General features: G+C 37.8%; 1 protein-coding gene and 1 pseudogene across 1 annotated transcript; both read right to left on the bottom strand.

The window, feature by feature from the left end:
* Positions 1-1,465: 1,465 nt before the first annotated feature.
* On the bottom strand, positions 1,466-8,553 carry LOC110871778 (disease resistance protein RUN1). The gene is made up of 8 exons (XM_035976348.1): positions 8,284-8,553; positions 7,369-7,866; positions 5,741-6,717; positions 4,526-4,665; positions 4,228-4,428; positions 3,486-3,773; positions 2,296-2,850; positions 1,466-2,203 (listed from the first exon to the last, which is right to left on the bottom strand). The coding sequence occupies exons 1-8, from the start codon at positions 8,463-8,465 to the stop codon at positions 1,688-1,690; spliced, it is 3,357 nt and encodes a 1,118-aa protein (XP_035832241.1). The 5' UTR covers positions 8,466-8,553; the 3' UTR covers positions 1,466-1,687.
* Positions 8,554-53,722: 45,169 nt separating this feature from the next.
* On the bottom strand, positions 53,723-62,970 carry LOC118481326 (annotated as a pseudogene).
* Positions 62,971-72,089: the final 9,119 nt, after the last annotated feature.

Genomic DNA, 72,089 nt, shown 5'->3' with positions numbered 1-72,089 from the left:
CCGGGTTTCGTCAACAAAGTCAAGAACCGGGTAGTGTAGGAACCCGTTCTGGGTACGTTTGGGTTTTGGCCGGTTCCGGTCCGGGTTTTGACATAGTAGAGGTGGAACGGGGTCTGGTTCGGTTCCTTTTGTTACAACTGGGTCCCGGGTCTGGAACTGGTATGTACCTGCATCAGGAAATTGTTTACACAGGCTAGTGGAATCTTCCCATGTGGACGCATCAGGTGGAAGGCCATCCCACTGAACCAAAAAACGGGGGTCACGGTCTGTCATGCACGATGTCGACTGGAATGCCGTGGAGGTACACAATTTCATTAATAAACACGCTGGCAACTGTGGAGCTAGAGAAAGATGGAGGTAACCCAATTAAGTGCCCGTATTTTGATAACCGGTCCACGACGACCATAATGACAGATTTACCATTTGATAAGGGCAGCCCTGTGATGAAATCCATGGAGATACCTTCAAAAACCTGTTGTGGTAAAGGGTAATGGTTGTAAAAGATTGCTGGAAAACTTGACAAGTGGCCACAAAAACGTTTAACATCTGATCGCATTTTGGGCCAAAAGAAATTGGATGAAAGGCGATGGAAGGTACGTGTGACCCCGGAGTGAGTCGACTGCCAATCACAGAATTATGAAATTCCTCTGGTAGCTTAGTGCACAGGGGCGAACCTGCTGGAATGACCAGCCTATCTTTGAAAAACAAAAATCCATCTTTAAAACAGAAGCCGGGCACCAACTGTGGTGCAGAGGTGCCTTCATTTGCATGGACTTGAGATACGGATCATCAGAATTAGCCACCCGGAGTGTAGCAATTAAGGACGGTTCAACACGAGAGTGAGCAAAGAAGGTTGCCTGAGACATGCGAGATAAAGCATCAGCTGCAGCGTTGTGATGACCGGGGCGATAAGTGATTTCGAAGTCAAAGCCAGCCACCTTAAATGCTAAAAATAGGTTTGGTAATCATATAAGTGACTAATTTCAAAACCAGCCACCTTAAATGCTATATATAACTCAGTTGTAACATCAGCCTCACCCAAGTACATAATTTTAAGAATATTGGGTTTTCATTAAATAAAAAAAAATCAACATTTGGGAATTGACTTGTCCAAGAAACAATTAAGCTTAAAGAAAATATGGATGGCCGGTAGGTGCAGGATGTTTGTTCGGTATCACGAGCCCCTTTTATCACCGACTAGTCGATTTCGTTTGTGTTTTTTTTTTCAATATTATTGTAACAATACAGTTTTTGTATGATAGTCAATACACTAAAATTGAAAAAAAAAATATCAAAATAGAAAAAAAAAAGTGTTTGTGGAGAACCAACCCAATTTTGACCCGTATAAAAATGTCGTTCCAACTCTTAACTTATTTTGACCCGTCTTGTATCCTCCTCTACAAATAACATACCTTTGTTGCTTACACGTAGCACAAAAGGGGAGCAACAACTAACAAAAATGATATACGAAACCTGGTAGTATAGGATGTGAAGTTTTATAGGATAACAAAGAAAAATTTATTACAACTTTTTTGGTAGACTGCAATAATGTTGCTAAAGCAAACTGGAAATGGTAACAAAATGTGGGCCCAATAATGTTGAAACTGAGATCTACTAATAGTTGTTGATGACCCTTGAAACAAAATCTAGGAAGATATACTAGCAACACTAATGCCGAGGTCAACTATTAATGACGCCATACAATCCGAATATTAGAGGACTGTGAATCATACATGATCTCAAATGTCTTTCTCAGCTCTTCATATTCATCATATTCTTCATCCCAACACTCTGAGTAATCGATTGGGTTTTCGTTTAAATCAACTGTTTTATTTTTACTACGAACAAGTTCCACACTAAGACCACAGCCATGAGGAGTCTTAAATGAAATATTTTTAGTGTATGTAGGATTGAACCATGGGATGTGCCGCAATGAATTAAAGGGTACATAACCCACCCTTTCATACTTACATTGTTCCCAACTCTTCATCCGAGAGTAATCATATGTGGACGTCTCCTGCTTAATATCTATGCGATAACTCAACTTACCGCGACTGTCATCACATAAGAATAATAAAAGTCCACTAAAGTCACTGTGCCAGTTGCTTGGAAGTTGCAATGTAACTAATCTCATAAAAATACGTGGCGATGGTTCAATCGCGGGAAGTAAGACACTCATAAAGCGATCATTAGCTGCATTTCCCTGCCACGTTTTCATTCCAATTATGAAGAACACTATTATTATATTGTAAATTAAAAAATGATTGAACTTCAAAAACAAGATAAAAGTTATACCTCAAGCATAGAAAGTAGTACCCTCTTATTCGTTCTCTCTCCAAGTGAGACTTTCCACAACCATTTATAGTATGATAAATCTCTTACAATTTCAAGTGAGTCACAACCATCTGCTTTGAGAATAGCTATGCTTGATGGGAGGTCTGGCAATTCTACAAGGTTTTTGCAGTATGACAGATTGAGAAACTTGAGACCTGGGAGTCGTCCAACTGACGGTGGGATTATTTCAATACCAGTATGACGCAAATCAAGGGTTACCAAGCTATACATGTTTGACTGGATATCCGGAAACTGTTGAAGTTTAGTGCAATAAGAGAGATCAAGAGTCTCCAACATTTGCATCTGTATGATGGGTGGAAACCTTTTAAGTCTCTTACAGTAGCTCATATCCCCGAAAACAAGCCTTTTGTGATATCCAATTGATGGATGAATCTCTTCTAAACTATTACAACACGCTAAAATCAACCTCTCAAGACATGGAAGGCCTTCAAAATCTGGTGTCTTGATTAGGTTTCTTGAGTATGAAAGATCAAGAATTTTCAAATTTGGTAGACTCTGTTTCAAGAAAAGTAGGAAAAGTCAAATAATAAATAATTAAGTATACAAAAATTTCCTTTCACATTGGCATACTTGTTGCCCATGGACCATTGATCGATCATTAGGCAGGACAGGAGTTGTTTAATTTATACACAAACTTAAACTAGCATATGATATAACATCTTATAATAACAACCTCTGTTCTTCTGTAACATGCAAAGTATATTCCAATTGCTTAAAACATCATATCGTTTTTACATCATATAATCTAAAAGTCTCCTCGATCCTCGCCCAAAAATCTACGCTCAGAATATTGTTATATTATACACAACTTGTAATATTAAATTTATTACCTCTGCGCAATATCATCAAAATTAAGTTTATTTAAAGCATTTGGCATTCGTGTAATGTTGACTATACAGGAAACTAACTGAAACTAAGCTAATTTGTCTTTAATCTACAGAGACACCTCTGCGCAATATCATCAAAAGTTTCTTTAAAGCATTTGGCATTCGTGTAATGTTGACTATTCAGGAAATCGAAACTAAGCTAATTTGTCTTTAATCTACAGAGACACCTCTGTTTGTAGATGTGTAACAAACTCAAAACAACAACTAACTAACTAAATGCAAATGAAGGGTTACCAAGCTAACCATGTTCGACTGGATATCCGGAAACTCTTGAAGTTCATGACACTTAGAGAGAATAAGAGTCTCCAACATTTGCATCTGTATGATGGGTGGAAAGCTTTTAAGTCCTGAACACTTGCTCATATCCACGTAAACAAGCCTTTTGTGATACCCAATTGATGGATGAATCTCTTCTAAACTCTTACAACCATCTAAAATCAATCTTTCAAGACATGGAAGGCCGTCAAAATCTGGTGTTGTGATTAGTTTTGATGAATTCGTAAGATCAAGAATTTTCAAATTTGGTAGACTCTGTTTCAAGACAAGTAGCAAAAGTCAAATAAATCGGCAACTAATACAACAATTTCCTTTCACATTGGCATACTTCTTGCCCATGGACCATTGATCGTTCATTAGGCAAGAGCTCTTGATTTATACCAATTGCTTAAAACATCATATCATTTTTACATCATATCCTCGATAATTTTTATCAATCTTTGCCCAAAAATCTACCTTCAGAATATTACATTTCAGACACTTTGTTAATTTATTTATTTCTTGCCATATCATCAAAAGTTTCTTTAAAGCATTCAATCTAAATTAAGCTAATCGACCTCTAATTTATAGAGAAAGTATGATATGCATTTTTCTTAATGAAATATTTAATTACACCTATACTTATAAATGTGTCAAATACCTATGTTCATTTTATAATTCATTTCACAGTTTTATTGCTATGATTTGTGAAACAACAATATTTATCTACCTTATACCCATGCCACAGTTCTTTTTGTAGGCTCTCCTTCAACTCTAGATAACCAAGCTCTCTTGGCTGAAAATTTGATGGGAATGAAGATGTCAGATAGTTATCAAAACGAATCCACCGAAGTTTCTTCATGTTTGCAACAACATCAGATAGACCCACAACATCAAATATAGATCTATTAAAAACTAATGCTTCAGTTTCCTGTGTTAATTAAAACCAAATTGTATCAGTAACATTATACACAAGTGTCATTTGATGCAGAGATATATGAAATATTTTATTGCAAAGTTAATTTTACCATTGGCGGTGCATCTACCCCCATATCACAGAGGTATGCTATATCTTCCCTCTTCCAAATTCTGCTATGCTTTTCAGGATGATTAGGGTGTGCCCCTCTAACAATGTAGTGAGCCATTTCTTCCACCAAGTCATGCATATTGATGCAGCGTGTAATACGATAAACGAAGATCAACACGTTGATTCTACGAATACCCGTGTGTCTCTTCCCCAACCCCCAAATTGCAACCCAAAGGCCACGGAATTTGAAGTGAAAAATAACTTTTCTCAAAATTCAAGTCTGATTGTTTCATTCACTAAAGGGACATATAAATAATGACAGAAATTCGAAACGGGCCTAAAAAAGACAACGGGCCAAACACAAGCCCAAAAACAAAATGCCCAAAATACTTGAAAAAACATAAAAATGGAAAAAACTAATAGAAATAAGCGTTTTTTCGGCCCGGACGATGACCCAAACCGCCATAGGCAGTTTGCAGCAAGATAGAGCTCGTTCTCCCGTTCGTTTTGACTGGTCACACGCCCCAAACGGACCTCCGTAGCCCAAGTTAGGGCCATTTTAGTGAAGGCCCTTTTCTTACGCGGTCTTGGGCCTCCAAGTACAAAATAGCCCGTTCCTCCACACTTGGGCCCACATCATTCCCCCCTGGATAGACAAAATTCGCCCTCGAATTACCAACAGTTTCATCATCAGAAGACTCTCCATAATAAGGCAACAGATGCTTCACGTTAAACACATCAGCACAACGAATGTGACTAGGCAGTTTTAGACGATATGCATTTGGATTGATCTTCTCCACGATTTCAACTGGGCCAATCTTCTTCGCTGATAACTTGTTGTATTCCCCAACTGTAAAACGATCTTTAGTCAAAACAGCCCAAACAAAGTCACCTTCCTCGAACTCAACATGCCTACGCTTCTGATCAGCAGCTTGCTTATACTTCAGATTAGCTTGGGTCAAATGATCATACACAGCATTATGAACTTCATGTAGACCCTCTACAAAATCCTGAACTTTCTTTGGAACAGATCCAGAAACAGGAAGGGACATCAAATCAAGTGGTCCCCGAGGCTGAGATGAATACACTATCTGAAATGGGCTATATCCAGTGCTACGATTGACAGCATGATTATGAGCAAACTCAGCTTGGCACAACTTTTGATCCCATGCCTTCACATGATCACCAACCAAACACCTCAACAGATTCCCATGCACAACTATTTTATCACCAAATACATCATCTGAAACTTTTATGAGAGATTTTTGAATCAACACCTTCACCCCTATACGAGGGTGTAAATTACAAGCATCAAGCACCATCATTGCCTCATCCATGCTTCGTCTCGTAAAAAAACAAGCAATATCTAAGAATAATTTTTGATGGTCGGGTTCAAGTCCATCATAACTTATTTTGAGTCTTTCGGTGACTTTAACATTTGGGATGCATTTTAACTTGGCCAATGCACTCTTCCAGTCATCCTTGTTTTTGTCATATAGAAAAGAACCTAGAATTTCAAGTGCTAATGGGAGCCCACTAGCATAAGAAACTACATCTTTTGAAAGCATCTCGTAATCTTCTATAGGTTTATCTTTCTGATATGCATGTTTGTTGAAGAGCTCCATAGCCTCGTCATGCGATAATAAACTCACTTCATATATCGTGTCTGCATGGCGGGTTAGCAAATGCTCATCTCTTGTTGTAATTATTAACCTGCTCCCTTTACCAAACCAAGCATGTGATCCGGCTAGAGCCTCTAGTTGCTTATGGTCATCAACATCGTCAAGAACAACTAATACGCTTTTATTACGTAACCTTCTTTCTATAATGCTTCTTCCTTCTATCTCATTCCCTACCTTCACATCTGCTTTCAAATTAAGTGAGAGAAATTTTTCTTGTAGCTTTTCCAAACCATGCTTGTTTGACTCCTCACGGATATTTTGAAGAAGGCAGTGAGCTTCAAATCGGTGAGAGATTTCCGCATAAGCAGCAGATGCGAGAGTAGTCTTACCACCACCCCCAACTCCCCATATTCCAATAATGCGTACACCACCTGACTCGATTTTCAGCTTTGATTTCAAATCTTGTAAGCGTGTCTCTATTCCAATGAGGTCTTTATTGACGTTTGTAGTTAGTGTAGGCAGCCTACTAGAAATTGTACCAACAATTTCTTTGATACATTTTGCTTCATGACTGCGCCATGGATAAATAGAAATAATTAGAATTTAGAATACGCTGCCACTCACTTAACTAGGTGAGGGTCATATCGCTAATTCAGAAAATGCTAGTAACCACTACCAGCTTCAGTCTTTTAATATTTATATTTATATAAAACAGCTCCCAATCATATGCAATTTTTTATATTTTTAAAAACTTGGCTCTGTAAATTAAACACTTTTTAACACTTCCTTTTGAGGCTTATAAACTATTAACGCATTAAATCTACTTACAAATGTTAAAAACTAACTTATTACGATAGTAACTATTTTTTTGGTAAATCTGGCTACTCCCAACTTATTTGACCCGTTTTATTGTTATTTATCAAATTTTGCCCATTTGACTTGTCAACGGTGAAAACAAAACTTAAATCAACTCATTGTTATTTATCAAATCGAGTAAATTACTCTTTTGGTCTCTGTGGTTTAGTCAGTTTAACCATTTTAGACCAAAAAAAATCTTTTAACCCTCGAGATTGCATTTTATAACGGTTTTGGCCCCTGACACTAACTTCGTTACTTTTTTACAGTTAGTATAAGGGTAATTAGGTCATTAAATCTACTCGTTATAGAATGCAAATATCTTAAGCATAAAAATGTTTTAAACAAAAAAAAAACAGAACATTACCTGTTTTCATCGACCCATCCAGAAAGATTGCCTGCCTTTTCCAGAGCTTTTCTCCATGATCCAACTTTGTGCTTATTTTCCCTCTTATGTTTTCTAAATGCTTTTCCATATTTCCCCTTTTGTTTTCTAACATCCGACGGATCTACAAAATAAAATATGGGCTCAACGATTTGCCCTCTGGTGTCCACGCACTCCATAATATGTGCAAGCTCGTCCAAGCACCAAGATGAATCCGCATAGTTTTCAGAGAATACAACAAGGGCGATGCGTGATTCTTCGATAGCTTTCAAGAGGGTTGGACCGATTCGCTCACCCCGAGGAAGTGTTTCGTCATCCTTGTACGTCTGGATTCCTTGTTGTGCAAGAGCCGCATAGAGATGATCCACAAAGCTATTACGGGTGTCTTCTCCCCGAAAGCTCAGAAATACATCATGATTCCATGATTGAGAAGTAGAGGCAGAAATTGAGTGAGAAGCGGACGAAGAAGATGCCGCGGATCTGTAAATCGAATTTGTTTGGAATTAGTGAAAGAAAATGAGATGTGGTATTGAGTATTTTAGATGCGTCATGTGTATATTAAAAGAAATCATTGATAGGTTATGTAACAACATTGATCACAGAAGATATAACCAACAGATCAACTGAAAACCTTGATATGTTATCAATTTTGACTTTACTAAGTCAACGTATATGCATTCACAGCGTCTAAGAACAAAATAAGACATACCCAACATCATGTTTAAAACCCTAATTTTGGTGTCCAAATCAATACAGCTGATAAATTAAAGAAGGAAATATTATAATCTCACACGAAATTTACATTTTCCCCGAAAGTGAAGCATGAATATCATATTTTTTTTCAAAAAGGAAATAGATACGCACTAAAGTAATATTAAATCAAGGATAGAAGAACACCTGTCTTCTTCGGAAGACGTTGGGGTGTGTTGTTGATGGTGATCGGAGGAGCCTCTGAAGAAAACGGAAAGCATGTAGTAGACGGTGACACCGGTGGCGAAGAGAGTAAATAAAGTATGTGGAGAGAGTCCGGTGTTGGCGCTTGTGTTTTCTTTGAGAGTCTCCATAAATTCAACAGCCATTGTTCACGATTATGGTTCTGGTTCTGCTCTGCTTCTTCTGCTTCTGGTTCTGTTCTGGTTGATCTAGTGAGTAAATACATATAGAAATTATTGTTTAGGTAGGTACAAACCTTATCCCTGTCAAGTACTTTTACACAATATATGTGGATGATATTAGCTGAAGGTTATTGGGTCCCTTTTATCTTTCTTTCACCTTTGTTGACCAACTATTATTATTTGAGAAAATTACTAAATTAGCCAAAAAAAATCGTTGACTTACGAAAATGGCCATTTGATGCCTCCTTGGAGCAGGGCATCACATATTTCGAGAGATGTTATGCGTCTGCAGGTCTTAACGATGCGTCAGGGAATAATCAAGCGACACGTGTCTCAACGATTGGGTTTGAAAAGTTCGGCTCCTTCCAAGGCGTCTACGTGACGCATCCACTTTAGCTTGCGTCTGGCTTAGTGTGATGCGTCTGGCTAGGTACAAGTTTTTATGCGTCGATCAGAGACGCTTCGACGGCGGCTACAAGACGCTTCCCTTGTAAGCTTTTGGATGCCCCTCTGCACAGCTGCTTCGTATGCGTCTACAGGCGCTTCCTTTGTCGGCTTTTGCATAGCTGCTTTGTATGCGTCTACAGACGCTTCCCTGTCAGCTTTTGGATGCGTCGTAACACGTTTTCTTATGCGTCTACAGATGTCTCTACTTATGCGGCTGAGACGCAACACGTGTCAAATGGAAGACCTGTTCAGACGCATGTAATGCGTCGGTAATCAGAAAAGTACACATTTGACTCTTTAGTACTGACAGACGCATTGGAGGAGTCTCGAGACGCTTTAGACAAAAAAATTAGTTTTCGTTTTTATTTATTTGATGTATTACACGTTTCTATTTTTAGATTCTAGGTACCAGTACCATTACTCCAAACATTTTACAAAATTTGATCTCCAAATTTTAACAAAAAATATATGTTGGTTATGGCATTGGTAAATCTGAAGACGGTGATTCGTGGACGTGGTTCCTTTCAAAATTGAAAGAATGCATCGGCGAGAATCCAGATTTGGCAATCATTTCTGACCGGGCAGCTTCTATACAATTAGCCGCACGGGTTGTGTTTCCAAAAAGCTTTCACAGGTTATGTTGTCGTCATTTGATGGTCAACCTTCGTTTACCGTAAAAAAAAGGAATATGAGAGTCTTTGGTGGAAGGCTTGCAAATCTTACAGGATATCCGATTTTCAAGAATCATTCGACGCGCTATGTGCCGTTGTTCCAAGATTACGGAACATTCTTATAGAAATTGGGTTTGACAAATGGTCAAGAGCAGATTGTCCAGGCAGAAGATATCATTACATGACATCTAACAGCGCTGAAACAGGGACCACCTCTTTTAATGTCCCATCTCCTTAAATTCGTTTTTTTTTATTTTTAATGTAATCTTTTTTATATATATATAAGTAACTTTTAATATTTTTATATAAGTAACTTTTAATGTAATTTTTTTATATAAGTAACTTTTAATGTAATCTTTTTTTATGTAAGTAACTTTTACTTTTTTTTTTAATTTTTAATGTAATCATTTATTTTTAAATCACATTACATTTTTCTAGGATTCGTAGACGCATGGGATACGTCGGGACCGTCCCATCTCATTTAACTTGGTTTTTTTAATGTAATTTTTTTTATATAAGTAATTTTTTACAAGTGCAAAAACACATAAAAAATCGATGGTTCCCTAAATTTAATAAAAAAACATGTCTGAATGGCGGGGAAAAGACTTAACCGGTGAAGAATATTGCTCTCAACCGGCTAAAAAATCCTCAAGTTGGGTCCTTAATCGATAGAGGAAGCCGGTGAATGCAACAGAAAGCGGAACATCATCCAACCCCCCAAAGATGGGAGAAGAAGACTGTCTACATAATAGACATAGCCTACATCAGCACAACCGCGGTACATGGGCGATACCAGACGATGAAACAGAAAATTGGTCGAAAGATGTGCTCGAATTCTACAACAGAGGTGACACATTGTTCTGTTATTCAGCTGTTTTTAATAGATCAGTACAGTTTGACAAAAACTTTTGGGGAACTTTATTGGGATTTCGTTTCAACGACTATCTCAACGACACAATAAATTATATCAACAATTTTGCGTAAACTATAATTTGTTAAAATATGTTACTAACACTACAATTTTTACAGCATATCGAAGCGTGGGTTGGAAGACTGATGAATTGGAGAAGTAGAAAGCTTCAAAAAGACCCCTTGTTAAATCTACGTTGGACAATACTACCACCAAAGTTTTATGAGTGTTTATTGGAATCGGTTCCAAAAAATGCGGCTACTTACTGTAACGGTAAATTAAGCCCGTTTCCTTCCTTTTTTTGACATTGATTATGTTTTTTCCCGATCCCGCTAGAAAATAAGGAGTGGCTAATGCTACGTCTTGAGCTGGCAACCCAACAGCTGGTAATGTTCCCGGGTCAAGACATCTGTGCAGGCGAAAAATACAGACAGGTTGTCATCCCTAGGCTGACAAAAATATGCGTATAATTAGGAACAGTATTAGTTAATTTGCGCTATTGGAAAAAGACTGGAAAGCCAGAAAAAATCATTTCATTCGAAATGAATGATGACTATGTCGTGTCAAACTGCTCATTGACTGGAAACGAAGCTGTGTATCTATGTATGCTTATGGAGCATCTCGTTACAGCTAAACCGATAAATCTCACCGGCGACATCAATCAAAAAATGAAGTCATATAGAAGGTTCATGGCAGATAATTTGTATTTCTGGCGTTGTTTACCACGTCCTATTATAGTTTAATATGGAATTTTTAATTTACCTTCATGATCGTTTTACTTTGTGTTCTTTATGTAATAATTCCTATATATTTTAATTAATAATATAAAAATAACAAAATCACTAAATATAATTTAATTAATACTATAAAAATAACAAAATCACTAAATATAATTTAATTACTAAATTTTTGTAACATCCCGAAAATATAAACTCTTAAGCTGCAATTAAGTTGCAAATAAATTAGTAACATAAGCTAACTAGGAATGACACTAACCTAGTTAGATGATGACTTGTTAGTAGTTAAGAAGCTAGAACAAAATAGAAACAAAAGTTGAGGGGCCTATGTTGCTAAATTTGAAACTTTATTACATAAAACAAAATTAAAACACACCAAACACACACTTTGGGTGTGTCTGGTCGATCAAGAAGCAGGGGGCGACAAGGGTTCTCCACCAAACCCTAACTCTCACTAAAATTGATCAATTGAAGGTCTAATTGAGCCCCAAATCAAATTCTAAACACGAATTAGTGATCACCTCACTGAAAGGATCACAAGGTATGTGAAATTCTAGTATTTCGATTCATCTCAAATTCTAGGTTAATGATGAAAAAATCGAAATTTAGCTTGATTGTATCTTGCATGAAGGTAATTAGAAGAGATATGGTGTCTAGGGATAAACCCTAGGTGAAATCTTATTAAAGGATTGCATGATAATTATAGAGTTCAAATCACCATTGTAGGTGATTAAGGAGTTTGAAGAAAACTTGATAAACTCCAGAATTTATGATCTTGTTCTAGCACAACCTGAAATTAGGAGTAATTTTGGAAATATTGATGTTAAGACATGTATGGATTTGACTAATTGAAGTTAGTTTAGATGATAATTACAAGTCATGAACTTGGTTTTGTTTATATAAAAATCTGACCCGCTAGGTGTTCGATAGAAGCCTAAGTGAGGATTAAAATGTTAAAAGTTGAGTAAAAACGCAGATTTGATCATTTTAGAGAATTATGCGTTAAAGCTTATGAAAGAGTTCTAAACTTCTTGTGAATTGAACTCTTTAGGCAAAGAATCCGGAATGTCAAGCGGACACGCCGAGGGAGATACGCGCTTGAAGGGTGTGCTCTAAAGGTAGGTAACTTGATTCGTTACATTTGGGTAAATTTTGATATTAGTATATGTGTGATTGAATTGTAGAATAAAAGTTGTGTTGATTTTAAAGCGATAATGTTTGCTAAATTGAATAATTGGTCAAGAATTGATTAGATCTCGTTGGTAGTCATCATATTGGATGATTCCGTAGATGAGCCAAACAGGTCGAATAATCAATTAATGCATGGATAATGCTTCGTAATATGATTAGTTGGTCTTTTGTTATTGATTAATAATTGACATATCAGAATACGAGAATTTAGCATCTTGGTTTGTTTGAATGATGAAGTCCATAAGGGTAAACTAAACGGGTCATTAAGAGAAGGTGTGAATCGGATAGCGGTAGTACCATACTTGTAGATTTTGAGCCCGAGTGACGGGTAGCGAATTACTAAACATGCAAACCGGTAATGGGAGCGTGGGTGTTGAAAATGTGGAATCCGAGACTTGGGTTTGGGTAAAATAAACAAAATCAAACAAAACATAAACTTTCAGAGACTACCGTAACTTACTTACGGTAGAAATAAAAAGGTTACGACAGTTCTCTACTGCCTTATGACAGACCAAAGTTACCCAGCGACTACCGTAACTTACGGTAGATACCGTAAGTTACGGTAGAGCCCAGACATGTTTGTTTAATGTTGCATATTCTAGTTAATCGAATCCGTTTCTAAGCGTAGTTTCGATTAAGCAATAATTCTAAGAAATCTAACACTAATTTTGGTTAAAAATCTCCAGTTTTCAGGTATTGCAAGTATATGGACGATGGTCAAGTTGATGCTCTTGAACCGATCACAATCTTTTGAAGCTTCCGCATTAGATTTACCCCGTTTGTTTAATGTTTATAATGTAAACAATTTGTAAATCATGTTTTGGAATGGTAGAACTAGTTAAGAAATCATCTAGTATGTAATCACTTTTAAACTTAAATTTTGTACTTACCTTGAAGTAAGGTACCCCCTTTCTATATAATCTCTCGTATTTACATTAAATTCTTATCGAATTAAGACGGGTGTTACAAGTTGGTAATCAGAGCTTAAGGTTGTCAACAAAGTGTTCGGTTCAAGCTTGATCGATCGTTCGGTAAGAATTAACTTATTATTTTAATAGATTATATTTGATGTGAGAAATGAGAAGTGAATTGGTGTGCGTGGGAAGAGTGTATAAATTCACTCAAACCCGGAAAGTGCACCAAATGTGAACGGTTAAAGCAAGTTAGGAACTTGGCTGAACCAAAACAAATGAAACAAGGTTATAAATGAAATGTTTAAAGTTTAATGTAAACATTTCAGTTTCAAGATGACGGAAAGAAACAATGATGATCCGGTGCAGAGAAGCACTGAACAAATGAAAGAGATAGTTGCCGAAGAAGTAGGAAAGGAAATTGAAGGTAGTTTATCCGGATTTATAGACAAAATACAAAACACGGTGTTATCATTAGTTGTTGGTGCATCCAGTGTCTGTTAACTTCGTCTTAATCGAGTCTTATGTCTAGATAGGATAGATCAGTGCACGGATTTCTAGAAAAGTGTGAAATTACATGTTATTCCGCTTGAAATGACACTAGGTCATTTCAAGCGAAATCAGTTGATTAATATTCCGCTTGAACAAACATAGAGGTTCCGCTTGAACAGGTTGGAGCGGAATCATGGTCCGCTTGAGACTGTTTCAAGCGGAATCAGAGAGTCTATAAATAGATAGTGTGTGTCATTTGGAGTGGAATCAGGTCTTGTATTCTAAGCTGAGGTGCTGTCCGTTTTTCATTTGAACGTGTAAAAGCTCAGGATTTCAGTAATAGAAAAGGAATTGAAAAGGAACAAGCTGTTTGACATTGTTTGCATTGATTCCACCTTTGTAAATGATGATGAACTACTCAACTTGACTGTTTAGGGTCACCAGAACGATCCAACAAGTAAAACAGTCTTTAAAATCCAAAAATAGTAAAAAATGCAAAAATCCAAAAACATGATAAAATTTTAAAATCCAAATACAATAGAAAACTGGAAAAGAGCTTGTGAAAAGGGAAAATGATAGTACATTGGCTTGACAGTTACGGTACGCTAAAGATTTGTAAAGTTTAAAAGCGTTAAACAGTCTTGCTGATGATGTGTCGATAGGTTTTTACACATTTAGTAGGTTTGTTCGGGATATAAACATAAAAATTCAAACTTGCTTATTTCGTGGGGAACACTACTTGGATATATAGGTAACCCCTGAAATCTCGTTTGAAAGGTCCATCTTTCTGAAATACTAGGTCTTTATACTTAGTGATATCTGGGGTATTATTCCAGGATTTCTGCTGAATGGAAGTTCTGACCTAGTCCCCGAATAATACTTTCTGCATTGCTTGAAATATAGCACCGCCCTTAGCATAAAAACGATGAAACATTGCAAAATGATAATCGTGTGCTGTTGTAAAAAAGATCCTCTAAAGGGGACACACCGAAATTCGAACCGTCATCTCTCTGCTGAACGGAAGTTCTGACCTGAGCTCTCACGGTTTCGCATCTAACCCCTTACAGATATCATCTGTGGTATACTCACCTGTAAGACTGAATACTGGGATCTGGATACGGGAGTATATTCAAGAGGTGGGATACATGAATGAGTTTAAGTTCTTAATATACCTAATTCGTAACCTGAACAGATTGAAAATTGTGTGAGAATTTAAGTGGATCAGTATATCGACAATCTAAGTGAATTGTTTAATTCTGAGTATGAAATTAAAGCTTAACGATGCTAGTGACTTGTCTGATAGCTGATATGATTCCCTAACACGCTCACCAAAAATATGTTTGTAAATAGTTTACTTTCATTGCATTCTATTTCTGCATTTAAGTTTCTGTATTTCATTTCTAGTTTAGAAACATTATTGAAAATTCAAAAAGATTTTTCATTTCTGCTTTATTTTTCGACAAACCAAAGTGGAGAGTTGATCGTCAGATTCTCAAAGTTGAAACAGATGCAGGAAGTTTCTGGACTGGAGGATGAGAAGAGCTTATCTTGATAAAATCTGATTGTTTCAAGCGGAATCAGAGAGTCTATAAATAGATAGTGTGTGTCATTTGGAGCGGAATCAGGTCTTGTATTCTGAGCCGAGGTGTTGTCCGTTTGTCATTTGAACGTGTAAAAGCTCAGGATTTCAGTAATAGAAAAGGAATTGAAAAGGAACAAGCTGTTTGACATTGTTTGCATTGATTTCGCCTTTGTAAATGATGATCAACTACTCAACTTGACTGTTTAGGGGCACCGGAATGATCCAACAAGTGGTATCAGAGCTCAGGATGAGGAGTTCATACCAATTCAGCTTGTTTCATCGGATTCTCATACTTCTACACCTTCTTTTCTGATTTGAACGATATTTTACGGTTAAAATGGCCTGATTTTGACATATATCAAGTGAAACATAGTGTTAACTAATCCCTGAGAGTTTTGGACCTTAATTCGAACAAATTCAGATTAAACAAACAAATTCCCCTTGAAAATCATTCGAACATGATGACGTCATAGTTAATTTCGCTTGAAACTGTGTCTGATTTCGCTTGAAAAATCATATTCTGCTTGAAAGAAACTATCTGATTCCTCGTGAATCAGATTTCGCTTGAAAAATATTGTTTGATTTCGCTTGAGCTGAGATTTCGCTTGAAATTTCAAGCGAAATAAGAGATTTCGTTTTAAAGCTATTCCGCTTGAAAAATTCCTGCTGATTCCGCTTGAAGCTATTCCGCTTCAAACTGATTCCGCTTAAATTGGCTGTTTTTAAAATTTTTAAAAATTTTCTAAGTGTTTGTTGATCGTTTCAGGTACTTGGAAATGGATGATTTGTTCATGAATCCGTTCTGTGATGTGTTTGCTTATACCAGTGGTTCGGGAGATGGCACAACGAACAACACGAATGAACTACACCAACACCGAATGCAAAGAAGATTCTTTCTGATGCAATGAGCGTAGAAAGTGCTTACGATACATACAACAAGCCTCCTAACTGATGGCAATCGAATATTATAATCGGTGGGCTACAAGATTTGAGGAGTGGCTTAAAGCATTCGGATATCCAATCTGGAAAAGTTTAAAGAATGGTTATACTTCAGGAGATCGTGTTGTTGAAAGTTTGACAGATACTGATGATGTTGAAAGATATGTTGCTGAACAAAAATGCATAGCGTTGATTCATCAGTCAGTCATAGATGATATAATTTCATTGATTGAGTATACAAATTCAAAAGATCTTTGGGAAAAGCTGAAAGTTAAATGTGTAGGTAGTGCTGAGATTGTGAAAAACAAAAAGAAACTGTTGCGTAAAGAGTTCGATTTATTTGGTTGTATGAAGAATGAATCTGTTTGTAAAATGATCGAGAGATTTGGGCATCTGAAGATGGAGCTGGCTAGACATGGAATCATTTATACTCAAGAGGAGTTGGTCGACAAATTGTTTGATTCATTGCCGAATGATCAAGATTGGCAATACTTTGCCTTATTGTTGAAGAATACTATCAAGTCGCCAGAAGAGTTGACTGTGGATTTGTTTATCGAAAGACTAGAAAGCCACGAGTTGGAGATAAAGAAATCTAAAGTCAACAACCCAGCTCATCAGCAGAATGTGGAGCTGTACTACATAGGAAATCTACCAAAGACTGGGTCTCCAAGAACAGCGTTTTCTGCAGAATGTTCAAATACTGTGAATCATGAAACACCTCATAGTGGTTTTCACAGTGGATCTTCTTCAAAAACTTCAAGCCAATCTGCATCAAAAAATTTATTCCAATGTAACATTGCTGTGGATTTAAAGAACGCTCAAAACTTCAGCGAGGAATCTGCAAAGCAACAGATGGTGTTCTTAGCTTCTGTACTTGAATCGTATGAGAGCCTTGTGGCAGGTAAGATAGGCAACACCAACCTAACAAAGGAAGAATACGATCAAATAGATCCTGAGAAGATGGAATTGATCGACATAAGGTGGTGTATGGCGAGTGCAGTGAGAAGAGCACAGCGTTTCATGGAGATTACGGGAAGACGGTCTATTGGTGGACCTTCTACCAAGTTAGGCTTTGACAAATCAAAAGTGACATGTTTCAAATGTAAACAGAAAGGTCACTTTAAGCGAGAGTGCAGAAATACTTACACTGATGATACTTCAAATCCGTTTCGAGAGGATTATTACAAGAAGACAATTTATCATCAGAACAAGGCTGAACCCCCAAGGATGAAGCAAATTGAAGATAAAGAAAAATCCAGAGCTCTTGCCATCATTCATGACGATGAAGGTTTTGACTGGAGTGAGCTACTACCTGAGGAAGACGCAGTAGGTTATGGGTTTCCAGCAAAAACAGAAATTAAACCTTTCAAAGACACCAGAAGAGCAGCAGATAAAGCAAATGATAGACAACAGAGAGTTGAATGGAAAATGATGAGATTATCTCGTGTATCCAGTGAAGCTAGAAAGGCAAAAAGATGGGATGCGAATAGAGAGTGTTACCTTGATCCTGAAGGAAACATTGCTATTGATCCAAAGACTCTTAGTCTTGAAGCTTTAGCTACGGAATTTGCTGAACTAGAAGAGTCTCAATAGAGAGAATGGCGGGGAGGTGGTGAAGAAAAAGAGAAAGAGAAAGAGAAAGAGAACGAGCTGAAGCCAAAGAAGATTGATGAAGGGATCATTGATACGTCACAGGAGTTGACAGCTGAAAATTTGGGAAAGATGGCTAACAAGGTGTTGGCTGCTAAGGCACTTGAGGTAGACTCTAAGTCTGTATCTGAGTCTAAAAGCCAGGTCAGTTCAAATACATCGTCGAGTGAGACAAGTAAGAAAGTCAAAGGTGACATTGACCGCAAACATTGCATGAAAAACTACAAAGTTTGTAGTACACAAGCTTGCCTCAATGATACGAAGGTAAATGATCCGACAAAAGTCAGAAAGGTTGAAGATCAGATTCTTGACCGTGACAGAATGCTCAAATTTTCAAATAATCAAGTTAAAAAATTGACTGAGAAAATTGACAATGATAAAATTGAAGTAGAAAGAATTAGGAAAGAAAATGAAAAACTAATTCATGAAAATCGTCAAATCTCAGAAAAGTTTAACAAGTTAAAACAAACAATTCAAGATTCTGATGAACGAAACACTAAAACAAGAAAAGAAAATGAGCATTTAACTGTAGTTCTCAAACACAAAGAAGAACAAATCAACAAGCAACTGGATGAGATTGCTAAGTTGAAGCTTCAATTTGAAGAAGCTAAGATTGAAAATGAGCGCATCAATCTGAAATTAACCAGTTACAACTCCGCAAGCTTTGTTTTACAACACATTGTTCTCAAACCTATCGGGAAAAACAAAGCAGGCGAAGATGTATTCTCTGATGGAACAGGGGTGGGGTATCATCAAGTTCCACCACCAGTTTTAAACAATTTTTCTAAGAAAAAATCAGGGATGGTTAATGATGATGAGGATGTTAATGAGATAAAACTTCCAGAGTCAATTGATGTTACATTTTCTTCATTTGATGATAGTGTTCAATCTGAGATTGTGAAAGGCATAGTTGAAAGTGTTTTGAAGCCTGAAAATGATTCAGTTGAAGATGAAGAATGTTTTCTAAACAATTACATTCCGAAACCAAAAACCAAACACAACTTAAATGAAGAACCTAATCTTGTCATGTACAAGATGTCGGGATCGGGTAAGTTGTATTCCGATTCTGAGTTTCCTCTGGAGAATGTTAATGTGAACAAATTAACAAATGTGTTCAAATTGATCGAAGTTGATCTGTCAGAAGTGAACAGTTTAAATCAAACAAAGAGGCAAATGAATTTTGAAAAAGATAAAGCTTACTACAAAAAGCCTGTTGTTCCACCATGTTTTTATAACAAAAATCGAAACAGATGGTCGGGTGGTTATCAGGGTGGTAAGAATTATCAGAAAAAGAATGTTCAAAACAAAAGGTTTGTTGAGAAGAAAGTGTTTGTGACAAGTTCGAGTTCACTTTCTGATGAAGAATCAAAGATTTTTTCGAAATCAAATGAAGAGTTCTTTGAGAAGAAATCCTCACAACCTCAGTCTAAAGGCACAAGTCGGGTAGTTGACACTCGAACATGCTTTAAATGTAATCAAGTTGGACATATTGCATGAAAGTGTACCAACTTGAAGCCTAAGACTGAAGTTGTGATGAATTCGAAAAAGAAAAATGATGTGAAGGGAAAAGCTTAAATGTTTGTTGAGAAAAATGTTTTGAAAAATCAAATCACTAAAGTCAAAACTGAACCCGTAAAGAATGTGGTAACTAATAATGACAAATTTTACAAACGGGTTGCATCGCCTCAACAAGTGTGGAAGCCTAAAATAGAGAAACAAACTTCAACTCCACAAGTGATAAAGGTGGTGAATTCAGTTCTGATTGTGGATGATGCAAATTTTCCACAACTTCAGGCTAAAAATTTTAAGAAACAAAATGGGAAAGTTGAAAGCAACACGGTAACACCCAAGGCTGGTAAGGCTTAGGCGGATATTTTCTTCATTTGAAAACCTGACTTGCCGGAGCTTCCTAGTTGGTTATCGTGAAGCATGAATCGGCATCTTTATTGAAATTTTTTTAATGGTTAAGAGTATTATTGAGAATTTTATTTTAACCAAGAGTTTGTGGTTTGTACAGGAGCTTCCAAGATCCGTTTTGCGATGGATTATGGATAGTGGAGCTTCTCGGCACATGACAAGAAAGAAAGCGTTGATGTATGATGTTAGAAATTTCAATGGAGGTTATGTAGGGTTCACAGGCAATCAAGGTGGTAGGATTATTGGTGAAGGAACGTTATCTAATGGGATTGTTACGTTTGAAAGAGTTAATTACATTGCTGAGCTGGAGAATTATCTGCTGAGTATCTCGCAGATTTGTGACAGGATGTATACCACTCACTTCACTGACAAAGAATGTTTGATCTTGAAGCCAGGATTTGTTATCCCTGTAGAATGGATTATTATGAGGGCACCAAGAGTCAATGATCTGTACGTGTTGGACATGAGCGTTGCTACTACAACCACGGGTCAGGCTCATTGTTTTGTGTCTAGAGCAACTGAGAAGGAATCGCGATTGTGGCACCGCAAGATGGGTCATATACATCTTAGAAAAATGAATCACTTGGTGCACAATGATTTGGTTACAGGAGTTCACGTCAAAGGTTGTCATCTAGAAGGGGAGTGCATTAGCTGTGTCAAAGGCAAGCAGAAGAAAAAGTCACACCCTAAAAAGCAAGTTAATTCAGTCTCAAGACCTCTGGAGAGACTTCACATGGATTTGTTTGGTCCTGTGAATGTCAAAAGTATTACGGGAGATTATTACTGTCTTGTGGTTACTGATGATTATTCCAGATTTACGTGGGTATCATTCTTGAAGTCGAAAGATGAAACGTTTGATAGTCTGATGACGTTGTTCAAGAAAATTGAGAATTTGTACCAAAGGTGTATCAAAAGAATAAGAAGTGATAATGGTACTAAATTCAAGAACAACAAGATGGAAGAATTTTGTGAAGAAAGAGGTATATTGCATGAGTTTAGTGTTCCGTACACTCCACAGCAGAATGGAGTCGTAGAACGCAAAAACAGGACACTAATCTAAACGGCAAGAACTATGCTTACTGATTCAAAGCGTCCAATAAATTTTTAGGCAGAAGCTGTTTGCGCCGCATGCTATACTCTCAACAGAGTTCTCACTGTCAAGAAGTTCAACAAAACATGCTTTGAGTTGATCAATAACCGCAAACCTAATCTGAAGTATCTTGAACCGTTTGGGTCACCCTGTACTGTTCTAGAGCCTTTTGGAAAGTTTGGTTCGCAGAGTGTTGAGGGAATATTCATTGGTTATGCAAGTCCTTTACGACGTGTCTTCGTTCCAAGTGAGAAGCGGATTATTGAAGCTCCAAATGTTGAATGTCAAAGTCATACAATGCCGCTGCAGAATCCTGGAGATTCATGGCGTTATCATTACGACAGTTTATGGGATTCGTTTGACATGAGGGAAGAACCAGAAGAAGAAGAAGAATATTTCTTTGATGAGTTGGATATTCTGAGAGAGTATGAGTCATCGCAGGAAAGGTTCCCAGCTGAGTATTCTACACGACTACGGCAAACTTCGAATGATGATGAAGCCGGTCTAAGCAATGCTGGTGAACATGATGATATACAACAATCTTCAGAAATTGCTCCTCATAATCAGACGGAACAGAATGATAATCAAGAATCTGAGAATATGCTGATATTTGATCATGGTGATTCAGATTCTGAGGGGGAGCAAATTCAGATTTCTAGGCAAACAAACCCAGTCGGTAAACAAGATGCAAATCAGAATGTTACTAATCTGGAAGGGGAGGTAGATGTTCCAGGCGAGGTGATGCCAAGAACTCTTTCATACCATCCAGAGGAGCTGATCATTGGAGAATTACAATCAGGCGTTCGCACTAGACGTCAAATTGACCAAGGCCTTACTTGTTTTTATTCTACAGTAGCACCTTTACAAACTGAATTTTCATTGAGTTGTTTTATTTCGCAGATCGAACCGCGAACATACAAAGAGGCGCTTACTGAAGATTCTTGGGTTAATGCGATGCAAGAAGAGTTGAGTCAGTTTGAGAAGTTGGGAGTGTGGAAGTTAATAGACTTGCCGGATGGTCACAGGAAGATCAACACAAAATGGGTATTTAAATGCAAGAGAGATGATCGAGGAGTTGTTGTACGTAACAAAGCTTGACTCGTCGTCCAGGGCTTTAGTCAGCAGGAGGGGATAGATTTTACTGAAGTGTATGCTCCTGTAGCTTGACTAAAAGCAATCAAAATCTTCCTGGCATTTGCATCGTGGAAAAACTTCAAAGTATATCAGTTAGATGTAAAATCGGCGTTTCTTTATGGGAAGGTTAAAGAGGAGGTATATGTCGGACAGCCACCGGGCTTCTCCGATCCAATCCACAAAAACAAGGTCTACTTGCTGGACAAAGCGCTGTATGGTTTACACCAGGCCCCGAGAGCTTGGTACGAGACATTGTCTCAACACCTACTAGCCAACAGCTTCATTCGTGGAAAAGTGGATGCCACTCTCTTCACCAAAGAGGTCGACGGACATCTTCTGATAGTTCAGATATACGTGGATGACATAATATTTGGGTTAACAAATGAGACTTTGTGTAAAGATTTTGAACAAGTTATGAAGCAAAAATTTGAAATGTCATCGATGGGGGAGATGAAATTCTTTTTGGGCCTTCAAGTTGATCAACTACCTGAGGGAATTTTCATTCACAGACGAAGTACGTTCATGATATTCTAGAGAAATTTGGGATGTCAGGTTCTACTCCAGCATCAACCCCATTAGCAACAATCATGGGATACACCCAGATCTCACCGAAAACAGGGTAGATGAGACGCTTTATCGTTCCATGATCGGTTCGTTGATGTACTTAACTGCTTCAAGACCCGATATCATGTACCCAACGTGCCTCGCAGCAAGATTTCAATCTAACCCGAGAGCTTCGCACATGGTTATTGTGAAGAGGATATTACGCTACTTGAAGGGAACTCCATCATTGGGGTTGTGGTATCCTAGAAAAGGCGATTTTACGCTCGAAGGGTATTCCGACTCAGATTTCGAATGCTGCAAAGTCAATGCAAAATCAACAACAACGGGATGCCAGTTCTTTGGACCTCGTCTGGTCACCTGGCAGTGTAAGAAGCAAACTTCTGTGGCCCTATCCACATGTGAAGCGGAGTATGTGTCTGCTAGCAGTTGCTGCTCTCAGATCTTGTGGATCCAGCAACAGTTGCGCGACTATGGTTTGCAATTTCTTAACACACCTATCTTTGTTGATAATGAGGCTGCTATAAATATAACGAAAAACCCAGTACATCACGCTAAAACTAAACACATAGAAATTCGACATCACTTCATCCGAGATTGCTTCGAGAAGAAGTTGATACGAATTGAGAAAATCCACACTGACAATCAGAAGCTGATTTACATACCAAAGCTTTTGATAAAACTCGGTTTAAATATCTTTTAAAACTGAATGGTATGATGCTTTTCTCGGTGTTGGATGGGATTATTGGCGTTGATGAAGGTACTGTTGTAGATGACGATGAGAAACAAACTGCAATGGTTTGTCGATTTTTTACTTGTTTTGGTATTTAGGGGGAGTAAATATTTTTAGAAAAATACAAAAACAGTAAAAAATGCAAAAATCCAAAAACATGATAAAATTTTAAAATCCAAAAACAATAGAAAACTGGAAAAGAGCTTGTGAAAAGGGATATTGATAGTACATTGGCTTGATAGTTACGGTACGCTAAAGATTTGTAAAGTTTAAAAGCGTTAAACAGTCTTGCTGATGATGTGTCGATAGGTTTTCACACATTTAGTAGGTTTGTTCGGGATATAAACATAAAAATTCAAACTTGCTTATTTCGTGGGGAACACTACTTGGATATACAGGTAACCCCTGAAATCTCATTTGAAGGGTCCTTCTTTCTAAAATACTAGGTCTTTATACTCAGTGATATCTGGGGTATTATTCTGGGACTTCTACTAAATGGAAGTTCTGACCTAGTCCCCGAATGATACTTTCCGCATTGCTTGAAATATAGCATCGCCCTCGGCATAAAAAACGATGAAACATTGCAAAATGATAATCGTGTGCTGTTGTAAAAAAGATCCTCTAAAGGGGACACACCGAAAGTCTAACCGTCATCTCTCTGCTGAACGGAAGTTCTGACCTGAGCTCTCACGGTTTCGCATCTAACCCCTTACAGATATCATCTGTGGTATACTCACCTGTAAGACTGAATACTGGGATCAGGATACGGGAGTATATTCAAGAGGTGGGATACATGAATGAGTTTAAGTTCTTAATATACCTAATTCGTATCCTGAACAGATTGAAAATTGTGTGAGAATTTAAGCGGATCAGTATATTGACAATCTAAGTGAATTGTTTAATTCTGAGTATGAAATTAAAGCTTAACGGTGCTAGTGACTTGTCTGATAGCTGATATGATTCCCTAACACGCTCACCAAAAATATGTTTGTAAATAGTTACTTTCATTGCATTCTATTTCTGCATTTAAGTTTCTGTATTTCATTTCTAGTTTAGAAACATTATTGAAAATTCAAAAAGATTTTTCATGCCTGCTTTATTTTTCGACAAACCAAAGTGGAGAGTTGATCGTCAGATTCTCAAAGTTGAAACAGATGCAGGAAGTTTCTGGACTGGAGGATGAGAAGAGCTTATCTTGATAAAATCTGATTGTTGAAAAGTCAAAAACAAGTTCATTAACTTGATGCTTCTTATTTTCTAAAAATGTTTGAACATACTTGAACAAAAATCAGTTTGTTTTTGTCACAGATCAACCAAGGTCATTAAGTTTGACTTGGTAGATAAATTGAGTAATCAGGGTCATTAACTTGGACCTGAATACTTGAGTGGATTTTTAAGAACTGATAGACAATGAAATTTATTGTTGAAAGTCAATAGATTGTAATGTTATATGTTTAAGGAACAGGTTATGGTTGTGAAAAATCCCCATGGCATCAAAATGTTAAAGTTTGAACCAGATTACGATCCTAGATCCCAGCATACCGAGAGGGGGAGTCTGTGAAAGGGGGAGTTAGGATTCTGGATCAACACACAAAGGGGAGACTGAAGATTAAAGTTTGGAGATTGAAGAAAGCTTTTACAAGTCAAAGACTATTCGGAAAGAGACAAAGACTGAAGACTCGACGCCGAAGACTTCGTCAACATCCAAGGGGGAGTCTGTTGGTCCATCCAGTGTCTGTTAACTTCGTCTTAATCGAGTCTTATGTGTAGATAGGATAGACCAGTGCACGGATTTCTAGAAAAGTGTGAAATTACATGTTATTCCGCTTGAAATGACACTAGGTCATTTCAAGCGAAATCCGTTGATTAATATTCCGCTTGAACAAACATAGAGGTTCCGCTTGAACTGGTTAGAGTGGAATCAGGGTCCGCTTGAGACTGTTTCAAGCAGAATCAGAGAGTCTATAAATAGATAGTGTGTGTCATTTGGAGCGGAATCAGGTCTTGTATTCTGAGCCGAGGTGCTGTCCGTTTGTCATTTGAGATTCTGTGACGAGTTAGTCACCACTGAAGAGCAAAAGATATACTACTATTACAACATGCTGAGTGCCGAATACCGGGAGTTTATGACTCCGTCAAAATACGAAACCCTCACGGAGATTATTAACACCTCCCGGGAGCGGGAAATCGAGTTGAAGAAACAAGTTGAGAGGGGTGAGCGAAGGGCACAGGATGTGAATCCAAGCCCTACAAAGAAAGCTTGAACTGCTGAATCAGGGAAGAAGGTGGATGCTAAAGGTGAGTCGGCAAGTTGTAAAATATATGGAAAAGGGCACAAGGGAGAGTGTCGGTTCAAAGACAAACCGTGCCCCATATGTAATAAAACGGGGCACACGGCGTCTCTATGCCCGGGTAAAGTCTCGGTTTGCTACAAATGTTATCAGCCCGGACACAAAAAGTCCGAATGCCCGGATTTAGTTGGAAGGAGAGATGTTAAAGAATCTCCAGCAGAAGCCCCTAAGGTGAAGGCTAGGTCCTTCCAACTTACCGCTGCCGAAGCAAAAATGGAACCCGATGTGGTCTCAGGTATATTCACAATTAACTCAATTCCTGCACGTGTATTATTTGATACGGGTGCGAATAAATCCTTCATTTCGCATGGATTTATTCAATATCCTTCATTTGCATTGACGAAATTATCTGTGCCCTAAGAAGTTGAAATAGGGGACAATAAAAGTTTTATAGTTTGTGATATTTGTCGAGGCTGCAAATTAAGCATCGATGATGAAGAATACCTATTTCTCTAATTATTAACTATTTCTCTAATTATTAACCAAGCCATTACAAAATTTAATTTAGACATAATATTGATAACTATTTCTCTAATTATTAACCAAGCCGAACGCTGGTCACTTTTCTTGGGCTCCCCACAATCCATGTAGTTTGACTAACTACCACCAACTCGCAAACAGGAAAACTGGAGTTCTGCCATGGCACAATCATAAGCAAAGCTTGCTTCTTCATCGGTGATACCGTCACACTCATCATCAGTATTCAGAGGCGGCGGGTTGAATAAATTAGGATTTAAACGGGGTGGTGGCGGTGCACGGCAGTCTGGTGGCATTGCACGGCAGCCTGGTGGCGGTGTACAGTGGGCGGTGTACAGTGGGCTGGTGGCGGTCCACGGCAGCCTGGTGGCGATGTACAGTAGGATGGTGGCGGTGCACAGTAGGCTGGTGGCGGTGAACGGTAGCATGGTGGTGGGTTGCAATCACCCGATGCTTCAAATTCACCACCACCCATTTCTCTAATTATTTGTTTAGTGGTATACTAGTTACCAAATTTTAAATATATAGATGGAGATATGGATAGAAATGTCAAATTTATCACTAATATAAAAAAAGAAATAACATACAACTTTTTATTTACTTTAAATACAACAATTAAACCTAATAAAAACAAACCGAAATAAACCAAAAAAAAAATTACAGACTAAAAAAGATATTTTTAAGCGATAACACGAAGTGATCCAATTCCTCCACAAAGCTCGGTCTCCAATTCCTCCTTGTTTTTGAACAATTTGGCGGCCTAGGAGGAGCGGTAGAGGACGTGGACGGGGAAAACCGATAACACGAAGTGATCCAACGTGCCCTTTGTAGGTGAGTTCTTCGAATTTCTTCGTTAAACCACCTACCATAAATGGGAAGACAGATCACTTCCGTCACTCGGGGCACGTCCAAGAAATGTTTCCCACGATATAAGCAAGTTTATAATTTAGGTTTATATCTCGAAAACAATCTACTGAATGTACGAAAACCAACTGAAACATCATCAGTGAGACCGTTTATCACATTTAAACATTCCATATCTTTAGCGTGCTGTGATAGTCCACTGATGTACTATCATTTCCTCTTTTTGACAACAAAACTCATTTTACATTTTCTCAATGTTTTTGGTTTTTATAGGTTTTATCATGTTTTTGTATTTTTCAAATTTTCTAATGTTTTTGGATTTTCTGATATTCTTACTCCCCCTAAAATTCAAAACCATTTAAAGAAATTTGAAAACAAACTGTACAAGTAATGTGATAACCTGATGTTGAATTGCCTCAAACACCATCCACTTGGCTTAACAATCAGAACTCCCCCTTACAACTAACCATTTTCCCATTAAGATTTCAAAACACTTAAGTTTGTTTTAATCAAAATAGTTTTTCCGGAAATTTAGTTTTGTTGACTTTCAAACCATTCATAGGTTAGGGGTTATCATCACATTGTTTATCAATCACATGATATGTTGGATTACGTCAAGTTCAACTTAATGACCTTGATTAATCACTTGTAGGTTTACCACCTTTTCTACCACTAGTAGGTGAAACCTCTTTTCTTACCACTTGTAGGTACTTCACAAACAAACCGTTTTACCAAGAATGATGCCGATTCCTGCTTCGCTCTTACCAACCTGGAAGCTCCGGCAAGTCACACTTATCCATTTTCAAAAATATCAAGAATGATGCCAATTCATGCTCCCGAAAATGTGTTTCACTTTGGGGTTAAAGGCTTTTTCAACATTAAAAACCTTTTTGTCATTGAAAAATTGATTTGAAATTTCAATTTTTTCAACTTGCTTCTTAAAGTTTTCAGCCCGTAGCGGTGGAAAATTTGCATCATCCACAATCGGAACTGATTCATCAATCTTTTTCTCAACATGTGGCTCCTTTGATTTTGTGGAATCAGATTTATCACCAATTTTCACATCTGATTTCTTAACAACCCAAACACATCAAGATTATCATTTTTCTTTAAAAACTTCTTCGAACATTCTCCAACCTCAAATGTCGAATTTTCAAAACCTGTAAATTTTCTGGTTGAAAGTTCAGTTTTCACAACAACTTTTTCTTTCAATCTGTTAGAGACTCCCTGTTTTGTTTGAATTGCCTTTGAACAGTTCATGGCAATATGACCTACAACTTTGCAGTTGAAACAGGTTCTCTTCTCCACTTTCTTCTTTTGAACAGCTTGAATCTTCAAGTCCTCTTACTTCTTCGCAAGGAATTCACTGTTTGTTTGCTTCCAAAATGACTTTTTCTCCTCTTCTACCATACTAATACCTGGAACAAAAACAGTTTTTGGTTTATAATTTTTCTCATTTTTATGGTTTTTCGGTGGAATAAAGCCAAGACCATTCTTTTTGAAATTACCATTATGGTTTGGTTTCTTTCGATAACCTAAACCAGAACTGTAACCCATTTTCTTGTTTAAACGTTGTTGAACTCTTGAGGTGTAAGGTCTAAAGATTTTCATCTTTTATTTCAGAAATATCAATTTCTGTTAGTTTGAAAACCTTTTTAATCATTTCTGGTTTAACACCTCTTATTGGAACTTCATGATCAAAATATAATTTGTCTGAATCAATCAAAGTATATCCCACTTTAATTGACAACATAAATTCTTTATTGACACCCGTTTTCCCTGTTTGACTTTTTGACTTGACGTGTCGGACTTTGACTTTGACTTTGACTCGGGTTTTGACTCCGGTTTTGACTCCGATTTTGACTCCAACTTCGACGTGGATTCTGACAATGACTCCTCGATTTCATCTTTTTCCAACACCTGATCGACCACCTTTTTTATTAACTCGGACTCATGATCAGTATCGGACGACGTGAAAGTGACATCTATACTTTCTGGCAAATTATCTGTTAACTCAGACTCCCACTGTAAATTGGTTGCCTTTTTGACTCTTTCAGAATTTGGATTTCGAGAAGAATATCCATTTTCGACCGGGGGTGGACATTGATAGTGGAAGGATTGAAGACATTTGAAGAAGAAAAGACCTTGGAAGAGAAGAAGTCTGAAACAAGAAAAGACGATGAAGTGAAGACATCTGGTAAGAAACCACTTGTCTTTTCTTGTTTCAGACTTCTTCTAGACATCTGGTAAGAAACCACACTTGGTTTCTTACCAGATGTCTTCACTTCATCGTCTTTTCTTGTTTCAGACTTCTTCTCTTTCAAGGTCTTTTCTTCTTCAAATGTCTTCAATCCTTCCACTATCGGGTAAATCCTGTCAACCACAAAAGTAGAACATGAGTAACTTTTTAATAATCGGTTAACTCTCTCAGTTTCAATTCTCTGAGTTTCCAGTTTCAACTCAAGCTCAGCACACTTCTCAGTGTAAAAGTTAACATCATTTAGTTGTCTCATATAAGCTCCTTTGAGTGTATTCATTGCTACAACTTGTTCACTGCTTGACTCGTTGTATCTGTTCATCTCTTTGTTCAAGACATCATATGATTCTTTCAGCCTTTTTATGTTGTGGAGCAATTCATTGTTTTGCTTTATCAACGAGTCACAATTCATACACTTCTCAATAACTTTGACTGCATCAGCATCCGTTTTAATTTCAAATTCTAGAATTTCTTTGACTACTCTCACTTGAACTTCTTCTTTAACTTCCTTCTTTTTATCAAATTCACCATTTAGACGTTTTCTAATTTTTTCTGCCCAATAATCATTAGTATAATCATTGATAACCTGAGCAACAACAACTTTGGCTTTTAAAATCTCTTTGTCTGGACAAAACTTATCCCAGCTAAAGTTTTCCCAGTTAAACCCTTCTGGTAATCTTTCATCATCTTGAACTGAAATTTTGTTCAACAAACATGCTTTACTTTCTTCAGAAATAAACTTATCCCAGCTGAAATCTGTTGATGAACTTCCTTGATCTTGATTGACCAGATAGGCTTTCTTTGAATCTTCAATCACCTTTCTTGCATGTGCAGTTTGTGGTTGTTGTTGTTGTTGTTGTTGTTGTGGTTGTTGAGAAACTTGATGATAAATCGCCTTCTGATAGTAGTCGTTGTTTCCGAAAGGATTTTGAGCTCCACTTGCTTCGCGATTTGTACACTCTCTTTTGAAATGCCCGTTTTCCCTGCAACGAAAACAAGTAACTTTAGATTTATCAAAGCCTAAAGTAGAAACATTCGCATCACGGAAATCATCTTTTCCCTTAATTTGTTTAAACTTTTCAGCTCTCCTCAACACGCTTGCCAAGCACCATTTGATATCCATCAGCTCCATTTCTTTAGCATCCACTTGATCGTAATCTTCTTTTGTAAGCATTGGATTCCCGATCCTCCCTGCAACCAAACTACCATAAGATTCAAGTACAATAATCAACAAAGACATATGACTCTTAGCTACTTCCTCTGAATAGTTTTGATCATTTTCCAAATTTAATGCAATGTTGCATTGAAGTACTTTGCCACTCTTTGTTGTAGTAAAATGTGGATCAAACGATGGAAACGAAGAAAATCCCATTTTGCTACTTGATCCTTGAGATGACTTTTCAGAAGAACCCGTTGTATTGAAAGCAATTTCAACTTTTGGCGAAAGATTTGTTTTGTCACTAACACCACTTTTGTAGTACAAACCAATGTCTTGCTCTCCATCATAGTTCTTCATCCTCGCTATCTTTCGTTGCTCCATCTCTTGAGCTTCAAGTTGTTTAATAAAATCACTCAACGTTAGATCATTAAAACCCGGTTTATTTTTCAGCATCATAAGATACGTGCCCCACTCATCATGTGGCAACGCATCGGCTAACTTTTCAATCAACTCATCTTTATCTTTGGTGATGCCCAATCTTTTCATATTTTTCAACAAATTGCAGTATCTCTCAATGATCTGCTTAGTGCTTTCATTTCTCAAACCTCGAAACAAATCAAATTCCTTCTTCATAAGCGACTTTTTATTCTTTAGCATATCATCACTTCCAAGAAATTTTGATTCTAGTTCATTCCACATCGAACATGCACTTCCATTGTGTTGAAGTAAGATCAAGATGTCTTCTTTTATTGCCTGCTGCAACAAACTAACCATCAACTTCTCATCTTTGTATTTCTTTTTCTCAGCACTCAACTCTCTAATTGGTATTTTCACATTATTGTTCCCAAGTGGTCTACTATATTCAACTTCAATATGTTCCCATGCATCTAAGTGATAAGCTTCAACCCAGTTACCAAAACGATCAACCCATCCACTAAAATCATCAATGTCCAAAAGCTTAGGCGGTTTTTTGTGTTGTTCCAGTTTCATTTTCAAGCATCGTGTTCTGAGTAATTGTCATCGGACTAGCAAAGGCATTGTAAAACTCGTTGTCCATGATTCGATTTTCAAAAATTCACCAATAGTCAATTTCAAATGGAATCCCACTTCACACGAAATTACTTTTCACGCGGAATACTCCTTTCCAAACGAAATTACCCTCTCAAACGAAATTACACAGAAGCCTCAGACGAAATTACTCTCTCACACGGAATTACCCTTGATGCGGAAACACCTTCAAACGAAATTAGTGATTTCGCTTGAACCGGCTCAAACAAAATTTAATTCTGTGCGGAATTAATCTTGATTTCAAATGAAATTAAGTAACCTTGAAACGAAATCTAATTCCGTATGAAGTTCTCACACGAAATCACAGATTCAAACGAAATTACGACTAATTTCGTGGCGAAACTACAGCAATTGTTCGAACGAAATTATACCAATTCTGATGCGAAATTACAAATTCGAACAAATTTAAGCTGAATTAATGTCTGAAACTCTCAAGGGTTTGTTAAAACAAAGTTACGCACAACATATTTGAAAATCAAAACATTTTGACCGTGAAATCAAGTTTAATTATGAAAAGAAGGTGTAGAAATCAGAAATAGCAGCTGAAAAGGTAAGAACTCTTCCTCCTGAGCTCTGATACGACTTGTAGGATCGTTTTGGGACCCAAACGAGTCGATCAGAAGAAGTCTTCACCAATACAAAAGGCAAAAACAGATGTATCAGTGTTATTTCAGCTGAATTACACGAGAAATCACTTTAAACTCTCTTTTGATTGATATAAGATCGTTTACAATGTTGTAGACACTTCGACAGAGCTTCGCCGTCAGAACTAATCTCATTACAAATGAACAGGCTACACAGGGTATTTATAGGCTGCTAATTCCGCTTGAAACTGCTTAAACGATACTTAATTCCGTGCGAAATTATCCCAAGCGGAATTAGATCTCAAGCGGAATTAGGATTCTGTGCGGAATTACAATTCCAAGTGGAATTACAATTCCAAGCGGAATTACCTATAAACTATATTTCTCGTTTTGCGTGCCCTGATCTAACTAATACAATACAAGACTCGATACAAGACGAAGTCAGCAGACGGATGCACCAACACCACATCGCGACATTCCTCCATCGTGCGCCCCAGAGTTCGACACATGAAGCACGAAGAGCCGCGAACCGTCATTAGCCGCCACATCACCATGACATCACCATGATGATGTCATGTGATATCATATCAAGGCATGGATTGCATGTAGTGAACGTGAATTCATTCTCTTGAACCAACTAATTGTTCACTTTTTAATTTCCCTACAAAGAATCTAATGGTTATTGGACAAAGAATGGGTTGGACGAAGAATGATCATGTTGGACGAAGACTACATATGGACGAACAATCTATGGTTCGTCGAGGACCTCTTTATGACGAACACTCTTTGCTGTGCCACGAAGACTCCTCAACGAAGACTAAATACATGTCGACGAAGACTACAGCTCACGAAGATTCAATATGGACGAAGACTTGACTTGACACGACGAAGAGTCATGATTGACGAAGACTCTGGTAACGAAGAATCTCAGTCTTCATGGATATGAAGGGTTCGTTGGACCTGGTGAATGTTCGTAGGCCTAGTTCCATTGTTCGTTGGCCATGTGTGGATAAGGTTGCTATAAAAGGCCAACTCACAAACAGATAAGGTAAGAAGAGAGTACACAGTGAGTTTTGGAGAGCACTACATTGTATCATTCTAGTATCAAAACGCGGCTGAATCAATACATTTGAGCATTAATCGTTGAATCTTTCTATTGTATTTTACTCTCTCGCTCGGTTTGTGTTGTAACGGGGATTCCGCACTCGTTACAGCACCCGAAACAAGAAATCATCTTAGTCTGACGATCCGTATCGGGACCTACAGGCTCCATTAAAAAGAGAGTAGTTGCAGCACCTCCATCTTGTCCAGGATCTTTAAAGAAAAAGAAAGTGGCAGACACCTCTAGGAGCCTTTTAAGGAGGAATTTGTCACCAAAAGTCAAGAAGTGCACTCAGAATGATGGTCAACCAATAATAGGGAGTAGGTTATTTGATTTTTTTAATGAAGATAATTTATATTGATCACAAAAGGATAAAGTTGCTAGCACCGAAATCACTCTGCAATTGATAACCCACTTGCTTTCAAAGCTTGGAAATTTGTGAGATATTTACACTTTACTTCCTCTTCTTCATCCATTGTTCCTTATTATTCATTGTAAGACTTTCTTTGGAAATTATTATCTTTAACATCAAGCTCATTTGTCATTTTGTACTTTTATAACATCTTTTTTTAGTACATTCCGTTTTAGAAATAACACATTTTATTGTGTTTTTAGTACATTGTGTTTTAGGTAAAACACATTTTATGTGTTTTAAGTTCATTGCGTTTTAGAAAAAAAAACACTTTCTTTTGTGTTTTTCAGTTATTGCGTTTTAGAAATAAGGGGAAATGGATCTTATCACCCTAAACTAATCAAAATTGGCCGTTGCCACTCCCAACTTTGACTTTGGCTCCCACCACCCCCAACTTAACACTTTGGTGTAGCTGTCACCCCGACGTTAACCAAACACTAACTCAATTTGTTTATTTTGCTGATGTGGCTTTTTATCTGATGTGGAAAGGTGATGTGGCTTTTTTTAATTATAATTATAATTAATATTAATATAAATATATATAATATAATATGTGTTAACCAAACACTAAAGGAGTCGAGTTCACCGATGTCTCTCTACCTTGAAGGAGACGGCGACAACAAGATCACCCCGTTGGAGCTCGTTTATCATCTCCGAAGTCAATAAGGAAAACAAATAAAACAATATTGAAGAGAAACTCTCCTTCTCTCTCTACCTTGATTTACAAAGATGATAAAGGAGACGACGACGGTTCCATCATCTCCGAAGAAAAACTCACATCTTTGTTTGACTTTAACCGTTCCACTGAGCTCATGAACAAGCACCTCAAACCGGAGCCCTTTCATCGACAGCTTCGTGACGCCTTCAAGTTTATTGATAAGGACGGAACCATGTTGATCAGAGGCTTCGTCGTTCAGATCTAAAACGAGAATAGACCATGGCTTCTCGAGTCTAAATCTCCGGTTTCAAGCTTGATTTTGGGTTGTGTTTGTTGTTAATTTTAGGTATTGGTTGTTGTTTTTATCATTGCCGGTGAGATTTGTGCTTTGATCCATGTTGGCAGAGGTGATGGTTGTTGGTGGAGGTGATTGTGAAGTGGGGATGCCGATGATGTTTGTGAGTTTGCCTTGACTGAGAAGGTGTCCGATTCTGTCGATTGCGTGTTTGGCGGTGGAGCCGATGCCAAGGCCAGGACCATGCCGGACTCGACGAACTCGACTGCTTTGTAGGCGGCGATTTTTTTAGAGTTGTTTGTTGAGATTTGGGAATTGGGAAGATCAGGTTAGGAGAGTGACATTGGTGAAGATTTGGGAAGATGGGTTTGGGTGATTTACAGAGATGATAAAGAGTCTTCCACGTATGATGTCCACCTCATCATCTCCATGCCATGTCGGATTAAAAAAACAAACTCATTTAGTGATTATTTAACGAAGGGTTGACATTGACACTAAAATGTTAAGTGGAGGGTGGTGTAGGGGTGAGCAAAAGGAAAAACCCGACCCGACGCGACCCGAGAACCGATCAAACATAAAATATAGAACCGATTCACTACCCTAAATAGAGGGTCGGTTTCGGTCCATAGGTTAAAGTCGGGTTTCACCAAGAAAAGAACCGAGAACCGACCCGGCCCGACCCGATTTTATATGAAAAATTGGAACCGATCTAAATACCTAGGTACTTGGGTTCGAGTCGGGTTGGGTAATTTTCGGTTCGGTTCTCGGTTATTTTCGGTCCGGACCTAAACTTGCTCACCCCTAGGGTGGTGGGAGCCAAATTGAAAGTTAGGAGTGTTGTTGGCCAATTTTGCTTAGTTTAGGGTGATATAATCCATTTCCCCTAGAAATAACACATTTTTATGTGTTTTTTTGGTCCATTGCGTTTTAGAAAAAAAAACACATTTTGAAGTGATTTTATTCCATTGTGTTTTAGGTAAAACACCTTTTTATGTGTTTTTAGTCGATTGCGTTTTAGAAAAAAAAAACACTTTCATTGGTGTTTTTTGTCTATTGCGTTTTAGGAAAAACACATTATTTTTATGTGTTTTTAGGTCCATTGCATTTTAGAAAAACACATTTTGAAGTGTTTTTAGTCCATTGCGCTTTAGGTAAAACATATTTTTATGTGTTTTTAGTCTATTGCGTTTTAGAAATAACACATTTCTTTTGTGTTTTTTGTCCATTGCGTTTTAAGTAAAACACATTTTTATGTGTTTTTAGTCTATTGTGTTTTAGAAAATACACTTTCTTTGGTGTTTTTTGTCTATTGCGATTTAGGAAAAACACATGTTCATGTGTTTTTAGGTCCATTTTGTTTTAGAAAACACATTTTGAAGTGTTTTTAGTTCATTCCGTTTCAGGGAAAACAAATTTTTATGTGTTTTTTAGGGGTGTTCAAAAAACTCGTGGCTCGCAGCTCGCTCGAAAAAAGTTCGAAAAGAGCTCGGCTCGATTGTAAACGAGCCAGCTCGGCTCGGCTCGGTTTGTAAACGAGCCGAGCTCGAGCTTGGCCTAGCTCGGCTCGTGAGCTCGTGAGCCAGCTCGATAAGGTTTACATCCTTCATTTTTTTTTTATCCCACATCGCTTAAAAGGCAAAAACTAAAGGAGTACCTCCCCTATAAGAAGACAAGGAAAAGAAAATGTACAAAATGAGTTAACTATTTGTAGTTGCATATTTAGCCATTTGGTTAAATATAATTGCAATTATGGCCCTTAGTCTATGCAAATATTCATTTTTAGGGCTTTTTAAGTAGTAAATTTTGCGGTTCTTTATTAGTTCGAGCTAGATCGAGCCGAGCCGAGCTAGCTCGAATTTTAATCGAGTCGAGCTCGAGCCTCAAATCTCAGCTCGATTTGAAATTCGAGCTCGAGCCAAGCCATCTCGAATTGAGTTCGAGCCGTGCTCGAGCCGGGTCGAGCTTGGCTCGACACGGCTCGTTTACAGCCCTAGTGATTTTGTATGGGCCAAGGCTGCGCTTTCCTTGTGCTACTGGTTCTGCTGAAGGTCGAACATTCAAACAATGTTTCGTCACCTCTCTTGGTACGCCGGTCATGTCCGCTGGGGACCACGCGAAAATATCCATATTCTCGAACAGGAGTTTTTTCAATCTTGCGCGGATTGCCGGTGAAATGGCGTGTCCTTGCAAAATAGTCTGCTCAGGGTATTCATTGTTGAGTACCCATTTATCTGGTTCGTTAGATGGAGATGGCTTTGCGACCTTTACTGGCAGGTCGTCGTCTACAGACATCACTTCTTTACTTGAATATAGAATTGCCACTCCAGTTTCTGTCGGAAAACCGCAAGCGGCGTGTAGTATAGATGTAATCATGCTGAACTCCCTTTGTGAGCGTCTTTCCAACAGTACATCATGGTGAGATGTAGCTGGCATAACCATGACTGTAACGGTGCGCGAGTGCTCACCATCAGAGGGTGTTGCAGGAAAGGAGATTTGTCCCAGTGGAAAGACGGCTTCATTGCAGAAACCAGTTAAAGGAAAATCGACTGATTTCAAGCGCACCTTGTCCTCTGGGTCTAATTGCTTGAAACATTGTTCGTAAATTATATCCATGGAACTATCCGGATCAATAAACATGTAATCAGTACGATAATGAGCGAAGATACCAGTTATGATGACCGGTTGTTCTTCTTGAGGACCTCCTGGTACAACAGGGAAAATTACTTGTTGTTCACGCTAGTGTTGATTGTGGGTTCGTTTGTTGGTATGTTTACGCGACGGCCCACCTTGCACCATGTATGTTTGCTCTGTACTGCTGTTTGGGTTGTTGTGGATGTCTCCCACGTTTTGCATCTTATGACTGAGCGTCTTTAGACATTTTTCGTCACTGAGCTGGGTGTCCCACTGCTGTAATGGATGTGGGCCCAACTCTGCACGATCGGATTGCTTCTGAAAATTCTGCCCCAAACGAGATTCCTAACATCTAGATCTGAGATGTGTGAACTCGTATCTGGTGCTAGACTGAGAGTATGCTATGATTGACGGTAAATCGGAACAGGACACTGGAGATGCAATTGTGGTTTGCACCTGAGCTGCAGACTCCTGTATGGCTATTTGAGTTACTGATTTATAAGGTTGTGTACAAATTTCGTTCAAAGCGTTTTGAAAGTTAACAAACCAATAAGTTGGAGTTTCCTCCGGAAGTAGATCTGAACTACTTTGAGCCCCGAGTTCTGAAGTAACATGATTGTGCTCCTCGTGGTGAATATTGTTGTTACTAAACGGTTTCCCCACGATACCGTCGACATGAGAAGCACGAAACGGAGCGTCTCTGCTCTCAGATCGAGGACTTGATGGGTAATTTGTTGGAGCTTCTGCCATTGAAAGCAGAAGGGAAGAAATGAATCGAATGAGAAGATGAAAATGAAAATAAAAGAATCGGTGGGCATGAATGAAGAAACAATGATCGGAATTGTCGGGAGTCAACCAGATCAGGGGTTTTGTCTCTGCATAAAAGGGTTACACTATTCCAGCTTTTGATGAAACAAATTAATTAGAAATTAGTATAAAAGTAAGCACTGGAAATCAGATCCAAAAAGGCATATAGAAGAAATTTTATAAAATAAATGCTGAAGACATCAGGTTTTGAGCATAATTTATCAATCGTAATCAAAAGACAACGTTGGATTAATTCAAGTGCGTAGGTGAGCTTAACTGTGCGGAGTATACACAGAGGGTCGGCTTGATAATTGTTACCTCACCATACGCCATTTTAGCTCCGGTCCCCGGCCTTAGCTGTAACATCCGTAAAAAACGGGTCTCCGAAATCCGTCCCGGATTGTAAAAACCGGACATTTAACAAAAAAAATAAAAATAAGAATTTATATTACTCTATTTTATTATGTAATTAATCGTCACATGTTGCATGGGATTAAAACCGGAATTCAATAGAGGTTTATAAACGAAACCCGGTTAGATCAATTTAAAATTTTAGAGGAATTAACTAACTACGTTAAAAATGGTAGTTAAAACAAGATTTAAACTTAAAAGAGTGAAAATTGTCAAAATATCAAAGTTAGAAGGTTAGGGGAGTTGTTTTGTAATTAATGGAAACTATAAAATAAATAAATCAACTAACTAGGTTAGTCAACTCGGTTAACTCAGTTAGTTATTTTCTATAATAGGTTAACTAGTTTAAACCTAGTTAAGTTAGTATATATTTTAATTAACTAGGTTGATGTTTAAGGTTAGATTGGTTGGTAAAAGAACAGGGACTGATTATGTTATAATTGAAACTTAAAAATAAAGAAAAATGTATGAGGGTTGCGGGAATCGAACCAGGAGTCATCTAAAATGACAAACAACCCACAAGTTATAAACATAGTTTAGGTTTAGTTTAAAGAAAAAAAAATATATTAAAAGAAATCGAGTGGGACGGGATTCGAACCCGGATACCCGAAAAGAATAAACAACATCAGCGTCGGCTGAGGTACAATTATTTACTGAATGTTTTTGGTCGGCTTTTTATTAATACACACACGGAACGCGCTGAATCTGCTTCTCCTTCAGGTCGTTTGAATGGTATATTGATTCCGGATGATTCGTTGTTATGAGGAAAACGGTTTCCTATCATTTACTGGTCTTAAAACAATCATAATTAAACAAAGAGTTAATTACTGTTTTCGTTCATGTGGTTTGTCAAAAATCACTATTTTAGTCCATTAGTTTAAAAATTGCGATTGCAGTCCCCGTGGTTTCACTTTCGTAACAATTTTAATGAGGAAATCGCAATTTTTAAACTAATGTACTGAAATAGTGATTTTTAACAAACCACAGTGACGAAAACAGTAATTAACTCTTAAACAAATAAAGATCGAATTTATTATACTTTTAACACCATTAACACCTTCAAAGAACTCCAAACGTTTTTTTGTATAATCGATCGCAGCAGCTTATAAACTTTATACCATTCGGTTTTTAGAAGTCTTTTACACAATTTCTCACTCCCAATTCCCATTAACAATCGTTCAAACTCGCGAATTCAAGTGAAGAACACATTCTAGGGCTTGTAACTTGTGCGGATGATATCTCCTTCAATTCTCAATCTTTTCAGTTGATTCTAAAGCCTAACTTGCTTATTTTTTTATGCTCTACAAATGCCCTCTATCAACTTCAGTGATAGAAGGCTAATTTATCCGAATTTAATTTTAGTTGAAGTTAGGGTTCTTCGTTCATACAATTTGGGGCTTTTAGGTCTAGACATGTGTTTTGATGAAATTGAAGGCAGAATAATATAATATATCATGTTAGAATAATTTGGGTAATTTTTGGGAATTTTTAGACACCATTGAGATTTATTATGAATTATATGATTATATCATTTATTAAATGAATAAAAAATACAAAACTTATAGAAATCGAATTCCATAAATATTGCCACCGATTTTTATAGATTATACAAATTTCATGGAACCTTTATAAAAATTTTCTATACTTTTGGGAATATATAAATTTAAATCGGATTTATTGTGGTTTATATATATTCTAATCACTTAAAAATACCAGATTATCACAAATAGATTTTATAAATACTTTTATTAATTCTTACTGGTTATATAATTGTTATAGAACTTTTATAGATTGTTTCTATAGTTTTTGGTAACTATTATGCAATTAAAGAATTTGTGAAATTGTTATACCAATAATTCCCACTACAAAATTATTATTTTTAGAATTAAAATATGTAATAATCATTAAATCTATTATATATGATTTATGAACTTATTTAATTATGGTTTTATCACATATTTGAAAACCATTAAAATGGTGAATTTATGATTATGTCGTTTTAATATATTCTAGAAGCATATAATTGATTTGGTTATTTTCGTTGAATAAATATAATTTGATATAATTCTAAGCCCTCAAATAGGAGAACCCAATTTCCTAAAATCAATAGGTTATCCTTACGTTTAGTGTTTCCTTTATTTACTTTGGGGTTGTTATTTAGATATAAACCGTTCCTTTTCGTGCGGTGCATTCTCGTGGACTAACTCTTCGCAACCCGTGAGTAATTTCTTCCTTTTTCCCCTTTTTAACCTTTTACAATTTTTGGGGTGCATCATGTTACACTTTTCGATTTACTTAACATGCTATGATCAAGTGTTATTATGTGAACGTCTTATGTGTATTCTATTAATCTTTATGCTATATGATGTCAAGTCTATTGCATGCTATTGTGTCTAGTGGATCCACGGCTGACTAGGTTCCCCACGACCATGGGTTGTAGCCTAGTATCGCCAACGGTATTAGACTCGCTCCTCGGGGCTTGAGCCTTATGCACGCTATTATCAGAAGTCTATTTATTTTGGTTGTTTGTGTTGTTATTTGATTGTGTATTCTTGTTTGGTGAATTGGGATATATGGATATGTTGACTCTGATATGAGACCAATTTCATACTAACCTTGAGGTGCATGTTAAAAATATTTTTTTTAAGAAATAAATATAAAATGTTTTCAATAAAATGAGGAAATTATTCACCAACGTGTTTGTTGACCCAAAAATATATTTTTCTAACGTGGTGCAGGTTTTCCAAGTTGATGATCAAGTGATGTGGACACGTAGCATGGGCCTTAGAAAATTAAATTGAAATCTTGAAATGTTTATTTTGAACAATGTATGAATAATTTTGATTATTAAATGTTATGTGACAATTTAAATGGACATACTTTAAATATCGTAACAATGTTTAGTTGTCATGAGCTATGGGCAATCATCATGCCCCGTACCTTTCCGCTGCGGGTCGGGGTGTGACATTAGCTTGCGGGGTGTTATTAGACATAGTTTAATATTATACTATATTAGAGGGCTTAGAGTGTAATATATATATAGGGGACCGCTAAAATGAAAACCACCTACGGTTGTAAGAACCATGAGAACTTTTTGTGTAACACCCCGTGTTTTCGAATGTCAAAGTCAAATTCAAAGTCCAAGTCAACTTTGACTTTCTTTGACTATAATTAGTCTACTTTCACTTTTAGTTGTATTATGTGGAGTAAGTGCTGTAATCAGAAAGAATCGCAGTAATCGAACGTTTATCGACGCGAACCGATTTAAGACTGTGAACAGTAGGAAGTAACAATGCGATAAAGCTAGCTAATCAGTAATCAAACCGATCTAACGATCATCGAACTCGAAACTCGAACTATGCGAACTTGGTATTATATTACTTGTGTGTGTGCCTTATGTGTTACCTGTGCGTGTTTACTTTATGTTTTGTATGGTATTCAATCGAATCAATCGAAACTCAAATCGAATGCAATCGAAATCGAATTATGAGGAATGATAACGTAAGAGTAGGATGTAATATAGATGATTGTATGTTAGATATAGTAGTTGGGACTTAAAGTAATTTGAATAGGAAACTCTATCGTACTCGTCTCGTCTTCAATCGAAATCGAAATATCGAAAATCGTCGCACCGAACCCTCGAACCAGGCTGTTAGCCGATCGAACAGTCCAGCCGATCGGACGGACTGTCCGATCGAGCAGGCTGTCCGATCGGGATGCCTGGCCGATCGGCCAGCCCGTTCCTCTTTGGGAAGACTATAAATAGTGCTGTCATTGTCATTCTTTACCACTTTTGGAAAGCTATGACCGACCAGCTCGTGCTCCCCTTTTTTTCTCAGATTTCTTCCGATTCCGGTAAGTTTTCATTCTAAATCTTGTACTTTCTTGATCAATACACACTTCTACACCCTTCTATCTTTCGAATCTTGATTTCTAACCGTGAAATCATCAAGATCTAAGCATTCTAGGATGATGTCATCATGGTGTTCTTCAAGAACATCATGTTTTGGCCCCATTCCACCATGAATAGCTCGGATCTAACAGATTTCCACATAAACAAGCTAATATCTACCAAAGATCTAAACATTTACATGGTGTGAAGGATTGAAAGAATGATTCCAACTTTCTTTCAGCTCTTTTACACTCAATGCCTTCAAAACTGGTTGAAACGGAGCTTGAACCAACATACTAATCATTCTAACAGTTGTGTGGTTCAAGATTCGGATTCTAACCACGAGGTTCACCGATTTCGGGTTAAACTTCAAACTCTAGTTCTGAACCGTTTACCGGCCGGATTTGGGTGATTCCTGTCCGAGCAGGGAAGACAAGTAAGGAAGAAAGTGTTATGGTTCAGCTCGATTGTCAAATTACCTCGACATAACGTCAAATAAACAGCCAAGTATTAAGACGAACAGGCCGACCAGGTCAGGATGCTGGCCGAACGGTTAGGCTGTTCGAACGAACAGCCCAACCGATCGGACATACCGGCCGATCGACCAGGTCAGCCGATCAGCTAGCATGTGGCCCCACACTTTGACAACTTCCTGAAGTATGGTATTGAACGAGGTGATGTTCGATCGAACGGCAGTTTATCAACATTACTCCTCGGATCATGAGATACTATGCTCCAATCCTTGATCGATTTTCAACTCGTTTGCCGTAATAAAATGCCACCCAATCGAGCATGCTGTTCGATCGAGTATGCTGTTCGATTGAGTGACATCCTGATGAGGACTATTACTGAAGTTCTTAGCCATCGGTTAAGCCGGCCGATCGAACAGACCGTTCGATCGATCGACCTGAAAGGTAAGAACACTTCAGTGTTAGAACACTTCAGTGTTCTCAAATACTACAACAAAAACTACGAAAGTTCAAATCCTCACACACAAACACATCCTACACAAGGAAGAAACAATCCACTCGAACAAGCCAGCCGATCGGGCCTACCGGCCGATCGAACGGACAGGTTCTTCGAACGAACAACCCGTCCGATCGAACCCACTGTTCGACCGACCAGGCTGATCGACCCATCAATCCTTGTTCCTTTTTACGTGTAATTCATCGTTATGCTATCGAACTGTTCAGGCTAACCCTACTCTCAAGCGCTCACTTCAATCCACAAATCAATCGTTGTGAGTATACTTGATCCCTTTTGCTTTTAGCACTTTTGGTTGTTACATACGTTACTTATATCAAAACACAAACGATCACACTACGCAGACTATTTGGACGCTAACCAATATGCATGTATTACGTGACTAAATGAATGCTTGTTGATTGTGTTTACACATGGAATGCTATCTACCTGCCTTAATGACGTAGTACTATAGTTTGGACTCAGCACCCGTTCACACGGGGGTTGTTAAGGACAATTACTTGCATGGATTACGGTGGTAATCATGTATTGCGAAACGTCATGGACGGTCAACCCGCAGTCATTGGTATCTATAGGTCCATGTCGATAATTAACATGCTTCGTTTTCCTCTGTGTACGTGCTGGTTATACGTAAACTATTTGAACTCTATATACTATTATTAAACTTGTATGATCACCTTTACATTATATGTATTGACTTTATTTTAACGTATGTGACAGGTGTTTAAGATGTTTGCTTGCTAGGAAAGCGAGGCTAGAATAAAGCTCTAGAGCCCCCCAACAAATAGTTTTCTGTCAAGAATAGGCAACCAGAGCATAGTTGTCTGTAGATCTTGATCTTGTCAGGCTGGGTCTTTAGAAGCATTTGAACAACATTTATTTATCGTATTTAAATTTGAGTTGTCGGAACAGAATATTTGACTAGTGTTACCTGTAATAATTTGTTTGTTATTTGGGACACGGTATGGGACGTGTTATTTAAACTAAATAGTGATAATAATTGTTATGGAAACTTCTGGACAATCTGTTTTGCTCAGTGCCATGCCCCGATGATTCCGTCATCGGTTGGGGTGTGACATTTTGATCCGGGGCGGGTTGGACCAAAATTTTTTTTCATAAACGTAGGTGCGTGTATTATAAACACATTTGTAAAAAAAAAATAAAAAAAAATGTCGTGAGTGTAGTTTTGAGCACCACAAGTTTGTTTTTACGGGTACCGTTTTTAAAATTTACGGTACCCGTAAAAACAAACTTGTGGTGTTCAAAACTACAATCACGACATATTTTTTTTTAAATTTGTTTACAAATGTGCTTATAATACACGCATCTACGTTTATAAAAAAAAGTTTTTGGTCCAACTCGCCCCGTACGGTGTAGTTCTCATGGTTCTTACAACTGGAGGTGGTTTTCATTTTAGTGGTCCCCTATATATACACACATCCTTGTACACGTATCAAGCTTTAATTAAAGATGAAATCTTTGTTTATGCAGGATTCCACCATAAGGTGTGCCTCAATAAACCAAAGGGGACATAACCCAACTGTCTGTATTCATAAGATTCCAGGTGATGGTCGGTGGTCTGGACAATTGATTTTCAAAGCATAGCTTTCAAGGGGATGCGCGGGGGGGGGGGGGGGGGACCCCGAACTTTTCGCTCAATAGTGTTAAGTATGTACGTTTTATATAGAATTTTTTAGGTATATACGTTTTCGATCCCTTGGTTTTATAAAAAAAGTTACTTATATAGAATTTTTAGGTCCAGTGACTTCCGACCCCCCGATGGAAATTTTCAAGCTTCGCCACTGTTTTCAAGCTCTGAGTGATCGATCACAAAGTCACATAATCGGAGACTAATTGTGTGAATTTTGTGAAGTGAACAATTGATAGGAATCATATTCTAGTTCTAGTCTAAATTGTCATTGTCTATTGTTAGAGGGGGTCAAGTGCAATTTACTTTTCTATAAATAAGTGTCAATATCGCATAGGGAGGTAGGAAGAATATTAGTGAGATCATTTGGCTCCTTGCTAGGCATTGAGAAGGGCATGGCCCTAGGCCACTTCGGTGGTTCGTTATAGAGTCTGTATCATCTTCTTCAATATATTGTGTATTTGAATCGTTAGTAATCAGAATTAAAACCCTAACATTGGTCCGACCTGCCGTGTTTCTGCTCTACCACCGCTCGATCACCAATCCAACCAGATCTGTCCTTTCAGTTGTTCACCGATTTAATCATATTTATCTAGGGTTTAAGTCGATTACATCTCTATTTTAGATCTATCTTCAATTTTCAGATCTGTGTCACATTCGGCTCTCAGATCCAATTCGATTTCATATCTGCTCGACCTGCCTCAGCTCTGCTCTCCTTTTGATTTCAATTTCCAGATCCGATTTCTTCAACTGGTGTTCTTCCAAAATTCCAATTCAATCATGGTGAATCAAACCTCGCGATGATGCTTAGGATCAGAATTCTCGATTAGATGCTCATGAACAGCAAATTCAACAATTGCAATCTGAAGTTACAGCGATAAAGGATTCTCTTCAGGCGCTGCATGATGAACGGTCTGAATTCCAGAAGTTCGTTGTCAATTGGATGCACCATCAGGATTCGAGGTCTAATTCCAGATCGACTTCACACCTTCCAGCTTCGTCTTCTGATTCATCACGTCAATGTGTAATCGCTAAATAGGAGGAGATAATCTCCAGATCTGAAGAACTCTAGTATGACAAGGAACATCAATTTCAGGTCGGTCAATTCGACGAATCTGGACCTCCGATTTCTGATTCAGCTGCAATAATATATGTTGAAGGTACATCTCCAAGAACTTCTACAGAGTTTGATAGTAAAACAAATGAATAGATAATTGGTACAAATCATGATGAAATTGGTGTTTTGGAAATTAACCGTTCTGATGAGCATTTAGATGAGGTTATTCATTCCTCAAAATTTGAGTTATGTGACATTCTAAAGGGATCAGGTTCACCTCCTGCTTATGGTGTGGATATTGTTAGAATATAAACTTAGCATATTTATATTCATTATTATTATTATTATTATGTTAATATAGTTAGTGGCGGTTATCACACCAACCGACCGAGTATATATATGTAATCTCTGTCAACATTTTAAGTTACCAAGATATTTTCAATAATATCCATTTTATGTTTCTCTGTGTTTCTGTTGTTCTCCGTATACAAACACACACTCATACATAATCACACACGCAAACACGGATACGATGTCGATTATGATGATGGCTTCCGCTAATATGTGGTATCAGAGCGCATGGTTAGAAAACGAAGAATTAGGATCAGAATTATGTGATCCTGGGAAGATACGGATGAAGAAGATGGAAAACAAACACGGGAAGAGGCGAGAAACAAATAGCGATTCCGATTATATGAGTCCCCGATTACGTGCGATTGCAATCTTGAAACAAGAGATTGCAATAATGGAAATGCAATACGAAATTGCATTAATGGAATACGAATCGGGACGTCACGATGATAACGGAGATGCAGGCGAGATAATGACACGGAAAGAAAAAGACGTTTCCGAAAGAGATGGTATGGCCTGTGAAGATGTTCTGGATAAAAAGAATGAAGAACAGGAAACGAAGGATGATCACGAAGAAGAAGAGAATCGATCAAGAATATACAATTCCGGACACACCCGGATGAAGAAGGAAAATAGGGGATATGGAGACGGACAAGAATCCAATCCCGATCGCACGACTCCGCAATCACGCGAGTTTGCAGAATGGAAGCAAGAGATTCTAATGAAAGTAGAACACGAAATCGATTTATTAGAACAAAAAAGGAAGAAAGGATATCCAGATTTAGCGACGGCAGTTAGCGACAAAAGAAGAAGGATAGCGACAGGAAACAGATCAGCGACAGGAAACAGATCAACGACAGGAAACAAATTAGCGACAGAACGACGACAGGAAACAGATCTATGGACGAATCATGACAAGTTTATGGACGAATCAGCGACAGAACGACGACAGGAAACAGATCTATGGACGAGCCATTACCGATGCTAAGTTTAGGGGATGGTGTTAGAATATAAACTTAGCATATTTATATTCATTATTATTATTATTATTATGTTAATATAGTTAGTGGCGGTTATCACACCAACCGACCGAGTATATATATGTAATCTCTGTCAACATTTTAAGTTACCAAGATATTTTCAATAATATCCATTTTATGTTTCTCTGTGTTTCTGTTGTTCTCCGTATACAAACACACACTCATACATAATCACACACGCAAACACGGATACGATGTCGATTATGATGATGGCTTCCGCTAATAGATATGTCCAATCTAGGGTGGGCACCTACTCATTCTCTCATTTCCGGTTCCATCCGAGTTGCGACTCCGGTGGGTAATCCCCAATTTGGTGTGTTCGCGCCCTCACCAATCCCTAATAATCACCCGAGTCAAGACCGAATTGGTAGTAAATTGCTTGATGTTCAAACCTTTGGGTGGAAACCGGGGTGGGACTTTGGTTGGCTCGACTATGCCCGACCTCCTGTTTTTGCTTCGAAGCTGTTTGTGTTGGATGCGGATCCTAAACCACCTGAACCGTATACAAACCTTAAATGAGATTTGTTATGGAAACGGTTTCATGGTTGGTGCAAGACTGCAAGTCAGGTTGTTGCGGGTATGGTTGGTTCTTATCATATGTGGGTAGCGCATGGGCAGGGTCGACCACCTGAAGACGCAACCACGACGATCTCCACGTAAGATTTGAAGTTAGCCGATTCCAGTCTTGAGGACAAGACTGTTTTGAAGGGGGAAGTAATGATAGGAATCATATTCTAGTTCTAGTCTAAATTGTCATTGTCTATTGTTAGAGGGGGTCAAGTGCAATTTACTTTTCTATAAATAAGTGTCAATATCGCATAGGGAGGTAGGAAGAATATTAGTGAGATCATTTGGCTCCTTGCTAGGCATTGAGAAGGGCATGGCCCTGGGCCACTTTGGTGGTTAGTTATAGAGTCTGTATCATCTTCTTCAATATATTGTGTTTTTCTCAGTTTCATTTGAATCGTTAGTAATCAGAATCAAAACCCTAACAACAATATTTTGGATTGATTGCACCATGGTCCTGCAATATTTACATCAAAGGAGGTTTTTTTACATAACACAACAGTTTGTACTCTATTGTTGTTTCCATATAGAAATTAGTCATCATATCAAAGACGCCATCGTATCTGAATATGAGAGGATGTTGGGTCATTTATGATCTTAAACGTATTTCTATATTCATATTCTTCTTCCAAACACTCTGAGTAATCTAGCGTATCATTTGCTATCTCCCTTGAATCACCTGAAGTACTTCTCCTAGGAACAAGTTCAACTTTACAATTACCCTTGCCCTGTATCTCAAATGAAATATTTGTGTGTGCCGAATTCCACCATGGGGTGTGCCTCAATGAACCAAAGGGGACATAACCTATTTGTGCATATTCATAAGAATCTAGATTTGTATCAAACTCGTCATGGTGATGATCAGTTTGGGGATCCATGGACATCTCCTGCTTAATAACTATGACACATTCGTCCTTCCACAAATAATTTTCAGCACTTACTAAAAATCCGGTAAATTCACTATTCCAGTTGGGTGGAAGTTGCAGTGTGATGAATGTTGTTGTATTACAAAACATATCAGGCTGTCTACCCGGAAGCGTGAGACTCATAAAGCGATCTTCAACTGCATTTCCCTGCAACGATTCATTTCAATTATTATTACTATAATAGTTTTTAATCCATATAAAGATTGAAAACCAAGAACAATAGAGTTAAACCTGAAGCATGGATTGTAGTACCCTCTCACGTCTAGGTAACTTATTACTGTTCCAAAGTGAGACCTTCCACAACCATTTATAATTTGATAAATCTCCTAGGCTTTTGAGTGAGCTACATATATTTGCTTTGAGAATAGCTATGCTTGATGGAAGATCCGGCAATTCTACAAGGCTTTCGCAACATGACAAATTGAGGACCTTGAGATTGGGGGTTCGGGAGAGGCTAAAATGTAACCGTGAAAAATAGTTTCCACGTAGGTCTAGTACTTGTAGGTTTACTAACTCACAAATACTAGATGGGAAATCTTCATCTCCCAATTTGCAGAAACTAAGATTCAATTTCCTTAAAAAACATGGAAATTGAGCAAACTTCAGGTTCACCGAGCTGTCTTGCTGAAAAGATTGTAACCTTATGCGATTCATGACAGTTTTAAAGGATGTTGAATCTTGACTCTGAAGTTGACTGCAACAGAAAAAATTTATATCTTCCAAACATTCTAAGAGATGGAAGTTGCAAGCTATTCTTTTTAGCTTGTGACACCGATGTAAGTCAAGAGAAACAAGGTTGGTACAAAATTTTCCAACTGATGTTGGGATTACTTCAATGTCAGTATGATCCAATTGAAGGCTTACCAAGCTATCCATGTTCGATTGGATATCTGGAAACTTTTGAAGTTGACAGCATGAAGAGAGCTTAAGAGTCTCCAAGTTTTTCATGTGTATGATAGGTGGAAACTTTTTAAGTTTTAAACATCCTTTCATATTCACCAAAACAAGCCTCTCATGATATCCAACTGACGGATGAATCTCTTCTAATTTTTCACAACCCTGTAAATTCAATCTTTCAAGACATGGAAGACCATTAAAATCCGGTGTCTTCATTAGGTACCTTGAATGACGAAGATCAAGAATCTTCAGATTTGGTAGTTGCTGTTAATAGACATGTACACAAAAGGCAAATAAGTAGGTATAATTATAAACATTGTCATTCGCATATGCTTTTGCTCATGGATCAATTAGGCCGGAGCAGGGGCGGATGGACTAAGGGTTGAGGTGGGGGTCATGCACCCACTCAGCTTTCTAATGAATTAGTAATATTCTACTAAAAGAAGCCACTCTTTTATAACGTGCCCCATTTATATTATTTGAAGTGCCCCAAACTAATCAGCCCAACTTCCTAAGCCCAACTTCCCAAATCCCAATATGCAAAATTTAATTGGACCAGAATATTATACTATACGGGAGTTATAGATTAAAAGCAATTAGGGCAAGATTTTAATAGATGTCAAGGTCGGCAATTGGAATTTTAGAAGACTGGAATCAACTGTCTTTGCTATTTTCACCGCACTTCTCAATCGGCAATCACTCGAATAGGTTACAGGTTCAACAATTAAGTTGTAATTAGGTTGTCATTTTCTTTTTATTGATATTGATTGTTGTTTTTTCTATTTGTATAGTAAGTGCTATAAGCTATGCCAACTTTGGAAAATTTTTTGAAACGAAAAACGCCATCAGGACCAAGTTTAGTTGATTTAGATAATCTTCCATGGGATCCCTTCCATAGAAAAAGAATTTTGGATTATCATCCTGATCAAAGAGATGAGATTCGAAGAAAATATTGGCTTAATGGACCTTGCCAACCACGTGGTCATGACTTCCCAAAAAGAAAGATAGGGGCTAAAGAACGACGCTAGTTACGGTACATGGTTAGAGTACATCGTAAAAGCAGACAAAGCATTTTGTTTGTGTTGTTACCTATTTGCATATTATGTCGGGAACCAAGGTGGGCGTGATGTATTTTCAAAAGGGTTTAATTGCTGGAATAAACCGAAATGATTCGCTACACATGTTGGTGAAGTTGGTAGTGCTCACAATAAAGCACTTCAAAGGTGTCAAGATTTACTAAATCAAAAGCAATCTATTTCCACCAATCTTCATAAGCAAGATGACACGATGGAAAAAGCAAATCGACTTCGATTAAATGCTACCATTAATGATTGTAGACTTTGTCTGAAAAACGCACTATCCTTTCGTGGTCATGATGAGAACAAAAAGTCTCTTTGCAAAGGGAATTTTTTGGAAATAATGGACTTAATTCTTCTCCATGATGAGGAACTTCGTAAATTACCAAAAGCAGCAGGTAATAATCAATATTTATCTCCAATTATTCAAAAAGATATCGCTAGCTGTTTTGAGGAAGAAATTCTAAGTAACATTTTCAAAGACATTGGCGATGATGTGTTTGCTTTGTTAGTTGACGAGTCTAGTGATGTGTCAAAAAAGGAACAAATGGCAATTGTATTGCGATACGTTGATACACATGGACTTGTTAAAGAAAGATTTGTTGGTCTTGTACATGTGACGGAGACGTCATCTTCTGCTCTTAAGTCTGCCATCGACACCTTTTTTTGCTAAATATGGATTAAGTTTTAAAAGGCTAAGAGGCCAAGGATATGATGGAGCAAACAATATGTGTGGTCAATTTAACGGCTTAAAAGCAAATATTTTAGAAGAAAATAGTTCAGCATATTATGTGCATTGTTTCGCTCACCAGCTTCAGTTGGTAGTTGTGACGGTTGCAAAAAAAACATTTAGGTGTTGTGAACTTCTTCGATAATTTAAGTATTTTGATGAATGTGGTATGTTCTTCTTGTAAACGAACAGACATACTTCGAGAAAACAAACGAGAAAGAGAGAGTTGAAAAAGAAATTGGTAGTGGCTTACTTGAAACAGGAAGCGGGTTAAATCAAGAGCTTTCTTTTATACGACCTGGAGATACAAGATGGAATTCACATTACAAAACACTTGTACGTTTGGTTGACATGTTTCCCTCAATCATTAGAGTACTTGAATATGTTAAAGATGAATGCTTCAACCCTTGTTCTCAAAATCAAGCAATCAAGATGCTAGCTTTTTTGAGCTCATTTGAATTTGTTTTTTATTTGCATCTGATGTTACACATTTTGGGGCTCACGGATGTGTTATCACGAGCTCTACAAAGAAAAGATCAAGATATTTTAGAAGCTGTGTTACTGGTGGAAACTACTAGAGGAAAATTGCAAGATTTAAGAGAAAGTGGGTTTGATCAACTTCTCGAGAAAATCCATTTGTTTTGTGCAAAACATGATATTCAAACCGTGGACATGGCTGGAAATTATATCAATGACACAGGTTACAGACCCAAAAGAAAAAGGTACAATCTCACCAATCAACATTATTATAATTTTGAGTGTTTCAATACTGTTGTCGATATGGAAATTCAAGATGGTGATCGCTTTAATGAAATTAACACAAATTAACACGGAATTACTTCAAAACATGTCTGCTTTCATCCCATATGACTCATTTTCTAAGTTTGATGCATCAAAGTTAATGAGATTGTGTGAGCTTTATCCATATGATTTTGATAATGGGGAGAAAATTGTTCTTTCACATCAACTTGGCTTGTACATCGATAGCGTGCGAAAAGACAAGAGATTTGCTAACTTGAAGGGTATTGCTGATCTTGCTAGAGTTATGGTGGAAACAAGGAATCATATTAATTTTCATTTGGTGTATCGATTATTAAAGCTAACATTGGTTTTGCCTGTTGCACTGCAACCGTCGAGAGATGTTTTTCAGCAGTGAAGATAGTATAGACAAATTTGCGCAATCGGATTGGTGAAGACTTTTTGAATGCTTGTGTAATTTGTAGTGTCGAAAAAGAAGCACTTGAAAGTGTCACGAACGGAGCTGTGATCGACCGTTTTTCAAAAGATGAAATCACATAGAGGACAATTATAATCAATTTTTTCTTTTATTATATGTAATGAACTATTTTGTTTTATTATATCTAATGAAGTTTGTTGCTTTGACTTATTTATGAGGTTTATGTAATGTAATTCTTTTGACCCAAGCTATTTTGGATTGACCTTTCTAGTCTGGCCGATTCTAGGCGGACTTATTTTTGGCACCCACTGACTAAAATTCATGGATCCGCCACTGGGCCGGAGCTTTACGCCGTTGGTCATGGCTCATGGCATGGTTGGTCAACGAATAGTAAATGCACATGGTCTTAAGGTCCAGTCAAAAAAATTTTTTGTAAACAATTTTATCTTGACAATCTGATCTTATACGGTGTACGTTTAGTGTTCGCTTGGAAACCTTGTACGTATAGTATTCATTTCACAATTCTAATTTCATTAGTCTAGGGTCTACTTATCCGAGTTACCCTAATAATTAATTGATTAAACTTGTGGAAAAACAAGGATTACCTTACACCCTTTCCAGAGTTCTTTTTGCTGGCCCCTTATCAACACTAGACAACCAAGCTTTCTTGGCTGGAAATTTGATGGGAATGATGATGCTGGATACCTATCCCAATAAATCCACCGAAGTTTCTTCATGTTTGCAACAACATGAGGAAGACGTGGATGTTCGACATAACTTGACAAAACTAATACTTCATTTTCCTGCGTTAGTTAATCAAGGGAACCAAATTGTGTCAGTATCCATAACCAAACGTCATCAGATTAACATATAATATAATTTTAACAAAGCTAGCTTTTACCATTAACGTTCCAGCCTCCATAGCACAACACTCTAGAATATCATTTTTTTTCCATATTCTACTATGTTTTTCTGGATGATTAGGGTGTGCCCCTCTTATAATGTAGTGGGCCATTTCTTCTATCAAGTCATGCATATCAACTATTCCATTTGAAACTTTTATGAGAGACTTTTGTATCAACACCTTTACCCCTATACGAGGGTGAAAACTGCAAGCATCAAGCACCATCATTGCCTCATCTATCAGAGATCTCCTAAAGTAACATGCAATATCTAAGAATAACTCTTTTTCGTCAGGCATTAGTCCATCATAACTTATTTTGAGTCTTTCCATGACCTTAATATCGGGAATGCATTTTAACTTGGTCAAAGCACTCGACCACTCATCTTTATCTTTGTCATATAGAAAAGAACCTAGAACTTCAAGTGCTAATGGGAGCCCACCAGCATAAGAAACTACATCTTGTGAAAGTTTCTCATAATCTTCTACAGGTTTTTCTTTCCGATATGCATGTCTGCTAAACAGCTTGATAGCCTCATCGTGTGATAACAAACTTACTTCATAGATCGCGTCTATCTTGCGTGTTAGCAAATGCTCATCCCTGGTAGTGATTATTATCCGACTTCCCTCACCAAACCAATCATGTGATCCGGCTAACGCCTCTAGTTGCTCAAGGTCATCAACATCATCAAGAACAACTAAAACTCTTTTACGACATAACCTTCTTTCTATCATGCTTCTTCCTTCTATCTCACTCTCTACCACCACATTAGTTTTCAGAACACTTGATAAAAAATGTTCTTGCAGCTTTTTCAGGCCATGCTTGCTTGATTCATCACGAATCTTCTCAAGAAGACAGTGAGCTTCAAATTGATGAGAGATTTCTGTATACGCAGCAGATGCGAGGGTAGTTTTACCACCACCTCCAACCCCCCATATTCCAACCATGCGCACACCACCAGACCCAATTTCCAACTTTGATTTCAAATCTTGCAAACGAGTCACTATTCCAATCAAATCTCTTTTGACCTTTGTAGTCAGCCTACTGGAAATTCTACCAACAATGTCTTTGATGCATTTAGCTTCATGTCTACACATTGAGTACATTAGGATAATTAGAAAGTACTTGTAGTAACTAGTAACTACTTTTCAGCATTCGCTTACAACTTTCAATATTCATATAATTTCAATTTAAGAACTTGACATTAATTTAGAAAGTAATCTATATTATAATGATATAATAAAATTTTCATGAAACATATGTTTGTTTTCTGAAACAATTCCCAATAACATGTAAGTTTTTTTATTTATACATAACTCAGTTGAAAGTGTCAGCTTTAGTAACATGTACAATTAAGTTAAAGAATGCAAACATCTTAGCTATTTTTTTTTTCAAAAAATTATTTATACATAACTCAGTTGAAAGTGTCAGCTAGTAACATGTACAATTAAGTTAAAGAATGCAAACATCTTAGCTAATTTTTTTTTTCAAAAAAAGTAGAGAAAATTACCCGTTTGCAAAATCCTTGGGGACCCATCCAGAAAGGTTGCCTGCTTTTACAAGAGCACTTCTCCATGATTCAACTTTGTGTTAGATTTCTGAGTTTAGGGTTTTGAATAACGAAACTATATTGTGTTCATAAAATGAATTAGTGATCCATCCGGTTACAAACAATGTATATATATACAGATACATATCACGGCCATAACTGCCGTTTTATAAAAAAATAAATAAATAGATAATTATATATATAACTATATATAAATATGATCGAGCCTTATAATCATTTATCTAACACCCTCCCGTAAGCTTGATCATATCAGATTCATATGCAGCAATTCTTTTATTCGAATGAAATCCTTGGGTTGGAGAGCCTTAGTCATGATGTCTGCCAATTGTTCTTTTGTAGTGCAGAACAATACTTCAACCTCGCCTTTCTTTATTAAATCTCTAATGAAGTGATATTTGACTCTTATGTGTTTGCTTTTACCGTGATATACCGGGTCTTTAGCAAGACATATGGTTGATTTGTTATCACAAAATATAGGAATAGGATATTCTTTCTTGCCCAGCAGATCATTTAGAATTCCTTTAATCCATAAAGCTTGACACCCAGCTAGAGATAGTGCCATGTACTCAGCCTCAGTTGAAGATAATGCAACTACCTTCTGTTTCTTCGATTGCCAAGATATGGGTCCAGTTCCTAGATGAAATATATATCCTGAAGTACTTTTGCTATCATCTATATTACCTGCATAATCACTGTCACTGAACCCTATTAAATGTTTCTTTCCCCCTTTTGAATATGTAACTCCTTGTTCTTGGGTCCCCTTGATGTATTTTAGTATGCGTTTAGCTGCTTCCCAGTGACTTTTCTTTGGGCATTCCATGAACCTACTTATCTTACTCACTGCGAACATGATGTCTGGCCTCGTATTTGTCAGATACATTAGGCTCCCCACTAAACTACGATATAACCCTTCGTCTACAAATTCTTCTGGATCCTCTTTAGATAATTTTAAACCATATTCCATTGGCGTTGATACCGTGTTGGAATGCGTCATCCTGTATTTTGCTAAAAGATTTTTCATATACTTCCTTTGAGACAGGGTTATATTTCCCTTCTCATAAGTAACCTCCATGCCTAGAAAATAATGTAACCGACCCATGTCTGTCATTTCGAACGCTTCTTTCATTGATTCTTTGAAATCTGTAATTAGTTTCTCTGAACTACTTGCTATTATTAGATCATCCACATAGAGACAAATGACAATTTTTCCATCATTTGTATCCTTGATGTATAGTGTATGCTCGTAGATGCATTTTCTAAAATTGTTTTGAATGAAATATGCGTCTATCCGACTATACCACGCTCTTGGAGCTTGTTTTAAACCATACAAAGCTCGTTTTAGAAAACATACCTTGTTCTCTTCTCCTTTCTTTACATACCCTTGAGGTTGTTCTATATATACCCGTTCTTCTAAGTTGCCGTTTAAAAACGCTGTTTTTACATCCATTTGATGGAGGTGCCAACCATATTCTGCTGCAAGGGCTAACACCAATCGAACTGTCTCGAATCTGATTACAGGTGCAAAGACTTCCTGGTAATCTATGCCGTACTTCTGCTTATATCCTTTCACAACTAATCTGGCCTTGTACTTATCTACATTGCCCTTTTCATCAAATTTCGTCTTGTAAATCCATTTGACTCCAATCGGCTTTTGTTGTGATGGAGGATCTACAAGTTCCCACGTGTGATTTTTATGAATGGATTCTATCTCGTTATCCATTGCTTCTAACCATTTAGGATCTTGACTTGCTTCTTCATAAGATGTGGGATCTGAACTAGTGAAAAGAACAAAATTAATCACTTGATTCTCTCTATATTTCTGTTTAACCTCCGCTTCTGTCAGTGCTTTCGTCCTTCGATAGACATTCTTCACAGTTTTTGTACGAATAACTTCATTTTCTGAATCTGATGTGGACGAACTATCTCCATGATCTGCTGGTGCATTTGATGTCTCATTTTCAGGAAGTATCTCATCATTTTCAGCTGCTGACACGTTGTTGTGTTCCGAGATATCATCAGCAGGTGATGATTCATGTTCATGAGGTATCTCCTCATTCTCTTGTGTCACATTTGATTCTGTCTGTGTTTGTGTCACAACCTCATTATCATCCGGTATTATGACCGGAGTCTTGGAATTCTCTAATGGCAGAACCCACTGTTTGTCTTCATCAAACACTACATCACGACTAATAATGATTTTGTTTGTTTGAGGATTATATAGCTTGTAACCCTTACTATGTTCACTATACCCAACGAACACCGCCTTTTCTGTTTTTTCATTTAACTTATCTCGATGTTGCTTTGGAACATGCACATAGGCTAAGCAACCAAAAATCTTTAGATGTTCTACATTTGGTTTAACTCCATACCAGGCTTCATATGGAGTTACATTAGGCCGGGTCTTGGTGATGGTTCGATTCAGTATGTACGTTGCACAAGCTATTGCTTCTGCCCAGTAGTTATTCGGTAAACGTTTGATATTCATCATACTTCTACTTAACTCCATCAATGTCCTATTTTTCCTTTCTGCCACTCCGTTCTGCTGAGGCGTGTAACTAGTTGTAAGTTGGTGACGTATGCCATTTTCTTTTAGATAGTCTTGGAATATCTTGCTGCAATATTCACCCCCACGATCTGTTCTTAAGGTTTTGATTAAGTGTTCTGACTGTCTTTCATTCAAGGTCTTGAAGGCTTTAAAGAAATTCAACGCTTCTGATTTGAATTTGAGAAAGTACACCCAAGTCTTCCTTGAATAATCATCGATGAATGTAATGAAATATCTACATCCTCCTATTGATTCAGTCCTCATAGGTCCGCAAATGTCAGAGTGAATCAGTTGCAAGGGCTTACTAGCTTGCCATGTGGTTTTCTTTTGAAAAGCTTTCCTTGACTGTTTACCCGAAACACAACCCTCACATACATCCCCATCCTTCGTTATCTTCGGCAAACCAAACACCAATCCCTTATTCTCCATTTTGATTAACGTATCCATGTTGACGTGTCCATATCTCCTATGCCAGAGTGACGATGTTTCCTTCATGGTCATGGTCATTACAAGATGTAAGTCATTGACTGGCCGAAGAGGAAACATCTTGTTACGTGTCATGTTAATGTTTCCAACAATTTCATCGTTTGCATCCTTAATTATGCAGTGATTTTCTTTGAAGTAAACTGCATATCCTTTTTCGATGAGTTGCCCTACGCTTAAAAGATTATGTTTTAAGCCCTTTACATAGAACACCTTCGGTATTCTCCGAATTTTATCTCTGATTGTAATTGAAACTTCACCACATCCTTGTACTTCCAGCCGTTTATCGTCCCCAGTTCTTACTTCCTTCTTTATCGATTCATCTAAGTTGATGAAGAGTTCCCTGTTTCCCGTCATGTGGTTACTGCAACCACTATCCAAATACCAACAATCATCCTTGATTGTTTCCTCCATATTGAAGATCATGAACATTGTGTCTTCTTGTTCATTACTTTCTTCATCTCTATGAATCAAAACGTTGTCAGGTTTTTCATAATCATCCTTTCGATGACAAAACTTGGCCGTGTGACCCATCTTCTGACAATTATAACATCTAACTGTGCTCCAATTTCGACCCTTACTTTTCCCGCGTCCTTTTGTGTCATTCCGTGATGAACTATAGCGGTCTTGACTTGAATTTTGCATTTGAAATGCATGTTCAGTGGGTGTATCTTCATATCGTTTCAATCTCAATTCATGAGATTGTAGTATACCCATTAATTCCTCAGTCGAAATATTTTCTAAATTTTTTGTTTCTTCCACAGTTATTACCACCGATTCATAGTTTCGAGTTAAACTTCGTAGAATTTTTTCTACAATTCTTTGTTCACTAATTGATTCCTCGTTCATCCTTAATTGATTAACTATAAGAATCGTCCGATTAAAATAATCTTCTATAGATTCCCCTTCCCTCATTTTTAACGAATCAAATTCACATCGAAGAGATTGAAGTTTAATCGTTTTTACCCGATTTTCTCCACGGTATGATTTATGCAGGATGTTCCACGCCTCTTTTGATGATGTTGCCAGTGCAATCCTCTCGAATATAGTTTCACTTACAGATTGAAATAAGATATATAACGCCCGTTTATCTTTTTTGACTGCATCTCTGTGCGTTGAAATCGCTTCTTCCGTTGGATTAGTGCCTAATTCTCGAATTCCTTCATTAACTACATTCCACAGTTCTTGAGATTCAAGTAAAACTTTCACTTGAATGTGCCAGTGGTAGTAGTTTTGCCCTGTGAATTTTGGAAGTTGAGTTTGAATTCCCTGTCCCTGATTCATGCTTCGAGAATTGATGATTTCTTGAATTTGATCTGTATGGCTCTGATACCACTTTGTTAGATTTCTGAGTTTAGGGTTTTGAATAACGAAACTATATTGTGTTCATAAAATGAATTAGTGATCCATCCGGTTACAAACAATGTATATATATACAGATACATATCACGGCCATAACTGCCGTTTTATAAAAAAATAAATAAATAGATAATTATATATATAACTATATATAAATATGATCGAGCCTTATAATCATTTATCTAACACTTTGTTCATATGCTCTAACTCATGTTTGGCAAATGATTCTTCAATTTTCCCCTTTAGTTTTCTGACATCTGAGGGATCTATGTCATAAAATATGGGCATAACGATTTTCCCTATCTCGTCCATGCATTCAATAATATATGCAAGCTCATCCAAGCACCAAGATGACTCTGCATAGTTTTTAGAGAATACAATAACGGCAATCTGTGATTCCCGGATAGCCTTCAAGAGCGATTGACCGATTGACTCACCCCGAGCAAGTGTTTCGTCATCCTTGTATGTGTAGATTCCTTGTTGATCAAGAGCTGAGTAGAGATGATCCACAAAGTTCTTGCGCGTATCTTCTCCTCTAAAACTCATGAACACATCATATTTCCATGATGTGGGAATCAAGTGAGAAGAGGACGACGAAGACGCCATTGATCTGTGGAATTTGTTTGAGATTCGTATAAAAAAAGGAGTGGAAATCAGATACACAAAGATATATGTGGTTTTAAATAGCTGATCAATATATTAGCCAACTACTTTATCATAAAGATATGTGGGTCAACAGAAGATTTCAATATTTCACATTGGATCCCTTTATCTATTTGTATTTTCTTAACCGACAATATCAAGAGAAAATTGTGTAACTACTCAGCTAATAAATGGCTGGAAATGAACTTAGAAAAAAATGTGTGGGTTTAGGTGGAATTTCAACCCAGTTACGAATAAATGTGCTGATCCGCGTTGTGTTTAATTTATTTCAACCGTGTCAAAAGGGACACATGAGTAAGCCATTTCCAATGCATACAACATCCTAAATAGTTCTGTTCAACTGTTTCAGATTGTTAATATATTATTAACTGTTTTCGTAACAAGAAATGAATGATTTTACTGTTTATAATATTCTAAAGGAATGGATGTTGATACATATTTTGTGGATACGGCTCGGCTCGGTTCGACTCGGCTACGAAGTGAAGACCGTAGTCAAGACATCCTCCTGTCTTGACTCGGTATGCTCGTATTGCTTACGTGTTACTTATATGTTTTACTGTTCTCTGTTTGTTTGGCCCAACAAGTCAAAGCCCATCATTAAGGAAGCCCAAGCACAACATGACAACTTAAGTCTAATTCATGTTGGGCCTTTTATGTATGTGGGCCGGATACACTCAACAGATGGCGAAGTCCTTTTATAACGAACCTTAAGGTTCGTCGGGATGTGAAGGTGACCAAGGTTTGAACCTTCGTCACATGTGAAGGTTCGGCTTCAACCTTCGCCGACTTCATGAAGGTTCGTCACACATGTGTAAGGTTCGCCGAAGATTGCACTATATATACAGCAGACTGAAGACACACATAGTTAGAGAAGTCTGAATGGATTTCACAGAGCGAACACACTGTAAACACACACACTGAGAGTTTATAAGGATATCTTGTAAACATTGCTTTGTAACGGTTGCATACACATTAATATAATGGAGTGTTAATCGTTGAATCTTTGTGTTTATTATTCGTAACTTGGTTTAACTTACCCGTTTGGATTCCGTACTCTCGAGTATGTCGGAAAATAGGAATAGAGGTTTAACTCGATCCTCCGGGTGGACCTACAATTGGTATCAAGATTTGACTTTTTATTATTGGTAAACGGCATTAAGGTTAAGCGAGAGTAATCCACATTGGAAAATCGTTTTTGTAAATATCTTTGTGTTTTTAAAATTATTGTAAGTTTGTTGATTTTAGGGGGAGTAAATTCAAACCTGAAAATTCAAAAACATCAAAAAATTTCAAAACTCAAAAACAATAGAAAAACAAAAATGAGTTTCCTGGCGAGCAAAAAAAAATGATAGTACATCAGTGGTCTGTCCAAACATCTTTAAACTGAAATGCAAAATGAAAAATGTTAAGCAGCTCTATATAAGATGTATCAGTAGGCTCACAATCATCTTAAAGTGTGCAGGGTGACATAAACTTAAATCGACCGAAGACTGTGTGGGAACCACTCATTGGCATATGGTCTTAGTACCGAAATTTCATTTCAGAGATTGCCGAGGTTCTGAGATATGTGGTGTGACACTTCGGGTCTTCCTGAACGCTACTTGGATGTACAATTAAATTTGTGAAATTCTATGTGAAATGCATACGAACTCTGTGGATCTTAGGTAACATGATCTTACATGCTATGTGACCTCATGTGCTACATGGGTTATATGTTTATTTTGTGAACTTTTGTGAACTACGTGTATGAACGTATGACACTAGGGTATCAGCGAGTCTATAATTAGAGCGAATCGTATGTCTTAGCTTAAATTTCGAGGTCGAAATTCCTGTAACATGGGGAGAATGTGACAACTTGAACCCTTGATCCTGATCGACGAGAAACGAGCATTTTATTAATGCTCGTGTTCACTATCATTCATTTATTATTGCTATTACCGTCATTATAGTTTTAATTATTTATGTATTATTTAATTATAAAACGGGCCAATACGACGGAGCGAGACACATAACATTGCGAATTCAAACACGCTTGGGCTAGGCCCAACCCAACTCACCTAAGCCTAAACCCTAGACCTATATAATACCACTTAAACCCCTCACCCCATTTTATCTAAAACCCTAAACTTCTCACACCAGCCGCACACCCCTATCCCCCGCCCCTTCTCTCTCAATCAAGAACTTCCGGCGACCGGAGCATATTCCGGCGCCTCATTTTCCGGCGAACCAGCTCTGGCCACACCGCAGCCTCAGTGACACCCTCCTCCTTCCTCTCTCCCACACGCAAACCCACTCACCTTCACCTTCCCCTCCTTCTCTGCTGAACCGATGACCGAAACACATCTCCGGCGACGGTGGAGCCGTCTACAGCAGCGACGGTGGTGGCGGAGCCGCAACAACGGCGGCCGCACCGGAAATGGCGGCAGGTGGACCTTCACAACAGTAGTTCCGGTAGAAACCAATCTGAGCAGCAACGTTAGCAACAGCAGTGGGTTTGGAGGTGGGTTTCGGGTAGCACGGAGGAGCAATGGCAGCCCATACAAGCACACTCGTTTCTTCATAACCCTTTGGTCAGTCTATAATTTTCTTTGATTATTTTGCATCCTTGTGGTTTATTTTTAGCTGGGTATATGTTGACTTACTACTTGTCTAAATCTACACAGTGGTTCGATTTATTTATGTGATTTGGGGTTTTTATATATGTGATGGTTGTATGAATGATTAATTAGGAATTTAGATATTGAACGATGATGAATTTGTGAAATGAGAGTGTATAAAAATGATGGTTAGTGCCTATTTATCTTATAACCCTTTTGTGGCTTTTATTTGAAAGAATGTTTGTAAATAATCTATTGATTAATGTAGAACAGTAAGGACTATTAGTGCAAAAGTGTTAACTATTTTTTTTAGTAGAAATGATTTGGTTGAATGAAAGCATATGTGTTTCTTTTAAATGACTGATGATGAAAATATGGACCGTTAGAATAATTCTAAAAAGGGTACTCTTGATGTTTGGTATTCAAATATGTTTTTATGTTTGATGGTGACGATATTTGAGATGAAAATGGGTACTTTTACATGTTTGGTAGAGATTTTTAATAGTATTGGGACAAGCTGCTCATTGTATATGAACATATGCTGGTTGAATAATTAAATGGGGTTTTGAAATGAGTCACAAATGAGGTGATTAGCATAATGGGTGCTTCATGTTTTGAATGGTTAAAATGAATGATGATGTGCAACTGTTGATGTTTTGATGTTCCCTGCTACGATTGATACGCAACTTGTTTTGGTAGTAATGTATGATAGGAAATGTTGACTGATCATATGAGAAATGTTGGATGAATATGAATGTGAAAACCCTAGATGATGAACTGTTTAAATGATGCCAAAAATATTTGAAATTTGTTGTTTTGATATGATTCGGTGATTGTACGGTATTGAAAACATGTTAATGAAATTTGGTTGGACAGTACATGTTAATGAAAATTGATTGGATAATACTGATCTGGCTAAGGGTTCTAGAAACATCAGCATAAGTTTGCGAGTCGAGACCTTATGGTTGCGACTCGAGACCATCGATTGACAACTCGAAACCAGACATCATGCTCCAGGAGTCGAGACCAGCTTGGTTACCACTTGAGATCTCCTGATCTCGACTCGAGACCTGACTTGAGACCTCTACGGTTGCGACTCAAATGTTCACAACTCGAGACGAGTTGTTGCGACTTAGAATCCAGAGGTTGCGACTCGAGACCACCCGGTTTCGACTAGACCACTCTACTTAGTTATGGGCCGCTCAATGTGATGTCATGTTTTGGGCTGTGTACTACTGTTGCTGTCTAACTGTTACTGTTTAACTGCTCATATGTTAGGATAGGCCCAATAACGTATATGCCAGTATGACTTACGTGCTATGTGTAGTTTGTACGTGACATTTTTCTTGCATGAGAACCTAATAAATATTTAATAACCATAATAGGGTATGGTTGACCAACGTAACACGAGTAAACTGTCAACCGAGCAAAGCAAAGGTGAGTTCACTACTTTTTACTTAAAGCATGCGTTCCCGGTGGTTGGGAAACGGAACGAAACAACTTTTCCTGGTTTGGAATTGCTTACTCTCTCCTTGTGCGGGATGCGGTATTTCTATCTCCTTATGTGGGATACGGGTAACAACACTATCCCCTGTGAGGGATACAAACCTACTTTTCTCCCCTTGTGCGGGACTCTTAGTTAATTACTGTTTATATGGAAATGCAACGAGCAACACTAAACGAAACTCTATCACTGAAGTCCCTACTACTAAATACCGATTAGTCGCCGGGGCCAGGCGAACGGGTTATTAGTTGATAGCGCTATTTAGGTCCTACTAGCCTCACACCGTGCCCGTGTATGGGATCGGGAGTGAACTAATAGACTCTTGCAGTCCGTCAAAGATGATAGAACATTGACAAACGGGGCACTTTACGGAAACGTACGGTCACATGAGTATTCGGTATTGGGAAAAAAAAACAGTTGTCGCTTACTTATGGGGTAGCTCCCCATGGCATGTATAAACGAGTAAATTAACTGGTTAAAACAAGTTGCCGTATCAATCGTAGCGGGGAACATCAAAACATCAACAGTTGCACATCATCATTCATTTTAACCATTCAAAACGTGAAGCACCCATTATACTAATCACCTCATCTGTGACTCATTTCAAAACCCCATTTAATTATTCAACCAGCATATGTTCAGATACAATGAGCAGCTTGTCCCAATACTATTAAGAATCTCTACCAAACATGTAAAAGTACCCATTTTCATCTCAAATATCATCACCATCAAACATAAAAACATATTTGAATAACAAACATCAAGAGTACCCTTTTTAGAATTATTCTAACGGTCCATATTTTCATCATCAGTCATTTAAAAGAAACACATATGCTTTCATTCAACCAAATCATTTCTACTAAAAGAAATAGTTAACACTTTTGCACTAACAGTCCTTACTGTTCTACATTAATCAATAGATTATTTACAAACATTCTTTCAAATAAAAGCCACAAAAGGGTTATAAGATAAATAGGCACTAACCATCATTTTTATACACTCTCATTTCACAAATTCATCATCGTTCAATATCTAAATTCCTAATTAATCATTCATACAACCATCACATATATAAAAACCCCAAATCACATAAATAAATCGAACCACTGTGTAGATTTATACAAGTAGTAAGTCAACATATACCCAGCTAAAAATAAACCACAAGGATGCAAAATAATCAAAGAAAATTATGGACTGACCAAAGGGTTATGAATAAACGAGTGTGCTTGTATGGGCTGCCATTGCTCCTCCGTGCTACCCGAAACCCACCTCCAAACCCACTGCTGTTGCTAACGTTGCTGCTCAGATTGGTTTCTACCGGAACTGCTGTTGTGAAGGTCCACCTGCCGCCATTTCCAGTGCGGCCGCCGTTGCTGCGGCTCCGCCACCACCGTCGCTGCTGTAGACGGCTCCACCGTTGCCGGAGATGTGTTTCGGTCATCGGTTCAGCAGAGAAGGAGGGGAAGGTGAAGGTGAGTGGGTTTGCGTGTGGGAGAGAGGAAGGAGGAGGGTGTCACTGAGGCTGCGGTGTGGCCATAGCTGGTTTGCCAGAAAACGAGGCGCCGGAATATGCTCCGGTCGCCGGAAGTTCTTGATCGAGAGAGAAGGGGCGGGGGATAGGGGTGTGCGGCTGGTGTGAGAAGTTTAGGGTTTTAGATAAAATGGGGTGAGGGGTTTAAGTGGTATTATATAGGTCTAGGGTTTAGGCTTAGGTGAGTTGGGTTGGGCCTAGCCCAAGCATGTTTGAATTCGCAATGTTATGTGCCTCGCTCCGTTGTATTGGCCCGTTTTATAATTAAATAATACATAAATAATTAAAACTATAATGACAGTAATAGCAATAATAAATGAATGATAGTGAACACGAGCATTAATAAAATGCTCGTTTCTCGTCGATCAGGATCAAGGGTTCGAGTTGTCACATTCTCCCCATGTTACAGGAATTTCGTCCTCGAAATTTAAGCTAAGACATACGATTCGCTCTAATTATAGACTCGCTGATAACCTAGTGTCATACGTTCATACACGTAGTTCACAAAAGTTCACAAAATAAATATATAACCCATGTAGCACATAAGGTCACATAGCATGTAAGATCATGTTACCTAAGATCCACAGAGTTCGTATGCATTTCACATAGAATTTCACAAATTTAATTGTACATCCAAGTAGCGTTCAGGTAGACCCGAAGTGTCACATTATCCCCAAGTTCAAGGAATTTCGTCCCGAAATTTAGCACGCAGCCACTGACAAGCTAGTGTGTTTAAACGTTTTCGTAGGGCGTCACATCACCCCCTGTTGGTTTGAAATTTCTTCCCGAAATTTAGTGGTAGCTTCAGTGCTGGAAGTAATGTTTGTAAACAACTGGGATACATGCGCATCAGCTGGTTTTCCCGTTCCCAGGTAAACCCTGGGCCACAACGTGAGTTACAACGAACTCGTTCTGTTGGTTACACTACGCTCGAGGGTTTTGATTTCTTGATCCTTGATCTCAACCGGTTTCTGAACGAAGCGTAGTTTGTTGCTGATCACGAGTTCCTAAAAAGGAATAACGAATGTTGCATCTGACAGACAGTTATTCAGATTAGGCAGGTGAAAGACGTTGTGTACCGCACTCGGCTCTTCAGGCTGGTTTAGTCTATAGCAACCTTATCGATCCTCTCGGTAAATTTCGAACGGTCCAATCATATCGCAGATTAAGTTTGCCCTGTTTGTCAAAACGTACCACACCCTTCCAGGGTGAAACTTTAAGTAGAACCCAGTCTCCGACTCGGAGTTCTAGAGGTTTCCTACGCTTATCCGCGTAGCCTTTCTGACGGTCTGGAGCTGCCGCCATGAGTTATCTATTCTGGGCAATCCTACCCGTTGTGTCAAGTGCAAGTTCTGGGCCGGTAATTTGGCTTCCGCCCAACACAAAGGTGACCGGCATCTGCGTCCGTGCAATGCCTCCAATGATGCTGCCTGAATGCCAATGCGGTGGCAGTGGTCGGAAGAGATTCTACAAGGGGAAGTGTCACTCGTGTCCAAGGACGATAATACATGTTCTCAGCATGCGTTGGAGTGTTTGGATGGTGCGTTTGGCCTGACCATCTGTTTGCAGGCGATAAGTGGTGCTCGTGCCTAACTGTGAGCCAAAGGTTTTTGTATTCAGTCTGAGACGAATCGGATACAGAACGTAGGTTTCGATCAAAAGTGATAGAAGTTGGCACTCCGTGCCCCCACAACTACTTCTATTAAGTAGATGGTTGTAGGTTCAGAAACTTATCGGTTTCTTTGGTTGTGTGTCGTTACTAGCAGACATTTCACCAATGCCTTGGATGGGACAAGATAAGATAGAAGCACCTCGTAGAATATCTTTCAATTGCTGGAGTTGCGGATTATTGTGCACCTTCCTAATGCCAGGTGATACTCTTTAGGGTCAAAACCGTGAGGGGTTTCGTATATGGTCGAGAAAAGCGGGCTTTTGCGACGTTAAAAGGTTGTGCGTTGGAAACTTAGCGCAAGGTGGTTTGCGTTGTAGAAGTACCAGGGTAGAGCCTAGGAGTCGTTCTAATTCCCACTGGTTTTCGGAATAGGTCCAGACGTCGTCGAAAGAAACAATTGTAGGATGGAATAAATTCGAGTGTCGTAACTAGGTGTTAATCGTATCAGGTTCGGAGAGCAACGCTTCTGGTACCTTTACCCCCGGGGTACCCTTGGCTCGTTGCTCCAACGAGTAACATTCGAAGGAGTAATTTGTTCAAACGGAGATTCGTGCAGAGTAGAGTAGGACAAGGATCATGGAATCTGTGAATCATAACATGAGTAGCGAGATAATGCAAGAAGGGTAGTCGTAACCGATGCGTTCAATTTGAGACAAAACATGAAGGCTTTGGGATCGGCAATAGGGGTTTATCTGACGTCGATGAGGTAGCTGGTCGTACACAAGTTATGGGTGTAAAAGAATGTCGTTTGCTGACAAAGGGTGTTACGTTGATTGGGTTAGCACAAAAAGAAGTAGCTAGCGAGGGATAGTCGTCGTGCGGGTCTGTAGGTTTTAGGGTCTATTGAGACGTCAGGCAGGATGTGACTCCTTAAATCGGTGAGAAACCCAGTTCGAGTGGATCGTTCTAAGTCGTGCGAACGAGTTCGGAGTAGCGCTTGCGTCGTCGAGGGGTTCGATGTGAAATTGCGAAAACAAGTTTTCGAGAAAGCACGATTGAAGAAATACGTTGTTGAATTTCAAGGGCGAAAAAGTTTGTCGGCTAAAGGTCGAGTTTGTTGAATTCATTAATCTGGTGTAACACCCCGAAAACAGGTTTGGTAATTAAACCCCGTTAATACTAAAGATGGGGAAAGTACCGTTAGTAGTAAAAGTAAACCGGAAAATATTAGGAATCAAGTGAATAATCCTAATATTAATTAAAAGTGAATAAGAGCTTTTAAGGAAATAAGTTTATAAAAGGCCCGAGTTAACGGGACTTAAAAAAATAAAACGGGTTATAATTTCCCCGAACCCACCAAGTAACTAGGAATATCAACCTAGTTACCTTAAAACAAAGAAGGAAACTTGGGAAATAACCCTTATTATAAAGCTACAAACTAGAAGGGCTAAAAAGGGAAGAATTGAAACTTGATTTATTAAAATTAAACACAACACACACACTAGGTGTGTGTGTGTGTGCGTGTTCTGGTCGACCTGGAGAAAGCTCAGGAGAGCTCAAACCCTAACTTCAACAAATTAATCAAATTGAAGTCCAAATCAAGAGCCAAACCAATGCATGAACACAAATTCGTGATCACCAAGTCAAGGGGATCGTGAGGTATGTTGAATTTCTAACATTCGTGAAGTTGTAAAAATTTGATAATCATCCTAATCGCGAATTAGGCATGAATTAGAGAAGCTATGGCTAGATAAGTGATGTATACTTGCTTAGGAACGAAACCCTGAGTGAAAATCATACCTAACATGCTATAAATTGAATGATTGAATGAATTCCCACACTAGGCTAAGTGGGTATTAGTCATAAGGTGGAATTGATGATATGATTATGATTAGAATCATCATGCATGTTAAGTAATCGGGAAATACTTGAACAAATTTCAAGTTTGAGTATTTGATCATAAGTGATAGTGGTAAAATTTGATGTTAATATTGGTAAAAATAACTAGTTATGAACTAGTTTGTAAATGTGTAAAAGTATGCCCACTGGGTGTTTGTTAAAATGCCTAAACGAAGCTAAAATGTTGAAATTCCATGTGAAGTGTGCATTTGGATATGTCGATAGATCAATTGACTTTTAGGAAGTCAAACTAACCAATGATTTAATCGAGTGATAAAGTCGACGTAAGACCCGTTAGATGGAGTAGTCATAATTGATAATGACTAATCTAACCATCTTATGAATTATGATGATAGTTTGACGCTTAGTGAGCTAGGTGGAAGCTTGATGAGTGAGCGGGTCAAACGAATCAAGTGAGAAGAAAGGCGTATTCGGGATGCGAGGTAAGCTAAGCTTACGCCCTTTTTACTTTTATTTCAAAATGCTATTTGTGAGCATGGAATACGTTTTATATTAAGTAAATGAAACATGATGTTCCGGCGCGATATAATGCTAGTCGGAACAAGCGAAAATGGTAGAAACAATAAATTATGGTAGAAAGAGGTAAAAATGGTGAAATGGTAATCCAGACATGGGTTAACGAATAGATAAAGGGATTTAAAACGACACCATTTGGCATAAGTCATAATGGGTCAAAATAATCAAGAAATAGATTTATAAGTAAATCGACCGTACGGTGTAAACCGGTACAAGTTATGTAGACGAGATGATAATAAATCCATCTCGCAAAAGTAAATGGTCATATAGACCGAACGGGTCAAAAGGTGAAAATATCACCCTTTGACAATATCGGCTAATGTTTTGTCGAGTTGTATGATTACATGAATAAATATCGATTGAATGTTGTCATCGCTATTACTTAGCGGCTACTAAGGCAAGGTATCAAAATGGGTCAATATATTGATTCGAGCCAGGTATGTATAATTGGTCAAATCACCATTAGAACTTGAAGTTTAATGAGGGCTAAACAAGTTAAAATGGACATTGGGTTATCTTTTAAGTAAACCGAATGGTTTAAGTTATTGTAATTGTGTTTTAAAAACATGATGGCTATTTTAACAAGATCCTAGTTTAAAAAGTGGAATTTTGGTCAATTGCGACATGAAAAGTCCTTTGTTGTAAAGAAAGGGTTTAAGATGACCAAAACGCCCTCGTAAGAAAAATCGAGTAAATAAACCTTAAGAGTCGTTAAAAACAAGTTATATGATCAAGCAAATACGTTGAATAAGTATAAAGAATGAAAAGGGTAAATCTTGGGTCAAATGACTCAATATGGGTCTTTGCCGTAAAATGATAGTCCGAGGGATGAAACTCGGAATATATGTATCTCCATATTAAATCCACCACAAATATAGTTGTGGTGGAAGACTACTTGGTAAGAAATATGGTAATATAAAGTTAGATACAAATGAAAGCGATTTTAGGCTCGAAAGTGCTTAAATACCCTTAACGGGTCAAAATAAGCATACGAGCGTAAACGGGTTTAAATTGTGTAATAAACCTGTAATTAGAGCCTAAAATGGTAGATAACATTAATTTCAGGAAGTGTAAGTGATATAAGGATCAAACAAATACGTTTGTTTGATAAAATGCATAAACGGGTTAAAATTCGGTAAAAGGTAACGAGTCGAAGGCTTAGAAGTCTCAAAATTTATTATGTTGGATGTTGAAATTTTAACTTCTTATGATGGAGAATTAAATCACGATGACGTAGGAGGAAACGTGAGGTTAAACGGATAAACGGTTCGAAAGTTACGGTCGTTTTCGTAAAAAAGACCAAAACTGAAAAATAGAATAGCCGGGCGCAGTGTGACCCACGGTTCAGACCGTAGGCCACAGACTGGAGGGGCTATTTGGTTGTTTTGGGCTGCAGCGTGACCCACGGTTCAGACCGTAGGCCACGGTCTGGAGGGGCTGATTGGTTATTGTGGGCTGCAGCGTGACCCACGGTTCAGACCATAGGCCACGGTCTGGAGGGGATTTTGGTTGTTATTTTAATTGTTTGACTTATATGACTTGTTTAATCGTGTTATTTGACTACCAAAGCTAACTTTTAAGTTGGTTTTGGTCATAGGTATATGTCAAGGGATTCCCGGATGAAGTTCAAGCATGGACAAGAACCGAACACACGATCGAACAAAGCTTCCGCGTTAATCTAATATGTTTTGTTTTAAGTGAACTATGTAAAACACTTGGTACTATATTTGAATAGTTTTGACATGTAAGAATGTTAACTTGGAAAAGTTTTTGGAAAGTCGTATCTTAGTATAAAATGCGTGTTTTATTATTATAATCTTGATTCATTAAGACGGGTGTTACAAGTTGGTAATCAGAGCTCATGGTTAAAGAATAAAGTGTGTTCGGTTCGAGGCTTGATCGCAAATCCGGTAAGTACATGTATGTTAATAGTTTAGCATGCTAAAGTGTTGTAAACAACACATAGGGCTATCGTGTAATACACGTTACCCCAATTAAAA

The sequence above is a fragment of the Helianthus annuus genome, chromosome 8, assembly GCF_002127325.2.
Source record: "Helianthus annuus cultivar XRQ/B chromosome 8, HanXRQr2.0-SUNRISE, whole genome shotgun sequence".
Classification (NCBI taxonomy): Eukaryota; Viridiplantae; Streptophyta; class Magnoliopsida; order Asterales; family Asteraceae; genus Helianthus; species Helianthus annuus.
The sequence above is the reverse complement of the archived record's forward strand: the minus strand, read 5'-3'. Positions and strand labels throughout refer to the sequence as shown.

What these genes read in the sequence shown, in the direction of transcription:
- LOC110871778 (XM_035976348.1), bottom strand. Translation starts at nt 8,465, where the DNA reads ATGGCTGTTGAATTTATGGAGACTCTCAAAGAAAACACAAGCGCCAAC. An exon ending in GGGTAGATGCACCGCCAATG is followed by an intron (nt 4,429 to 4,525) that starts GTAAAATTAACT and finishes TAATTAACACAG; the next exon opens with GAAACTGAAGCATTAGTTTT. An exon ending in CGGATATCCAGTCGAACATG is followed by an intron (nt 2,851 to 3,485) that starts GTTAGCTTGGTA and finishes TTCTTGAAACAG; the next exon opens with AGTCTACCAAATTTGAAAAT.